This window comes from Gossypium arboreum, chromosome 3, assembly GCF_025698485.1.
Source record: "Gossypium arboreum isolate Shixiya-1 chromosome 3, ASM2569848v2, whole genome shotgun sequence".
NCBI classification, from domain to species: Eukaryota; Viridiplantae; Streptophyta; class Magnoliopsida; order Malvales; family Malvaceae; genus Gossypium; species Gossypium arboreum.
In genome coordinates this window covers 77118632-77190720 of record NC_069072.1, presented here as the reverse complement: position 1 = coordinate 77190720, position 72089 = coordinate 77118632, and the positions used below count along the sequence as shown (strand labels likewise).

The following is a 72089-nucleotide window of genomic DNA, read 5'->3' as shown; positions in this document are numbered from 1 at the left end:
GTCTAGAAACATACCCGTGTGTCTGCTTGTGTGGACCATTTAAAGGCTATTTTCCAAGCAAAATAGTCACCCTCAATCATTCATACATTTAATCATATTTGATAGCATGAAACATGACATATTAGACATTCAAATATTCAACACCATGGTACTCTTACATCTTCATAATGTCATCCTATTGCACATTCATTTTGTTACACCATTTAGAAGCATTCCACACCAATTTCATGCGTTATTAAGCTTGTTACCATAATTTCAAATTAAGCATTCATGACTATAGTCATTTTAAGCTATTAAGTCATCCTTTATCTTTTAGCATCTAATCCATACTTTATCATACATTCACCAAGCAATAACATATCACATTATCAAGGCACTAACACATGCATGCATGGGTAATTAGATTACAACCCAATGATCAATTACAAGCCATATCACATGGCCATTACAAAATGAATCATCAACATCATAGGCCTTTACAATTTGGCCAAACAGCATGACACATATCACAAAATAATCAAGTCCCCTATACAAGCCATACTCAAAATAACAATTTCACTTTACCCAATATTGCTTTGATAGTGTGATCAAATACTCCGGCAGCTTTCGATCCCCGAGCTAGCTTGGCAGAACTACAAAGGATAAAAAGGAAAGGGATAAGCATTAAAGCTTAGTAAGTCCACATGCAAATAATATGCAATGGTAGTAAGCAATCAACATGCAAAGACGTAGTAACATATACATAAAGATTATTCATCACTTAAACCGTTTGACATACTTATCATATGTACACATATACTTTCTCATCACAAATCATTCTTTACCAAGGCATTATTCATAGTTTTAGCGTACATACCTGTACTCATCATAGTATCACATATAACCATACCTCTTTAACATGCCCTCATCGAGACTTTCATCATATCCATTGCATTACCCGTTGAACACTTGAAATACTATTGGATACACAGAAACTTGCACATAAGTATCACATAACATACGTAGCCTAAGCTACCTCATAACATGTAATGCTCGTAATTGAGCTACTCACGGGCTTGCTCATATAAGCTATCGATCAAGGTGTAACTACACGAGCTGCTCGCAAAAGCTGTCAGGTATCCGACCACTCAAGGATTACCTAGCCACCGGTAGGACACACAAGACCATTGCCCGAAACTCAATCACATGTATCGTATCCATTATGAACTCGAACCACTCAACGAGCTCGGATGCCACATATATCACGAACCTAGACCACTCAATGAGTTCAGACTACTTAATTCCTAATGACATGTCACTTGTATCCTAGACTATTCCTAAGGTTCAAACAGGATTTTCCTCACTTGCACAAGGCATACTTTGTCATACTTGCTCGTGATGTCGTATGTAACGGCCAATTATCATTTATGCTTTCATAACAACCAATAAGTATATAACTCATAATAACAAGAAAACATTTATCACAATATATCAAAACATTAAAAATATGCTACAACACCATATTATTTGCATATGCACTTAACTCGGTACAAAAATGATGATAATCAAGCCTAATCGTCGTATACTTTATTCTTCCCTCGATCAAGACCCAGTTCACATTTTTCTTAATCTATAATGCCAAATTTAAGTTGTTTATTAATCACGTTATTCAAATCAATCCATAATTCATGCCTTGGTAAAATTACCTTTTTACCCCTAACTTTTCACTTATTTATGATTTAGTCCCTAGGCTCGTAAAATGAAATGCATGCATTTTCTTTGTTACCCAAGCCTAGCTGAATTTTTCTTATACTCATAACATCCCATATTTTCATCAAAAATCATATTTTTATCACTTATTTTACATCTTTTACAAAATGGTCCCTTTAAGGTGTTTTCATGCAAAATCACCTAGTAAAAGATGTTGAACACATATCAAACTATCATATTCTTCCATTAAAAATCAAAACACAAACTTCTCATGCATGGGTCAAAATTCCAACATGAACCCGAGCTTAAAATATGGTTATAAAAGGGTACATCATGTTGTGAGGATTTCAAAAATGTAAAGAACATTAAAAATGGGGCTAGAACGGACTTACTTCCAAGCTCGAAAAGTTTGAAAACCCTAGCTATGGTTCTCCACAAATTTGGACAGCTAAGGAGGAAGATAGACAACATTTTCACTTGATTTTCACTTGATTTTCCCTTTTTATTTCATTTAATTACCAAATGAACAAAATGCACTTAGGGTTTTTCTTTCAAATTTTTCCTATGCATGTCCATTTTTGTCCAAAATTATAGAAATTGGTCAAATTGCTAATTAGGACCCTCTAATTCATAATCTAAAGCAATTCATGCTTAGATCTTCTAGAATGCAAGTTTTGCATTTTATTCAACTTGGTCCTTAAAATTTAATTAGACATTTTATGCATAGAATTTCTTCATGAAACTTTCACATAAGCATGCATTAATATTATAAACCTCATAGAAATCATAAAATAATTATTTCTATCTCAGATTTGTGGCCTCAAAACCACTATTTCGACTAGTCCCTAATTTGGGATGTCACAGCCAAGGCGCATTGGATTTCATGTACGAGCTTGAATGAGCCAATTTCGAGAGAAAATGGATCACAAGACCAAGTTCTTGAACATTAATATGGTTACAAGCCCATCCTGAAGTTTGGAAAGTAATTTAATTGAAATCAGGCCAAATTATCAAAGTGGCCCAAATTGTAAAATATTTAAACTATAGGTCCAATTTTATTTTAATAGGTGGATCATCATGTAAGGATTCAGCCCAAAGAGCTCATTTAATTCCTTTTGAATTCCCATTAAAAGTCCACACTTAGAACTATTTTTTTTTGATGAGTGTCATGTTATTTATTCTATTAGGGTTAGGAAAACTTATTTTAGGGGCCTATAAGTAGCATGAACGTTCACCCTTATACACATACAATTGAGTTATGTTTTTTTTTTAGTTAATAATAATTCTTTTTGAGTTTTCCTTCAAGAATTGCTCTTGAGTTTCTTTTAGAAGCTGTTTTAACAATCTTTTAGGTGGTGGGAATCATCTTCTAGCTTTTTCTTGCCAAGATCTCTTTCTTGGAGGGGGAATTAGAGCCATTGAAAGGATTTGTGGATTCTTAATGTTTCCAAGGCTTCTTAGGATGTCATCTTCTCTTTTCTATCCTTAATTTATTGTTTCTTGCTTATTTAAGTTTGTTCTTGTTGTTTTGGCTTACTGATTTTATTGATTTTCGTTCTAGGTTAAAGTTGCTTCAAGAAAGACGTTCTCCTACCTTGTTCTATCAAGAAACACGTCAAAATTAGGAGTTTTAATCTTTTCTTGTTGTTTCAAGCATTCTTGCACAAAATAGTTTGTTTTTGTCTTTAAAATCACTTCTAACAAATCTGTTTGTGTTTTATTTTTCCAAATCTGGTTAGGGCATTTTCTTGAGGTCCAAGGACGATTTCTTTTCTTCCAAGAAACCCTAACTAGTTCTTTTTTAGACTCTTTACCAGTCAGTTCATCTTTCTTTCGTTTTAATTTCGTTTGACTCTTCTTTGCGACAACTAATCTATTTTTGTTTTTTCTTGTTTCAGTTTATGTTCGTCTAGAGATCTAGGGTAAATCCATGACTTTGACAAACTTTATGATCCACTTCCGCATTCATCTACATCATTCTTTATCACCCCATCTCTATCACGCCAATCAATCGCCAACACCTCACCTATCATCTCTCCCACATTTATGGCCATTTGTCTATCCATTTGTTTGAATGGTATGTTGTAAATTTTAACCCAAAAAGGTGTGATATTGAACACGTAATTCTCTAACCCTTGGTCCTTAACAAAAGGTAATAAAGAAAATAGGCACTAATTAAAGAGCCAAGGAGAAAGATTAAGGATTGTCGTTCTGTCATCAATGGCACCAAACTTAACCAGAATAACACCTTCACTTAATGCCACAAAGCTAACCTCTTCTTTTGTGAACCATAGAGATTTTAAGATCCGGTACACAGTTTCTTTGTTTTTTTTTTCTTTAGATATTGTCTTCCCCACAACCTAAACTTCATAGCTCTTAGGCTTTGTAGAATATTGATTAGAGCTAATCACTCTTTTTTACTCTTCTTCTAAAAAAATTAATCTTTTCAGTAGCACATTTATGTCCTCCGCCATATCCAAGGACAATAATGAAAGTGCGCAAGAGAACAAACATGACCCCCAAATCAGGCCAAGCACGAGAGACTTTCCTCGAGAGCCACCAATACAACTTGCAAGATCACAACAGAGAAGAGAAGCAATAAGGCACCTATAAACCACTAGGAACAAAAAATACAATTAAGGCAAACACCAACGAACCTAAAATGATAAGAGGAATAAGACACAACACAGAGGGTTAAGAAGCCATGCAAGCACCCCAAGAAAATTATTATTAGCAAAAAAAAACACCAAAACCCACCACCCAAAAGGACCCCCAAAAACTCAAGAACAAAGCTAAAAATGATAGAAAACAGAAAAAAAACCCGCAGCAAACAGTTTTAAGAGGAAGTAAAAATATAAGCAAAAATCTACAGGAAACCCTATGAGAAAACCTATGTAAAAGAAGAAAATAGTGATATGATTTAAAGAAAATAAGGAAAAGCGAGACGTAATAAATGCCCAAGAAGAGTAGAGCCTCAGGAAAATTAATACATGCAAAAATCAAGTAGAAAAGTCAAAAAAAAACTTACCTGGCATCACAAGACCCACAAAAACGACAACCATGCTCAAAGGTTTAAAAATCATGCAAGAAACTTAAAGTCAAAAGAACCATGCAAGAAAACATAAAGTAATCAGAAAAGCAAATTATGGTGAAAATGACAAAATCACCGATTGAGAAGACCCGCAATCCCATCAAACTCTCCCAGAATCAAACTTAGGCACAGTATCTCCCAGCACATAAACCGCCACCGTACAAATCTTGGAATCCATGCACAAACACAAACGAAAACCCCACCACAAAGTAGGGACTCACAACACAAACACCACCATCCAATTATTCTTAACAAGAAGAACAAAGACGGACACCTCAAATAAACAAAACAATAATTGAATTCTCCGAAATCTTGGATTGTTTTTTTCTGCTACCAGGCAACATTCAAAAGCACGATCCCGCTACAAAAGTACAAATTACACTTGAACTCTTGAAGAAAGGATCTAAATAACCACTTGAAAGGGTGGTATCGTCAATACAATATTTAGAGGCTTAATATTTGAAATATGCTTTTAAAACTTTTATGGGGTCGAAGCCCCTACCAGTCCCCTTAGCTTCATCACGGTTATAAATCGAAAAACTAAACAAAATTTAATAAAAGGTTTAATGTACTTTTTGAAATTTAAAATTTAGTCCCTATACTTTAATTTAGCCCATTTAATTTCATTGGTTTATTGTTTTAAATAATAAAACATAAAAAATATATTAATATTATTTTCGTAATTAAATTTAAATTTAAAATAATTTTTTATTTTTAAATAACGAAATGGTCCATTTTAGCAAGAAGTTGAAGTTGAATTTTTTTTTTAAATTGGGCCTCTGCCTCGCCTTACCTCTCCCTTGAATACCTTTATTGGTAATAGAGTCCTCCAAAATTTGAGCTATTTATTCCATTTATATTAAATCATATTTGAACAAACATTTTAATTAATTTAAATTATTTATATATAAAATATTTTAATTAAATTTCAATTATAAAGTATACTGAAATATTAGTGTAAAATAATTTTTAAAATAATGATACAACTCTCTAAATCAAATCAAATTTAAATATATTATGTTTTTTTTCAAAATATACTCTATACAAATTTCAACACTTAATTTATTACCTTTGTGTTTTGTCAAAATGGAGTCCATTTTATATAATTTTTAATACAGTGTATTTTGGAAAAAGTTATATCAAATTTAATTTAAACCTATTCTATCATTATTTAAAAAGTATTTTGTATTAAAATTTTATATACTTCATAATTAAATTTACATAAAACTATTTGTGATATTAATTAATTTGATTTAAAAGATAAAAAAAAACTTATTCAAATTTGATTTAGTATCAACCGAATGAATATTTTAAGTTTGAGAGACCTTATTACCTATTCATAGAGTAAATAATTTTTTTTAATTTTGGAAATTATTATACTTTTCATATTTAAAAAATTATTTTAAATAAATTTTAAAAATTATTTTATTTTATTAATTTAAAGAGTTTAAAATTTTTCACATATTTTAAAAATTTTATATCATTTATTGAAAATACGAAAAAAATTAAATTTTAAAACAATTTTTTAACTTTCATAAGAGTAAAAATCAAATTAACGAAAAAACTGTAAATTATGAGGACTAAAAATTATTTTATCTTTTATATAATAATCACGTCAATAATTTTAACGAAAAAATTGAGAGAGTATAATAATTTTGAATAGAAAAATTAAAATATAAAAAAATTAAACCAAAATAAAATCCATACATCATTATTAATTGTATTGAAGTAAATGGCCTGTCTGTTTGTTGGAAAGGGTAAATGGCTTGCTTTTACCTATTATGGAGTGGATTATCATTCAATGTGTAATAGTGGGCAACCATAAACTTCAAAACCCAGACAACTAATGTGCACATTAATTATACATAATAGATACGCGTGGTCATCAATTGTAACGAACATATTCTCCTCTCAAACATCATCACATTTGCTGCGATTCTTTTTGTACGTTCTGTCATAAAAGTACAATTCGACAAAGCACACCTACCAAGTTCTAAAAGGGTAATTTCGTACTTTAAAAACTTTAGATTTGAAATATGCAATCTTACCATTTGGATTACTTCAATTCAGCGTGTTTAATTACTTCAAACTCTAATCTCATCATTACAACAATTAATTTTACGGAAACCAATCTCATTGGCCTAAAACCAAAAAAAGCTAGTCCCTTTCCTTTGATTTATAAAAAATGAAAAATTAGTCCAATCTTGGGTAAATCAATGAATTTGATTAGTTGATTTTTGTTAATTTATTACATACAAGCCAACAATTTAATAACAAATCACTTTAATAGTGTTACTTGGAATAACTTCTTAGTAGCACTTGACCAAAACTCTTAAAAACTAAAGCATAGGGACTTATATATCAAATCTCACAAAGTAAAGGGCTAAATTCAGAATTAGACCATTAAAATATATAAGAAAAATATTTCAAAACCCAAAATTAAATAGCTTCAGTTTTCGAGTTTAGACTTATGTCTTCCCTATCCGGCAATCCCTATCCCTTTCCTGTCCTTCCATTCTAAGTAATACATTCTATACAAGTCGTCGGCCGCCGCAAACTAGCTGAAACGAAGATGGAGCTTGGCTTGGAAACTATGGCGGCGGCAATCGGCGTATCGGTGCCGGTACTTTGGTTCCTTTTATGTTTCGTGGCGACCATTCCGGTGAGTTTTCTGTGGCGATTTGTTCCGGGTACACTACCTAAACACGTTTACTCAGCTTTTTCAGGTCTCGTGCTTTCTTATTTGTCGTTTGGGATCTCTTCCAATCTGCTTTTCTTGGTGCCCATGCTCTTGGGTTATGCTGCAATGCTTCTTTATCGGCCCAAGTGCGGGATTATCACATTTTTCTTGAGTTTCGGTTATTTGATTGGCTGGTAAGTCATATTTTCATTGATTTTTCTTTCAAATTTCCCTGGAACAGTTCCTCCCCTAGATTTGATATATTCGTCCGGTTTTGTTTCAAAGTTCTGGTTTGGTAGGTAGTTTTTTTGTTGATGCGTTTTATTGAGCTGAATTGTGAGAAAATTTCAAATTTCTGTGACACTGAACGCTTAAATTATGATGCATGATAGTTTCATACGATAGGAAGATTGTTCAGTTTTATCTTATTAATTAATGATCACAATATATTTGCAATTTGGAAATCTTGCAGCCAGAACCTTATATTTTGGCCTTGCTTTATGTCATTGAGGATTACATGTTTGTCCTTTTGATTACTTTAATAAAATGTGTATATTTCCTTCCTTTACCATCTAAGATTATTGATGTTTTGACCCTTGATGAAAATTTGTTAGAAGAGTATCTTAACAACACCTTAATGATTATATATGTACACGCATATTATATATCTATATGTTTTTCTTTTCTGAATTTTCTTTGAAGGTTTGGTTTCTTAGTATTTCCTCATCTTTTCTATTTTCTAGTGGGAGAGGTGGAGAATAACTTGATATTTGATTATCTATTGTAGTTTTTTTGTGTGTGTGTCTGAGCTTCATTCATGATAATTCAGTTTTTTTGTGTGGAGAATAACTATTCATATATGTTTCTAGCCATGTATATTACATGAGTGGGGATGCATGGAAGGAAGGAGGCATTGATGCCACTGGTAAGTGACGCAGGAGCTTTTATTTTTATCATAATATTTTATTATTTTAGTTCTACCTTATAATATTTATTTTAAGTATTAGATATATTATAGACGGCTAGGGTTATTAGTTATCTTTAGGATTTAATAGTAATAAAACTTTGTTTGCAAGAAAGCCTAATAACTTTACATGCAAGAAAGAAAGTTTATATAAGTTGTAGCGATAATTATTATTCTTATTATTTGTTTTCTATAACCCTAAGGTTTCTAGAGTTCCATCTTCTTTCCCATTATTTTGTTTATCCCTAATTCTTTCTATTATTGTTGTTTTCTCCCCTAAACCACACCAATTTTGGTATCAGAGCCTAATTAGATCCTAGGGATTATAATTAGTGTTTGCTATTAAGCCATGGTTGGATGCATTAGTGGTCGAGGAAGACAAAATTAGTGTCAAGAAACAGAATTGGCTGCACTACACATGCGATTGAGGAGTTTTCGCGTGCAGTTTATGCTTGGCTGCAACAGGAACAAAAGGGAACCTTGATGGAGATTTTGAAAGGTGCCCACAATCAGTTTGATATACTGGTCGTCTCATTGATAAATCTGATTTTGGTGTAGAAGAAAACCCCTTTCATGATGCTGGACTCGCAATTATACGGTACGAGGTGGATTGAAGGAGCGGTCGATGCATGCCCCTTAAACGAAGGCAAAATCAATGTTGAAGTTGCTGAGTCTCTTTGCTAGATGCATGTAGAAGAGAAAGAATACGATATGTTAGAATCGATTTATGATGAATTTCTTGAAGAAAGTGAAGAACTTGAGGCGTATCTAGTTGAGGGAAAATTTTGGGTTGTTCGTACAATGACAACCACAACCTCAAAAGAAGGGGAGGATTGGAAGCGAATTGGAATTCTCCTTGATATTTCAAAGGACACAACGTCCAATGATGATTTTGGAGTAAAAAGAACTTATTCGGTTTCTACAATTGAAACAGATTCTGTTGAGAGAGAATTCAATGCTGAACTTAAGAAAAAGCCAGAAAGTTTGAAGGCAAGTCATAGTGTAAAGGTGATGCTGCCTTTTAGAGGAAAATAATTTTTGGTCTATGTGAAAGCTAAGTTTGTGAAAGATGCTGAAAATATGCTTCCAATGTTTAGTTTATGATATATTTTCCTTGCAAACGCAAACTTGACTTCACTCGCTTCAAAGATGGAAAAAGAAAAGGGGCAAAGCACATTTATAACCGACATGGTATATAGTTATAGTTTCTTGATGATCAAGATGACTCACAACATGTACAACCTTACATCTTCAGCGGTTTTAGGAGTTCATTTCTCGAGTAGGAACTAGTTGTACTGAATGAAATCCAATTCGTGTAATTAGTTAAACAATTTCCCTATCTGATGGCCGGAAAGTATCACCAAGAAAATCCTCCCCCTTATTTTATTCTAATTTGAATTTTAACTCACTTAGGATGATAGATAAATAGGAATTAATTTGAACTCCTACATAATGAGAAAAAGTAAAAGGTCTCGAGAAGAAAATGATCCTATTTGACCATCGTACATTGCTAGTATCTGGAAATGAAATAATCGCAAGTATCAAGTAACTGTCCAAGCCGCCAAAGTCGCTTAAGTGGTGGTAAATCCTATTAGTAAAATGGTTTCTTAGAAAGTCCATCTATTCCCAATATCCAATAAAAATAAAAATTATTAAAGCATCAGATTTCTATATTCTCACAGGGACCCTCAGGAATTCTTTCCAAGGCATGTTGAATTATCTTTATAGATTCTGTCATTTCACTGATTTGGACTAAATAATGAGCTAATGAATCTCTTTTTTGCCACTAGGTTTCCCAAAGGGAAGGGAAGATGGCCTTAGCTAGTCAGAAGTGAGCTCCTTTGTCAACTCAAATTCCTTCCCTTCCCTGTCTTCATGATAATAGTAATGCCTGCTAAAATTTTCCTTGGGTACGAATGTCTTGTTCAAAGATCGTTTCTCTAGACACCATGGAAAAGATCAGCCCCTGCTGCAATGTGAAAGATTGGCGGGGAATGGCTGGGCTTAGGAGTCAAGTCAACATAGTGTGGAAAGTGGGGTTGACCTTCTAGTGCCTTGTAGGGAAAGAGAGGTTCTCTAGGCTTGAGGATTTCATAGGAATAAAACTTTGTTTGCAAGAAAGCCTAGTAACTTCACTTTCAAGAAAGAAAGTCTACATAAATAAGTTGTAGGCTTTACAGCCATAATTATTATTCTTATTATTTTCTTTGAATTAATAGAAAAACTCTACCCAAGTTTTCTAGAGTTCCATTTTCTTTCCAATTTTTTTGTTCAGTCCTAATTCTTTCTACTGTTGCTGTTTTCTCCCCTAAACCACACAGTAAGTATGTTTGGAATTTGTCCTTCACTTTGAGAAGTTGTTCTTTAATTTTTCATTACTAAGGTTGAAATTGAAACAAACTGTAGATCTGCTATGCTTGAGTAAAATGGATAAATTTGGAAAATCTTCACATTGCTGCTCTCAGTTGTGATGCACTTCAACCCTTGGTTTATTGATATTTGTGGGCTGTAATACCAAATCTGTTCCAACATTGTCCCTCAATTAATTTTTTCAGATTTTCTGCAGTTTTCTCATATGTTCTCTGGAGAATGCTTCTGTAGTACTTTATAGATGCTGTTTAATTATGGAGCTCTGTCTTCTAATATTTAGGAGCATTGATGGTGTTGACACTGAAAGTCATTTCATCTGCAATAAATTACAATGATGGGTTGTTGAAAGAGGAAGACTTACGCGAGGCTCAGAAGAAATATAGGTTGGTGAAGTTGCCTTCATTGATTGAATATTTCGGGTACTGCCTCTGCTGTGGCAGTCACTTTGCTGGTCCAGTTTTTGAGATAAAGGACTACCTTGAGTGGACTGAAGGGGAGGGGGTAGGTCTATTATTTTGTTTGTGCACTTGCATGCCATTTCTACTCTGAAGTTACCAGTATGCAGCTTCGATAATCTTGTCACTTTTTTTCCCTTTCAAGATTTGGGCTCCTTCAGATAAAGGACTATCACCATCACCTTATGGGGCAACTTTCCGAGCACTTGTACAAGCTGGTATTTCCATGGCAGTGTATCTTTATCTTGTTCCATATCATCCCTTGTCACGGTTCGGTGAACCTGTATACCAAGAATGGGGATTCTGGAGGAAGCTAAGTTTCCAGTATATGTCTGGCTTTACAGCACGATGGAAATATTATTTTATCTGGTCAATTTCAGAGGCATCCATTATTATATCTGGCCTGGGTTTCAGTGGATGGACAGAATCTTCACCACCAAAACCAAAATGGGATCGCGCAAAAAATGTTGACATCCCAGGGGTTGAGTTAGCAAAGAGTGCAGTTGTGTTACCACTTGTCTGGAACATACAAGTCAGCACCTGGCTTCGTCACTGTGAGTCTTTCTAGCCACGTTGAAGCAAATACAAGCTGAAGTCATAAGATGAGTGAAATTTTTTTACTTGTGTTGGTGCAGATGTTTATGAGAGACTTATTACAAAGGGGAAGAAACCTGGTTTTTTCCAGTTGCTGGCTACACAGACTGTCAGTGCTGTTTGGCATGTGAGTCATTTTACTTTGCTGAAAACATTTACTCTCTTCTTTGTTAATATGAAAATATGATGGACAGATTTCACCCAAAATTTCCATGGTACATCTCTCATTAGTTCCTGCCGTCTTTTTTTATTTGTGTGTGTGTAAGCAGGGATTATATCCTGGGTACATGCTTTTCTTTGTTCAGTCAGCTTTGATGATTGCTGGTTCAAGAGGTACTGATATCAGTATCCTTACTGTTATTGGAATCTATTTGTTATTATTTGTTAAACTCTCCCATTTCCTTTCTGAGCAGTTATTTATCGATGGGAGCAAGCTTCAAATATAGGTCTTGTGAAGAAAACACTTGTCTTCATCAACTTTGCTTACACACTGTTGATTCTCAACTACTCCGCTGTCGGATTTCTGGTTACTCTCTCTCCCTCTCTCAGCTATAGGCTTGGGTTTGGTTTATGGGGAAACTAAAAACTAAAAACCCTAAAAAATGGAAAAGAAAATTAATTTAAAATGCTTTTATAGAAAATGAAGCTTGCAAATGAAAGAAAATGAAATGGGATTTACTTTGGGGGCATTTTTGAATGTGAAGAGGATTGAACTTTTAGTTGGTAGAACCCAGGATTTCCTGTGGGAAGAACGTTTCTAATATGCTTTTTCTTATTGTATGGTACAGGTATTAAGCTTGCATGAGGCACTTGCGTTGTATGGTAGTGTGTATTATGTTGGAACCATTCTTCCAATAACATTGATTCTCCTTGGTTATATAATACCTGCAAAGCCTGCCAGATCTAAAGCTCGTAAACAACAGTGAGACTAAACCCACGTTTCTTTCCGCAGTGAGATTTGTAACCTTTGGAATTTGTCTAGCTTGTTTCAACCTTGTTTTATCTTCAGATTTTGGCTTACAATTTGTATGAATCAATTTCAATCGTTTTTGGTTTATCATCTTTTTCAGTTGTTAAGCAATTCTACTTTTTGTGTCATTTTTAATGTCGAAAAAATTAATATTAGGTCGGCTTTAACTACATACTAATATCCCTACATTGATCCAGTGCACTATAAATCTTGCATTCTTCTTTTTGGCACAACAAATTGTTTAAGGCCAAGCGAGAACATCTAGCAACTGGATGCTTGTTGTGCCAGTTGGACTGCTGTAGACATTGGATGAATGTCGTGTTCGTAGAGTCGGTATCCAGTTTACGGTGTACTGTTATCTGACCTTTAAGCAACTTGAGCCATCTTCTGGATGTATCCTCGTAAATTTAACACACAATATTAGGCCATGATGATCTGAGAACTTGTTTGATTAGTTGTAATGAATCCTAGGAGCATCCTCTTAACTTATGTTCTGAGAACATTACTGTGGCGCCAATCTAGAATATTAGACGACACCTGTCCAGACGCGGCACCTATATGCACGCGCCACTTTGATCCCAGTTTTGGCTTATAAATGCCATGAAGTGTATTTATTAATTCTTTCCGCCACTTGAATTCGTTTAGGTATTATCCAATTAAAATGGACTCCATTTTTATGCTTCATAGGACAACAACAAGGAGTTTGGAATAGCATATCTTCGAATTGACTCATCCTTCGATCATCTAATCATCTTCGTATCCATTATCCTATGTCCAAGACTAGGAGTTGTTCGACAATAACACGCCCTAAACCAAATTGCCTTAGTATCATTGATCACCCTTTTTTTTACCTGAACAACATGATTTCGTGCAGCACAATGATTACTTTTGATCATGATCAGCCTTTCTTATGTCTTTTTCCCAACTATCTTAGTTCCCGTCAATCCTTGCTCCAAGGGCCTCTTTCTTGGTGTGGACTTGGCTTAAGGGAGGACACCCACTCCCGTCACATTTGGCACTCATGCTTACAAGAGGTCTTAAGCATCATTTTTATTGATGATCTTTGACCGCTAACCATCATTGTCCAAGTTGCAAGGTATCTTTGCTCAAGGCTTGGTGGAACCCAACACTAAGTTCGTGTTGCTCAACATGTCTCATGTGTCGGAACCTAATTACTTGATCATTGATCACTCGCCAACTAAGGGTCGCTTCTAGCTCATTGCTTTGTTCATAAGGGCCACTTTAAGGGGCAAGCACATTCACTCTACTCAAGGCTAGTCTTAAGCATGATGGACATCCGACATCATGCACTCAACACGTCTTATAATACCTTAAAACCTGACCCAGAAGTCCAGTTGGATCTGAAGAGTCACCACGGTTGCTAGAGTGACTCGCTCAATCAATCATTCAATCATTACAAATTAAAACACAAACTTATAAAAACATATAACACAAATAATAAAACATTAAACAAAAGTTGATCAAATAATCAAATAAGTTTAGAAATAAAATTCAAGCACTTAAGTCAATCAATTAACAAATCCTAAGTACATGCCAACTTTACTAAGGGCCTTTACAAATAAGAATTGCAAAGACTCTTTGGCAATGTTGCTGCTTGACCACAAACTGATGAATTACCAATCAACGGAATTAAAAATTTGAGCATTGAGATTTTCACAGCTCAATGGTGATCTAATTATAGCTACCAATGTGTAAGTTAACAATAAAAGCATTCTAACCAGGTACAAATATATATATTTATCTAACAATTCGAAGTGTGGTAGTCACATTCAATAGAATTTTCTAAGACATAATACAATCATAAATTAGGAACAAAATAGCATTTAAAATAACAATGAAACATTATCAAGGCATTCAATTAGCAACGATATTGTTTTGTGTTAAACTAAACTTTATTTGATAATATGTTTTGATATTACAAATTAAAGTATTTTTGAATAAAAGCTAAAGTTGAACAAAATTGGGCAAAATTGAAAAAATCAAGTTAAAATGGTTTCAATTGAGTACATTTTCAATCATATTAAAACTGTTTTTAAACAAGTCAATATTGCTCCAGGCCAAAAAGTATCGATACTTTTTGACCAAGTATCGATAATTTTCAAATTATCGATACTCATTCTAATATTGATACCAAATTAACAATATGTTTTCATTGATATACAAAAAGTATTAATACCTTTTCAAAAAGTATCGATACTTTTTACCAGGTATCGATAATCTGTTTTCAGTATCGTTGTAAACTAACTTTAATGGTCACTAAATTAGACATTAAATGCTATAGTATCGATACTCTTAGAAGAAAATATCAATACTTTTTGTTGTAGGTGAATTTAATGATCTGGTATTTTCATCCCCAACGGTTGGAAATGAATTAGAGGGTATAAATACCTTCTTCTAAAGGACTTACAACAAGAATAGAGATCATCAAGCTTAAAAATCAATCAAAACAACCTTAGTGCTTAATTATTTCATATTCTTCTTGTAAACACTTGTGAACTTTCATTGTATTCATTCAGCTCAAGTGTTATTCTTTGTATTTGTGCTTAATTGGCAAACACAATAATCTTGTAAGGATTACTTCTTAGTTTGTTATTTGTTATTCTGTAACAGCCTATTTTTAGTCAAATCGAAACAGTGGTTTCGGGACCAAAAATTTGAGGTCAAAATATTTAATTTATTATTATTTTAATGTTTACGGCATGATAGTATGATTGTGTGAAAATTTTGTTAAAAAATTTTATCGTTTGAATGCTCAATTTGATAAAAAGGACTAAATCGCGTAAAGTGTAAAAGTGGAGTTCTATTAGCTAAAGGTGTCTAATAGCTATAGAAATTTAAATTGGAGGTCCTTATGTGGTAAATAGCCCAATAATATGATAGTGTATGATAATGGCTTGGTAATTTTGAAATTTGTGATAATTTTAAAGGTTAATTTTGGTATTTAGTAAATAAAGGTTAATTAAATAAAACAAAACATCTTTTTTATGTTCATCTTCTTCTTCAAAGAAAAAAACACACTTAGGCTGATTTTTACATGGAGAAATAAAGCTAGGGTTCGGTCATCTTCTTTTCTTTCAAATAGGTATGATTTTTGTCTTGTTTTTAGTGATTTATATGTTTTTTATATCATTGCAGCTTAATCTAGCTACTCCAGGGACTAATTTGTAAAACTGTTAAAGGTTTAGGGTTTTTCCATTGATGAATGTATGTGTATTTTGATGTTTGATGATAGAAAATGTATGTTGTTGTTAGATAAACAACATTTGTAAAGTGATTTTTGGTAAAATTGTCAATTAGGGATTAAATTGAGAAATGTGAAAATTTTGTGGTAGAAATATGAAATAAATGAAAAATATGGTCTGCTTTGGTAATAAGAGAAATTCGGCTAGCATGGGTAGGGACCTATTGCATGAATTTGTATTTTTATGAGCTAGGGACTAAACTGTAAAAATGTTGAAATATTGGCGGAAAAAATGTAAAGTTGTCATAATATGCATTTTGGGCTAAACTGAATAGAATGATAATTAAATAAGCTAAATTTGATTACATATAGATCAAGAAAAACGAAGTTCAGATTTAGATCAGGAGAAAAATAAAGTTTTGGACTAGTCGATCTATTTCGTCGTTTTTGCAGTCAAGGTAAGTATGTTAATAAGCATTGATAGAAATATATTTTAAATGCTTTATTATTGAATTAATTGTGAATACGACTTTACGGATACGTTCGATGAAGATTCAGAAATGTGAAATCCCGGTTGAACCTTCAGAATAGATTAGGATACGAATGACATGTCATTAGGGGTTATGTGATTTGGGTGCTGGTCCGTACGTGCTACCGGTGGCTGAGTTATCCGGCATGTGTTGCGGATTCTCGTCAGCTTGTGTGTGCAACACCATGTAGCTACATCATGACCGTCAGCTTGTGTGAGTAGACCTATTGATAGCTCGAGAGTAAGCATTTTATGAGATATAAGATTGAGATAGCTTCGACTATGTATTGCCATTTAGGGTGCAAGATTCCCAAGTATCCGATATTATTTCAAGTATATCGAAGATATGAAACGGTGAAAAATAAATACGTACTAATACAGGTATGTACAAAAACTATATGAGCATTAAACTTATGAAAGTTGTGAGCTCACGGTTACTTATGTGATTAAATATATGTTAACCTTATGATTTAATGATTTTTTAGTATATTATGTTCATACTACTTGATTTGTGAATGAATGGTGAGCTTTACTAATTAACTATACGAGCTTACTAAGCTTTATAGCTTAGTGGTGTTATCGAAGCTTGCTCGGATTTGGAAGTCGTCGAAGATCTCATCACACTATCAAGCTATCACTTTGGTACTTTTAAACTTATGTATTTGGTTATATGGCATGTATAGGATTTTTGGTCATTTTGGTATATGTTAGTAATGGATTTAGCCATTTGAGTTGGCTTGTAAATAATGAATGGTTTGTTATGTGTATAGCCATATGATTTGGCTTATTTTGGCATGTTTGGTGATGTATATATATGTGTGAAAAGGGCCTTTTGATGTGTTGTGTAATATTGCCATTTATATGCTTGTTGTGAATTGGTATTTGGAGTTTCAAATGGTTGAATTTGAGATTGGTATGTTTTTGGTTTTAGGTAAAGTGATGCAAAATTGAAAGTGACCATATTGATGATTTGAGAATGTGAATTTTGGTATGAAATTGAATGGCTTATTGTGATACTAGTGTATCTTAGGTCATAGGACTAATTTGAGGAAGACGAATATTCTTTTCTCTAGAGGCATGCATGGCAGTTTAAGGAGGCGTATCAGTAGTTTTTTTAGTTTTAAGGAAGTGAACAACTTGGGGTCTTATTTATGTGTACCCCTTTTCACAATAGGGTTACCAACAACCAACTATGCTTCGTGGTTGATAAGGTGCGAAGCAAGCTATCTAGTTGGGATGCAAGGCAACTTTCCTTGGCAGGTAGGGTGACTTTAGCTCAATCGGTTCTTCTTTCTATCCAAGCTATTCTATGTAGACAATGATGGTTCCTAAAAGCTTATGTGATGAGATTGAACGCATTGTTCGAAAGTTCGTTTGGGGATCCACTAATGGTAATGCTAAGGTGGCATTGGTTAGTTGGGATTCAGTGTGTCAACCGAAATCTCATGGGGCCTTGGTTTGAGACATTTGGAAGACCATAACACTTCTTTCATGATAAAGGTTGGTTTTAACATTGTCTCTAATGTCAATGCTTTATGGGTTCGGGTCCTTTGGTCAAAATACAAGATTCCCAATAGTTTACCTAAAAATTTATCAAGAGGGCGTTGTTATTTCTTATGAAGATCCATTACTAAGTTATGGCCCCTTATCCGTGAAAACCTTTTATGGTCTATTGAAGATGGTAATAGTATCCAATGCTGGCGAGACCATTGGATTTCAAATTGTGGCCCCTTATTCTCTCATATTCCATGCTCTTCTAACCTTAATGTGGATTGTACTCTTAGTAATATGATTGCAGGTGATAGTTCATGGAATTTAGACATTTTTCAATTATGGGTTTCAGAAGAGATCATTAATAAAATTGTTGGAATTCCACCGTCGCATCCTTCTTTGGGCCCAAATAAAATAGTATGGGGTGCTACTTCGACTAACTTATTTTCTCTCAAAAGTGCTTATGAGAAGATTCGAGATGGTACTCTGAATCCTAAAGAACATATTTGGGAGATGCCTTGGAGATTTAATGGACCTCAACGAATCTATTTCTTCTTATGGCTTGCCTTCAAGCGCCATTTACTTACGAATTCTGAAATGACAATGAGAGGCATTGGGAATAGCAGCGCTTGTGGGTTTTGTGGACTCAGGATGTGTTACATGTACTCAGAGATTGCTCTGCTGCTAGAATCATTTGGGACAAACTTATTCCAGAAGAAAGACTATCCAAGTTTTATATTAGTTCCCTTCACAATTGGATGATGACTAATCTTCAAAACCACTTCTTTATTTCTTTAGATGGGGTGGATTGGCCATGCCTTTTTGGGATTATCGCTTGGCATATTTGGAAAAATTGTAACTTTTTTTATTTTTCAAGACTTTTCTTGGAGTTACGAAGAGGTCCTTAAAGTTTCATACAGCTGGGCAAAGCAATATTCATTAGCCTCAAAAGCAACTTTTCACAAGGCACATTGTTATTTTCATAATTAATATACAGATAGCAATTGGGTAAGCTTGAGAACAGATGGGTTGGTTAGACTTGATGAAGGCTTTGCAGCAGCTGGAAGTTTTGTGAGTGACCATAATGGTGGGTGGATCATGGGATTCTGTAGGTATTTGGGCAATTGTACAATGGTAGAGGCTGAGCTTTGGGGGATCTTAGATGGTTTAAATCTTATTTTGGACAGACGGTTCGAAAGGCTCTTAATCCAAACTGACATTATTGAAGTTGTTAACGCTATTCAAGAAAGTTCTTCAAGAAATTCTAATTTTGCAATTTTCAGAAGATTTCATCTTATCCTTAAAATGGTAAAACAGTGGAGGATTCAACATATACCTCGTGAAGAGAATCTAGTTGTTGATACTCTGGCCAAGTCAGTTCGTTCTAGAAGGCTAGGCTTAAGATTGGTTAAGGATCTTCCTATGAGGATTTAACTTATTAATTTTGTAACCTTTTTTATTCAAAAAAAAAGTATACAATCACTCAATTTAACTTTTAAATTATATTTTAATTTACTTTTAAAATATATAAAATAGGCATAATTATTTATTTAGTTTTTAACTTTACAAAAAAATAGCTCTAAGAATTTAAAAGCATAATTAAAATAGTTAAATAGTGATTGTACATTTGTAGAGGAATAAAAAACGTGATTTAAAATATGTAATTAAATCTTAATAAAAATAATTTAATATATTTTATTTAATACATACAATTAATCTAGTATATTATATATTACAATGTCTTAAGTTCTTGTTAATATGGAGGCTTAATTTATTGACATGTGGCAACTTTATTTTTAAAATTTATTTTATAAAAACAATTGATAGATTAACTATATAAAAAATGAAAATTAAAAATAAAACGAATTAATATAATACACAAATAAAAATAAACATAATACAATATATCTAATTCAGTTATGATGCAAACAAAAATTAAGTTTATTTCAATTAAAATAATCAAACATTTGAAATATTTAATCCATAACATATACTATCACTAAAATTTTTAGACTCCACAATTAGGTTTATAGAATTGACAAATGTCCTATAGAAATACAGTAAAATATTAATAAAAAAAGAAACATAATATCTTTTTAAAATTGTTTGTAAAATAAGTACAATATCACATAATTGGTGTGGCATCTGTATATTATTTGCATATATTATCATGTTTACTAAACCAAATTTATGGGGTACAATAATAGTTAATGTATACACATTATATTTAACTCGTGGTTATATTTTATATATTATCATTAATAGCATTAAACTATTTATTTAATTTTTTTATCTTTTGATTCCTACCATTTTAAATTTTTATTTTATATCCTTTTTAACTAAATTATTCTTTCAAAATAAATATTCAAAACTAAATTTAAAATTAGATAAAATATATTTTCATTCACTAATTAAAAACAAAAGAAAATGTAAAAAATCGAGTTCAAAGTTGACTCATATGAAAACTATAATATAAATAATTTCATTTCATTTAAATTTGTTAAGACTTCTTTACCACTCAGACGCATGTCAATACCAAACACAACATTGACCTCCATGTTAACTCAATCTAAAGTAATATGATCTCAACGGGCTGCTCGCTGTCAACACCTTTGGAACTACCCATTTCTCTTGGGAGTCATCCACTCGCTTTTAAAATGAACACTCTCTTAGTGTGAACACACTCCTGATATGATTAGGAGTTCGTTTAGGCACAATAACTCGTACTGATAAGGTCTCATGATATGTGCCTATAAATATCCTTTACGCATTTGATGGGATTGAATATTTTTCTGACCACGCCGTACTAGAGAATAAGAGGACCTATCCTATAAACACCTTGAGGAACGATGAATAAAGGATCGAACTTCTAGCACCCTAAAGTTATTTTGAGCAATTGCCTTCATAATAAATCTATCCTTTTGTCCTTGTTCTGGCTTTCAATCTCTTTAGGTGAACCGACCTCCTCTACGCCACCGTGATCTCCTCCTTATCTTCCATCCTTGTTGTTGCCTATATCAACAAAATTAATATTATGAAATAAACTTTTATAAAATTGTATCTTTAATCGATTATGAATTAAATATATAAAATATCTGATCCAAAGTTCACCCATGTAAAAATTAAACTTTTATTTATATTATATGATAACTCATTAATCCAAGGATTAATTTTATTGTTAAAATAAATATATTTTTATAATTAATTAATTTTAAATATAAAAAGTATATTTATCCTTTAAAAACACTCTAAAATTTTAAATTAAAATGTTTTTTTCCATCGGTTTCAAATAAATAATTTTAAAATATACAAGATAAATAAAAATATAAATTCAAATTTTGTATGAATTCCTTTGGATACAAAGTAAGGTTTAAAATATATATGATAAACCAAAAGTGATAAATTTAAAATTACGATGAATTTAAAACTCCATGTGATGGCATGATGGTTAAGATTGTTTATTGTTTCAAGTATGGTTTGGATTTGAGTCGCACTAATTGATTTGTTATTTGAGCTTGCATCCAGGGTGTTTTTATGTATTCCACTTATATATGTTTACAGATTTGGTTGTGTAGCATTTGATATGGTGAAATTTTATGGACAACTATCACTTGCATATAGGGTGTTTTTATCTATTTCACTTTTATATATGTTTGTAGATTTGGTTGTGTAGCATTTGATGCATTTAACTTATAGCTTGGTTTGTGTTCATATCTCGGTCATCAAAGTTTAGTGATGACTCTAATAAAAGAAAAATAGTGATAAAGTGTTTTTACTGAATAGTTGTGGCCTATGTGATTCAGACCCTTCATTTTTCTTTGAAGTACTCGTGGCCTATGCCATTATGAATGCACTATGTTTATGAGTTGAATTAACTGACTATAAAGCAACAAATTTTATTTGCTCCATTTTGGTTTTAGTGTTGATAACACACTATACTCGTGTATGGTATTGATGCCAGGATATTCACTTTTGCTAAGGAACTCCTCCTGCCGAACGCAGCATGAAGATTCCAGCATGGAAAAGGGGGCTAAAATCTCTGCAAATACTGAAACAAAGAGTTCCTGCTGCTGTTCATTCTATTCTGGTATATATTCACTACCTTGTTTAGCCATTCGGTTTTTCTGATTTGACAATATGCTCTTTTGGATTCAAAACTTGGTTTTTGTATCATTCAGTGTGCTATTTGTTCATATTATTTATTTCATCAGTGATGACAAACTTCTTTTCCTTTTCCCCCTTCAAAATCCTCTCCGAACATTCTTTAATTAGTTCCACCTACATCCACATTGTAGACACAAACCCCTTCTAGTGTGGCACTTACACACGGGTTTGCTACTGAAACAGTTGAGCTTCCTGCACGAGAAGGAGAAAGGGTAACCATTGCTTGTGCTGCTCCTTCAAATGTTTATAGAGAGGTAGGTCCCTTCAAGTTTAGTCCTAAGGCACCTAACTTTTACCCTGGGGAAGCGATGTGCCTGACAAACCACAAAGATGGCAGGGAATCGCAATTACTTAGAGCCCCTGCAAAAGATGGAAACACTTCCATACTTAAGCCTCCCTTTGGTGTTTTGCTTAGAAACTTGTTTTGAGTAGCCCTTTTTGTTGGGTTCAGATAGAAGCAGCTGCTTTGCATGATAATAGGATCATTATTTTGTGGTTTTGATTTTTCCTCTGCCATTGATAGTCAACGTTTCACTCATTCATAAAAATATCATATTATGTTTGGTTTTTTTGATCATTTTGTAATCATGGAACACCATTGATGTATAATAAGTCACATTGGAATGGTATCCCAAATCATAGAGCAACAGCGCTTACTCTTAGATTCTTTGGTACATTGTTCATCAGCAGATTGAACATTCACATATTACCCTACAAAGGTGTAATCAAATCCATTCAAATGAATGTCAATGATGCTAAAATCATTGTAATTCAGTGGAAGTTCATAACAAAGATTAATTTCTTGTCGGCTATGTGTTTGCTCTTCTTAGATTTTTTTGACCCGTAATAATCATTGATCCAATGGGTGTTTGTATCATTTAGTGCAATGTATTATTATTATTATTATTATTATTATTATTAGAAGAAAACATAACATAGGAATCACATAGTCCTAAACCAAAACCCTTCTTGGAGGTTGTTCAAACAATTGTAAAGCGTCCTCAATGCTACGAGCCATTTTCGCAAGATAATTCGCAACAGGATGTAAAATATTATGTTTGGGTAATCCACAAGATAATTCACAAGTTAAAGTATGAACATTATATTTGAACTCAAGCTATTTATTACTTCTAATCTTTGACTTTTTAGCTTAGAAGGTAATTAAATTATTTGTTTCGCTAATGATATTTTAGCACATTAAATATGTATTGCAATTTAAAAATAATAAAGTAAGTTATATATTATTTTTTAATATTATATATAATGATTTTATTAATTTATATTTTAAAAATAATTATATTAAGAATGTTATTAAATTATATATTATTTTATTAAATTATATTTAATAATAATTATGTTAAAATATTATTAAATTATATCATTATTTTTATTAAATTATATTTAGTACTAATCTTATTAAATTTTAATAACAATAACAATAATTATCTAACTAAAAACATTTCTACTAAGAGTAATTTGGTCATTTAAGTTTTTTTTCTTATGCTATTACAACATTCATTCCATTCAACCAAACACAAGACTATTACAACTCTATTCCATTACATTAAACCAAACAATTGAATTACTGATTACAACTCTATTTCATTATAACTATGTTACATTACATCTCTATTCCATTACAGTCTTATTCCATTCACCCTAATCAAACGTACCGTAAATGTCAGTGGTTTTGTCTTTGAATTTTGGGTTCTATTCCTCTCCTACTCATATTTGTATTTTTGGGTTCTACTCAAGCTTTGTTTTATTTTTAATTATTTTTTTAACACATTAGCTCCTCTAGTTAGATGGTTAATTAATAGTGGTTTCATCTTTGAGTTCTAGGTTAAATTCTCTTCTAAGCACATTTGTATTTTTTATTTTATGTTATTTCAAGTTTTTTTAAATTTTTAATTAATAAATATATTGTTTTCAATTTTTATTTCTAATTCATATTTTTAATAATAACTCTTTTATTTTATAAAAGCAAATAATTATTGCAAATATCATTATTTCTAATAGATATAACTTTTATATGTGTAACATTTATTTTCAATCCACATAATGAGTTTAGCATGTTAGAATCATAAATTAAGATATGATATAAAACTTAATAAATCATAAATCAGGATTTGTCATGTTAAATCATCAAGAACAAAGCAAAAATAAAACTAGATGTGGAAGCGTACCTAAATCCATAAATTCCTTGAAGCTTTTTCGGATCTTAGGGATTTGATCTTTCAAATTAGCACACAAAAAATTCAAAGAATATTTACAAAAAATTCAAAGAATATTTTCTCTCTCTTTCCTAAGGATGAGATATTAGAACAGTTATATTGTATGTAATTTTGGGACCGTAACCCTAATATATATAACTTTGGCACATTAGCCCTAATTTATAATTAGCCCATCATTAATATCTGACCCATACTATATTTAATAATTTAAAGCCCAATAAACCTTAACCAAATTAGATCACTTTTAATTTGGGCTAAATCATGATAGTAAATAATAACATGTAATTACCCTTATTATATATGTGATGTTCATATTTTCTAATATAGTAAATTTTAATATTATATATTTTTGTATGTGTATTTGGAATATTTCACATATAAAAATACTTGAAATATTTTACATATAAAAATAATAATGATATTTAAAATCATTATTTCATTTTATAATATTAGAAATCACCATACCCACAACATAGTTGGAGAAAATAAATATTTGACATATAAATATTATATAATTAAAAATAATGATATTTTCAATAATTATTTGATTTTATAAATAAAAGAGTTATTAATTAAAAATATGAATTAAAAAAAAATTGAAAACAATATATTTATTAATTAAAATAAAAAAACTTGAAACAACATGAAATAAAAAAAAGATGAAATCACTATTATAACTGTTTAACCAAATGAGCTAATGTGTTAAAAACATTAATTAAAAATAAAAAAAAAGTTTGAAACAACATGAAATAAAAAATACAAATATAAGTAAGAGAGAAATTGAATCCGAGGCTTAAAGACAACACCACTATTATTTAATCATCTGGCCAGAGAAGCTAATGTGTCAAAAAAGTCAGAATACACATTGTAGGACGCGAAAAACCAGCTAGAAACCTTAATTTATTTTTTTAAAAAGTGGAATATTCGTAAATTTTGGCCCCTATCCAAGAGGGCTAGGTAGCCCAGCCGACCCGATAAGCTCAGCTTGGCTTGGGTCTGTCTTGGATAGAGATTTTTGTACCTTGGACCCACCTAAATTCAAATTAATTAATTAAAATGTTGTTCAAATTTAAATTTAATTATTAAAATATATAAATGTGAATTAAAAATATAAATTTTAATATTTTATTATTTTAGAATAATAAAATGAGTTTTAAGGGTAGGTCAAGTCGGTGTGAAAACAGATTTAAGCTTGAAATATTTTTAAAATCAGGTACTTCTACTTATGATATATAAAGTATAAGTAATGTAACAAAATATCATACCAGTGCTGTATGTATCATTCCATAAAATGTAAATCATCTAGATGATTAAAGAAAATATAACTAAGAAATTAGTATATAAAAGAGAATAGATGAGAGTAGGCTATTAAATTGTAGGAAAAGGAATGGTATATGTATGCTTAAAAAGAAGAGTAAAAATGTTGCTGCAAGAGGAGGGCCACATCAATGAATCGTTCTAAAATTGGAATTTTTAGTTTCTGTTATCCGTGTGCTGCTCTCTTTCACAAAGTATATATATTATATTAAATATAAAATTTAAGTAAATCGCAATCCCACCTCTAATTCTATTCACAAAGCCAGCAGAAAACCCTAATTCTGATTTTCCTTTGATTTGTAGTTTGTTTGGTCCACGTACCAGTACGACATTAAGATTGGGTTAGTGAGGGCAAAAATCTAAACAGGAATTCAGAAAAGGAATGGAAGGGGTACCACACCCAATACCCAGAACGGTAGAAGAGGTCTTCAATGACTTCAGGGGCAGACGCTCTGGCTTGATTAAGGCTCTCACCACTGGTTCCTTCGCCTCTCTTTCTTTCTTTCTTTCGTTGTTGCTGTTATGGCTATTATGTATGTATATATATATATATTCAAAATTACAAACTAATTCAAGTAATGTCTTTGGGTTATTTTTGGCAGATGTTGATAAGTTCTACCAACAGTGTGATCCCGGTGGGCTATTTTTTGCTCTTCTCTGTATCTTCTAATTTTGCGGCATTTATTTTGTGTCTATGTTCGTTTTACTCTTCTCGAGTTTTCGTTCTTTGGTTAGCTACTTCTTATCTGTCTCTGCTAGATTTTCTTAATGTCTGACAAAGCACATATTTTATCCTGTTGTAGAAGCAGACTCTTTGACGAAAGCTAATATGAACGTCTCATTGTCAAATGTATTTAGCGAAAGCAGTTAATTTTGTCTCTTGCATGATGGCTGAGTGGTCAGTTAAATTGTCTAATTTCTAGTTCTTGATTTTGCGATATTTAGTTTGATCTTCAGTTCTGTGAGCCTCTGGTTTCCTTCTCGACCTTATCAATCTGTAAATAGGTCATGCTTGTTATGTCAACATGTTTTATGTGGAGTACACTGTAAAGAATTCCTAATTCAATTCACTTCAATCATGGGAGGCCATGTCGTTTTATCCCCCCCCCCCTCCTCTTTTTCTTTTATTGTTTTAGTCCTCATAGATTATTTATCATATCAGCCCCTTTTATTATTGTTGATGGCATCAAGTCTTGATGCATTTCCTACACTCTACTTGTTTCGCCTGCAAGGAGTTATATTGATGCTTTACTTTTCTTGCAAATGAGCTGTCTTTTGTTTTTGGTTTTGATAGAGTGACTGTTTTGCTAGTTAACCACTCTGGCAAGTGTCCATTCTCAGCGTTGAAAAAAAATTGAAGCCTGGATATGGAAGCTGTAAAATAACATGTTCGTCGAAATTGCCTAAACCTGTTTTTTTCGTTAATCTTTTCCTTTTCACAATATTCGAGATCATGATTTATTTACTACTAATTGACCTGCCCCCATGTTACTGCCTCAACTGGCTGAAGTTTTGCAATTATTTTTTTTGTTTCCTCAGAAATGTACTTTTCTTTTTATTTCATTTATGAGTTTTGGTCTGTTTGTTGTTAATATTAATATTAATATTTAAATTCTGGTGATATTATGATTACTTTTTCTGTTGTTTTGCATATTCTCTACATGTTTGTTAATGTGTATCCCTGGTCTAAACCTTCAAAGTCTAGGTTCATTAATAAGTGGCAGGAACTCCTTGTTAATCTAACTTGAGTTTGATATCATACAATTGGAACTAAAAGGGAGACTGAAATGAACATGTAGTAATATGGTTTTCTTTGTTTTATGTCATCACTGTTCATGCAGAAGGCTACTTGTCGTGTCTTCATTTATAGTTTCCTTCGTGATTTCAGAATTGCCTGAGGTCTGTCATAGTCATAATATTCTTTAACGAATTTATCTTACTGAACATAGAGTGGAAATGGAATGTTTTCTTTTTCTTCATTTGAACTCAAAAATTACTCTTAACTTTAAAATGCTGCTTAGTCAACTTGAAACTAATAATAGACACAATTTCCTGGATTTATTCTTAAATTTTAATTTGTAGGAATAGTTTGATTTCTTATGGTACTGGACAATCACTACTGAAATGTGGTGCTTGTTGCTGTTGTGATTTCATTTTTTCTTTTTCAAAAATTTCTACCTGCTTATATTTATTTATATACTGGAAATCTTGTTTATCACTGAATGTTTTCACCCTGATGCAATTTAACAACTTAAAATGTTATTAACATTCTGTATGTTGTGATTCATTTTAGCGGTGTTATACTTCTGCTTTTACATTTCTTTTCTGATTGTATTGAATTTAATTGCAGAGAAGGAGAACTTATGCCTTTATGGACTTCCAAATGAGACATGGGAAGTTAACTTGCCTGTTGAGGAGGTGCCTCCTGAGCTTCCAGAGCCTGCACTGGGCATAAACTTTGCTAGGGATGGGATGCAGGAGAAGGACTGGCTATCGTTAGTAGCAGTTCATAGTGATTCGTGGTTGCTTGCTGTTGCTTTCTATTTTGGTGCACGATTTTCATTTGGCAAGAATGAGAGGTATGTTTGCTTTTTCTTTGTCAGCTATTGGAGCATTGAGTTTCTGTTTGGAAAGCTCAATTGCTGCAGTATCATGATTCACTTTTAAAATTACTGCTAACTGCATTATTCTCTTTCATGTACTCTCTAGGAATCTAGTACCCAAGTTCTGTTCAAATCAGTTTGTTTCAGATTTACTTCACAAGTTACCAATCTGACTGGTCAACTTTTAAAAGCACAAAGTTTATGAAGGATTAAGTAATAGTTGATATATAAAGTTGTGAGAAGTTTGTTTAATCTTCGTTCTATCTTTAATTTTGCATACTTGTTTGTTTTAAATTTGGAAAATAGGTGTATTGGGAGATATTCTGGCACTTCTTACTAACATGCAATAGTTATCTAGCCTTATCCTCAAACACCTGAGCAGGTCATTGTCCTGTTTACTTTTTATAAATATCATGTTTGAGAGTGCAGTTTGGATCTTGAGTGGCAGTACCCGAGTGGACTCTGGAAGCCAAAAATGCTAGATGAGGAGTTCTATTCCATTTCACCACTTGACTAGTATTACATAATGCTCAATAAAGGCTTGCATTCTCTTGAAATGAAATAGAGATTGGAGTGCGCTCCAAAATATATACAAACCCATAGAGTGATTTACCCATTAATTTCCAGTTAAAGAGAACTAGTGTGACACAGGAGCTACTAGTAATATTTTATTTCATTATTTTAGTTATATTTATTAAATATTAACTATCTATACAGATGTCTAGGATTATAAGTTATCTTCAAGGTTTAAATTTAGGGATAGGATTATAAGTTTTAAGGTTTAAATCTAGGGGTAGTTTTAAAGCTTCATTGTAACCCTAGTGTAAATAAGTTGTAAAACATCATGGCTACAACATTATTTTCATTTTCTTTGAATTAATAGACATGAACTAAAGGTTTTATAACCCTACGTTTTCAAGAGTGCCAACATCTATCTCAATTGTTTTTCAGTGTTTGCTGTTGTTTTTCTCCATAAACTACGCCAATTTTTTGGCATCAGAGCCTAATTAGCTCCTAGGTTTATATTTTGGTTTGCCACGATGCTTGGATGTGGTAGAGGTCAATGAAGAGAAAATCAGAGTTAAGAAACATAATTGGCTGTGATACAATGTGTGAATAAAGATTTTTGTGTGCATTATATGTTAGTCTGTGATAGGAACTAGTGAGAGCCCAAATGGAGAGATTCTTGAAGGTGCCCAAAACTTGTTTAACTTACTGGAAGATAGTCTTGTTGGTGAATTTGATTTTGGTGAGGACGAAAACCTCTTTCACGATGCTGGTCTTGCAAATTGTGCAATACAAGGTTGATTGGAGGAGTGGTTGGTGCATGCCCTTGATATAAATGGGGGCAGAATTAAGACTGAGGTTGATTTTCATGGTAAGATGCATGTAGAAGATTACCTGGATTGGGAAGCTAGTTTGGAGAATTATTTTGAGTTGAAACCTATAGTGGAGGCTAAGAAACTACTGTTTGTGAAACTAAAATTGAAAGGCACTGCGTTCCAATGATGGAAGAGAGTTGAAGAGCAACATGCATGTGTCACGATCTGCGCATGAAACATGCCCATGTAAGCCCAAAATCAGCACATGGGAACCACACTGAAGCGAAATTGCGCAAGCAATTCCTACCAGCTGATTATGCAATAGAGTTTTTTGAGGAGCTCCACTCATTAAGGCAGAAGGGATTGTCTGTGTACATTTCTGAACCTAACAATTTCCCTGTTTGAGTTTGGTTGAATGAGAGTAACGAACAGATGACATCTCGTTTTCTACCAAGGTTAAACCAATATATTAGGAATGAGGTCGGAATGGTTATTATATTCAAGTTTGAAGGCACTTCAAAATGCTTTAAAGGTTGAAAAGTATGTATGGTGATACGGTGCAAGAAAGCCAATTATAGAAGGATTGGAGTAGCACAAAGGGGGCTGGAGTTGTTTGAAGTGTTAAAACTGACCAAACTCTAAAAACTGTGAGACTTCCTTTTTAAATAATTGTGGTGGAGGGAATATGGGAAATATTGAGAGGAGTGAGAAGGGGAAGGCTTTGGTGAGATTTGTGGTTGAAAATAGAGCCGGACAGAATGTTTCCAAGCCTGGCAGTAATTCTCAGATTCGTTGTTTTACTTGTGGTAAGAAAGGCTATGGTTTTTTTTTTTCTTGTCCTAAACAAAGTGTGAACTTAACCGAGATGGAAGAGCACGAGTGATATGTTAGAACCTATTTATGATGAGTATCATGAAGAAAGCGAAGAAATTGATGTGTATTTAGTTGAGGGAGTCTTCAGTTCCTTGTAGAGTGACAGACACAACCTCAGAAGACAAAGAGATTGGTGGCGAGTGGGAAATCCTTTGTATATTTCAAGGGAAACAATGTCAAGTGATGATTTTGGAGTAAAAGGATTTGATGTAGTTTTTCAGAACCTACACTCAATATGGAGGCTAAGTTTTTGAAAGTTGCTGTTGAAATTTAAGTTCTAATGCTTTCAGGAAAATCAGGTTGTGCTAGAATATCCTTGGAATAGGGACAGAACTTTTGTGAAGTAATGGGTTATTAGATTCACCTGGAGTCAAAGTGCTTTGCTTAAACACAATTCTTGCTTTGCACTATTGGCATGCTACTTGGACACTTGGTTTGAAACCCATATCTAATTGGTGCGAGTCAAGTGCTAGTGAATGAAATTCATGAAAGAGGCATGAATGAGGAATTTTTGTTAATAATTTCACATGATCGTCTTCCTTGGCCTCCGGACTTGTGTCTTATTTTGATGAGTATGACCACCAATGTTGATCCGTGTTCACTAAACCTTGAAGAATTGCTCCAACTATTCTCATATCGTGGTTGGCTTTGTCAATTTTAGAGTTATTTTTGGAGGATGTGCTGCAAAAAACTCAGGGTTGACATTTTCAAGGCAATCCACATATTGGATTAAAAGAAAGATAATTTGGTTGTACTTTTAAGGATTGGCATTGGTTCTGAATAAGAATTGCATTGAATCTCTAGGATATTCTCTTGAAACATATTTGCCGCTGTGAAGCTGATGGAAATATTTATGTATTCCATATAGCTGGGATGATACGTCTAAGCTCCTTGTCAAGATTAAAATGGTCAGTTTTTTAGGAATCTTAGCAGGTTTCTGATTTTTCCTCTACATGGCTCTACACTAACCATTAATCAACAAGAAATATTTTACTGTCCTCCACTTAACTAATGTTTTAGTGACAAATATTGCAGAATGTAGCACCATCATAGATGGTTTTGTGTAATGTGTAGGGAAATCAATTGAAATGTTTCCAAGTATGGACCAATTTAGAATTCGATCCATAATTCAGTGACATCTGATACAATTAACTGTTGATTTTAAGACGCTAAATATATTCATTTTTCCTCTTTTATTGCAAACAGGTTCTTATAATTGAAGCAAAGAGTTTTAGAGTAAACCTGTAGCCAGAATCACCTTGCCATTTAGAGTTCCATATGGTTTTCATGGAACTTTTAGGCCAACGGAACTGCAAAATGAGATCTTGAGTATAATCCCCTCCTTGAATTCTAAAATAGTAAAAAGCATATCTCCTTCATATTCACAAATTCATGATATATATATTAATATTTTCCACATTGATTTCTTAAGTGTTAAGTGTGGGATAAAGTTTGGTTGATTTTTTCATAGATTCTTATTTGTATCAATAAATAAAATGTATTGTTGACTAGTTATTAATTAAAAGTACCTTTCCCCTAGCCTCGGTATCAGTGACGCATGCGTATATTACCTGCCTCCATGAACTCATGCATGCTTCCAGGCCCTAAGGCGCTTATTTATGTTTATGTGTTTGTGAGGTGGTAGGCGGTGGGTTCTTCCTGACAGAGTTTTCCTATATCGTACTTGAATGATGTGTATGCAACTTGCCCAATAGGCCCTGGCATTACATTGTCTGGTGACTTAGTTGATTTGATATTGCTAATATTGTTGTAAATAGATTTGGTTTTTTATCTTCTTTTTGCAGGAAAAGGCTTTTTCGGATGATAAACGAACTTCCGACCATTTTTGAAGTCGTGACAGGCAATGTCAAACAACCAACGGACCAATATGCTAATCACAACAGCAGTGGCAAAAGCAAATCAAGTGCTAAAGTGGTACAAAGTTCCAAAATTGAAACTTGATGTTTTTCTCAGTGGTGTTTTCATCCCCTTTATATGTGCTTCTCTTAATTGATGTCACCTTCATGGCTTCATATGCTTGCTGTTGGCAGTCACGTCAATCTGAATCGGAGAGTAAGGTGGTAAAGATGTCTGCATCTAAGGATGAGGATGAAAGTGGGGAAGATGAGGAAGATGATGAACAGGGTGCGACTTGTGGGGCATGTGGGGATAGCTATGGCACAGATGAATTCTGGATTTGCTGTGATATCTGCGAGAGATGGTTCCATGGGAAATGTGTGAAGATTACACCTGCAAAGGCAGAGCATATCAAGCAGTATAAATGCCCAAGTTGCAGTAGCAAGAGGGCCAGGGTTTAAAAGTAGGGTGAGAAGTTGAAGTTGTAGCTTAAACGAAGCAGACAAGGTTGATAGCATTTTCATTATAGACAGAGTTGCCCCTTTAGTTGATTAACTGCGGATGGGGTTTTAAGTTATGCTTCTCTTTTGTCATCCGCTCGAAACTGAAGCTGGCAACATATGCTGCACTTTAGGTTTTTTTTTTTTTTTTTTTGTCTTTTCGGACTTATTACCTTGGTTGTAATTTCTTCTTTCTGCTTCGCCTTTCTTAATTTTTAAAATTACTTTGCATCTTGGTTTTTTTAGCATATATTCCATAAGAATTAACGAACATATGTTAACTCCAAAGATTTTTGTTGAAGTATCCAAACCCAAGGCCGGTAATCAAAACCTCATTGATTTTATCTTTTAATGAATTATTTACTGTACGCTTTCCTATTTCTTTTGAAGTTCAGTGGGGATGATGAATGAAAAAACTGCAACCTGGAATTTTGATTGCTGGCTTCAACAAAATTATAGATAAAACAAAATGAAATTCTAATCAAATCGATTTCGGTTAATATCAAAATTTCGATGTTGCCTTAAAATAATCGAACCGATCAAATGCACCTCCGCACCATGCAAACGTTTCCTAAAAACCCCTAGGAAAAACATCCATGTAAAGTGTAAACGTCGGATGGGGCAATCCTTCCTTCAACCCCTTTCATTGCCATTATTATATTAACCTTCCGAAATATTTTGATACAAGTTTAATCTTTCCTATAATAATAAAAAATATTTAATTTGGTTTCATGAATTAAATGGGACCATGAAAATTGAAAATACCAAAATTCCTATATTTATAGAAAAAATATAAGTAATTATATCATTTATTTTTTATATAAATATTCTATAAAATAATTCATTTCTTAAAATAAAAGATAAATATAAAAATATACATGAACTTTGATCAAATGTGTAATGTTATACATGAATTATGATTTAGTACAATTTTATATTTGAAATTTTGATTTGATTCAATTTTGACATGTCATTAATGGATGAATCTCATGCCATGCATATATTCACACCGGGCGAACATGTGAATCTTTAATCACGTTCAATGCCATGGCGAACCTTTGAAAGCTCACCTTCGTTGAGTGCACATGGGGTTTCAAACTCATTTTTTATCCGATTGTCTTAAAAGGTCATATCCTTAGGCTTAGACGTCATATCACCATCTTTGGAAAAATACAAGATATAGTTGTTGTTGTGAAATTTTAATAGCACGGATCTATATAGTAGCTAGTTCATTTGTTTAAATATGAACTGAAGTGAGTTATTTTGTTTAAGATGTGAACGATAATGGAACAAAATGACTTGAGTTATAAATGGTCAAAAGATCGAATATGAGTTAAATGGTTATGTTGTAAATAGAGCATGATTTGAATGTAATCTGAACATGAATTTAATTATATGCTTATGAATTGAGATATTAGTGAAGTACATGTGATTCGTATTGCAAGTGTTTGATGTGTAAACAAACTAACTTATTGGTTGTTTTGTTTAAATGTATATGAAATCGTAAGGATGTCAAGGGATGATAGGTTGAATACCAACGTGTTTTATTTGTTTAAGTTAATTTAATGTCAAGGCAAGTTAAGTAAATTTCATACAGAATTACTAAGCATTAGTAATGCTTATTCTGTTTTGTTTTTCTATCTCTGTTTAGGTCTTATTGTGGAACATGTCGATCGGATCAACTCAGGGCTCACACTATCCAACCCGGATTGTCACATCCCAAAAACTGGTTAGTAGAAATTGGGTTAATGAACTGAGAGTGGTCACGCCCGAAATTTTTTAAGATGACCTTGGCACATTTGCCAATATATAAGTATCAAGTCTAATGATTTAGTAATGGTGGAGCTATCCTTGAATACTCGAGTTCGAATCCCTTCCCTCACATTATTTTCTATTTGGTGTAATTTTGTTTTAAACTCTAGTTAATGTCATGCCCCATTTTATAAATAAATGTTGTAGGAATGTTAAAAAGCAAGTGAATTAGCCTAGTGGTTAAGTACTAAGGAGTTGTGTGGAGTTTTTCAAGTAGCCCAAGTTTGAATCCCTTTAGCATATTTTTTTAAAAAAAAAATTCAACCATTCACTTGGTCAATCCATCTAGAAGTTGTCCCAAATGGAAGGAAGAGGTGATTGGAGGCCAACCTTGAAATCACTCCTATTTATTCCCTTTATGATCCCCATTTTGCTCATATGTTCCCCCCACTTGCCAATTTCCTTCCTTGGCTAACTTGAACATCCACCCCACCAAAATAGCCACCATTCTCACATTTTTTTTCATTTTGTTACTCTCCTCCTCCTTTCTTGACTGATTCCTCCATTACTCCTCCCTTGCTCCACCTTTCTCTTCCATTTTCTTCTTCTTTGAGCCACTATTTCACCTCTTTTGCTCCACTACTCTTCCACCTTCTACCACCATTAATTAACCACACCATCACCGCACCACCACCTTACCATCACCGTACCACCACCGTGATAAATTTTCCTTATTTTTTTTCTCTCTACTTCTCAAATGAGTGATTTTTACTCCACATTTATGTATACTAATTCTTTTGAAAACCTTTCTAGAATTTTATTATTTCCAAACAGAAAATTTCATCCTATCATCTATCTTTCTCAATTTCATTGGACCGGATTGATTCAACTCATTTTCGGATAGATCAAGCGTAAGTAAGGTGTTATTAGTTGATTTTTTTCATGTTACTTCCATCCTTTTTCCTTCATTGATTGCATTTATATGTTATTGACATCTTTTTCTGGATCTATTTTCCTCTACAACATTTTATTGATGAAGGACCAAATATGGTTGTTTTGAAATGTCAGTAATTTCAAAAGTGATTCATATCTTCGATTTAAATATCACAAGAGTAAGTATTGTCATAGAAGCCAAAGCTTAACCGTTTATAAAATATTTATTAAGGGTGTTTTAATGACGGTTTTTCATTTTGTGTTTAGATCTAAGATTGATTTAATTAAATTTGAAAGTGGGCGTTAGAAGAAGTTTTTGCATCAGATTTGCTTAGATTAGGTGTGGGTTTAACTTATTATTAAATAAACGAATTTGATTCATTGTTAAATAAATTATTTACATTTATTAATAATGGAAACATTTTTGAGTTCTTCATAATGCAAAATAATATGAATATACTAAATATTCAAAAAGGGATATTAAACCCATAAAAGGGTGATTCTCAAGTAAGTACTCCGAATTGATTATTTTGTGATCGTATAAATTATGTTGATGTGATTCAATGTAGATTGTGAAAATATGTTTACATTCCAATACTCATGATTTGTGATATGTTGACTTTATATGATATGCTTGATATATAAATCATGCAACTGATATTGAAATTGTGATATATGATACGCATGTTAAGCATGCCCACTGTACTAATTATAAATTTGATTTGTATGTTAAGCATGCCCACTAAAAATATTGTTCATAAACCATATGACATGAATGGGGTTGGGATGATTATGAAAGGTGGAAGACTTTGGCAGTTTTACTGCAATATTGAGTGGCTTGGCCACAACGTTATTGAGTGGCTTGACCACAACGTGCAGCTTCTGATGGTTGTAAAACTAACTAAAAATTCAACTAAGGCAAGCGCACCTATCAAACAGCAGTATAGTTATGGTGAGACCGGAAATATCGTATCCACGAGGACTAAAAGTACTAGTAATTACTATCTTTTCATTATCTAGCCTAAAAATTAAGAGGATATTTTATTTAAAACTAATTATCTAATTAACTAGGATTGCGATAGAGATTAAAGTTGGAAAATATTTTTTAGAAAACCGATGGAGAAGACAATACCCAAGGAAGAATCCACCTAGACTTCACTTATTACTTTTGAATTATACGATTTATTCATTTGACTTAATCCGTAGAAATCCCTAATTTATGTTAATATCTCTTTCGAGATTAAAAACAACTGACTCTAGGTTGATTAATCGAAATCTCTTTCTAATTAAAACCCCTATTGTTTCATTAACTCGATCTATAGACTCCCATATTAGATTTGACTATAATCTGGCAGATTTATGTCGTCCTATCTCTAGGATTGCATGCAACTTCGCTTAATTATGAATAATCTACTCTTAAACAGGGATTTTTGCTCCACTGAATAAGCACATAAAAAACCTGAATTAATATATTGGAATATTAAAGCAATGGTTACTATCACAATTAAGAATAAGAACAAGTATTTATCATATAACTCAAATAATAATAAGATCCGTCTTAGGTTTTATCTCCCTTAGGCATTTAGAGAGTTTAGTTCATAATAATAATGGAAAACATCTCAAAGTTTGGAAAATAACAAAACATAAAGAAACCCAAAGACTTCAAGGAAATTGGATGGAAATCTTCAGTCTTGATGTAGATCCTACCTCTGAGGTGATTCTGATGGCTGTCCTTGAGTATTTTCTGCCTTCAACTCTGCGTTTTCCCTTTAATCCTCTTCTAGGGTCTTTAAATAGACTTTGAAATGCCCAAATTAGCCTAAAATTGGCCTTTTTTCGAGTAGAATTAGACCTAGGCTCGACAGGGACACGGTCGTGTGCCACGCCCGTGTGAAGGTGCTCAGGCCATGTGTAATTCTGACTTGGTTTTGTGTCAACACGGCCATGATACATGGGCGTGTGGATTACCTGTGTGGAAATGCCTAGGCCTTGTGTCATGCTAAATTAGGCCCATTTTGTCCATTTTTGGCCCGTTTCTTACTCTTTTCGCCTTCTAATGCTTGCCTAAGTATAAAATATGAATTTAAAAGATTAGGAGCATCGAATTCAATGAAACCAAGGAAAAATCATCCATAAATATGCCAAGCATGGGGTAAAAATATGTATATATTACGGTTTATCAAATATCCCCACACTTAAGCATTTGCTTGTCCTCAAGCAAAGTCCTCAACTCACAATTAAAATAAATTCTTCTCAACTTATAATTCTCATCAATAATGTTCGAAACAATTCACAAGTAATCATACATTAAGAGCTTAACTAAAAGAACATTAAAGTTTCAAACAATTCAAATTGAACATTTCAATCATGAAATCATAGGTATCCCCCTTTATCTAAGTAATTACCTTTAATTCCAAATCGACAAGGGTTGACATCCTCACTAAAGATTCACTCAAATCACTCTAAGTGTTTAAGGTTCAACAATTAAGCACTCAATAGTCAAACATGAAAAGTTATTACCATAGGCTTGCATGAAAATCAAATCTCCACCACTATAATGAGATGATGCACAAATCAAAAGGTCTTTAAGTGGGTTGTAATGGGGCTTGGGTTAAAGGTGTCGATAAAGGCTGAAAAAGAGGGTTAGAATCGAGATTAATTTAATAGGTTACCAAACTTAGAAAAAAATAAAGCTAATCACTGAATTACCTACAAGTACCAGAATTAACACTAACCAAAACTAATGAAGTGAACTTTTCTCTCAATATAATGACTTATCCAAACTCTTTAGAACAATATGTAATTGAATGAATATAAATATACGTTTTTTTTAAATAAGAACAAAAACAAGTACTTAATGGAAAGTACATAATAAGAAATAATTCAGCAACTGGAATGAATGAACATAGTTAGGTAACTAGTCAAATCAAATATCGATAAAAAGGAGTCAATGAGAAGGGAGAAATTCTTAACGAATCAAAAAGGGTTAAGTCGCGGGTTAATAATAAGGGGAAAATCAAGAAACAATAGTTAAGGCTCGAAGGGGTTTACTAGGGGTCAATTATGTGGGTAGGCTTTTTATGGGGTAAATGGGTTAAAACCTAAGTGCCTTTATCATTTTAGTATATCAAATCAAAGGTGTGGTCTCGACATGTATAGTTGATGCAAGTTCTAGAATAACAAATCAATGTTGACACACTCATAACCAATAAAATTAGTGAGCAAGAAAGATATATGCTCTAAAAGGCTCAAAATCTCACGAAAATTATGGGTATTTGATGCCAATCCTGTAAATTCAAAACTTCAATATAATACCTCAATTCAGGGAAACAACCTGGCAAGTTTAATTCTCAAAAGTCAACTTATCATGCTTGAACCCCTAATGTCTTAAAGTTTAAACAATCAATGCATGGTTACCTATGATTTAATTAAAATCATATCAATCAAAATCATAAATCAATCCGAATTAACTCTAATAATGATAAGAGAAAATTATTTAAGAACGAGATAAAAATTCAAGGATTTTCTGATAATCACATAAATAACCTCCCCACAATTAAGATGTACATTGTCTTCAATGTACAAAGATAGATAATAGTAATATAATCATAATATCAGAAAAGAGTGAGAGAAGCGAAACTGCCCTAAATTTTTGGATATAATCCTTGAAAGAGCGGAAATGGGTTTAGAGACATTGAAAGTGATGTGTATGTGACATGTAGACAGAGGTGAAGGTGATGGTAGAGGTTTGGGTTCCACAATCACAGTGCCCAGCGAAGAAGTTATCATGGTGGCTATGGTCATGGTCGAGCAAGACATGGCAGTCGTGGAAGATTGTTTGTTTATTCCTGAGTAGCACCCATTGACTGAACCTTGTAAAACTGCGATGCCATCAGTAATGTTTAGGGGATTTAAATCGATAGGGATATTATGGTTGATAATAATGAAATAACTAGATAAAAGGAAATTCAAATTATACTAAGAAAGGTCTTTTAAGAAAATGATAAATAAAGACAAAAAGAAATGTAAAAAGAAAAAAAAAAGAAAAAGAAAAAGAAATCAAAAAATAAATGGACTCAAAAGTCCTCATCGACAACTGGATCCTGAGGTGGTGGTGCTGGAGGCGATATATGAAAATGTTGGCAAATTTGTTTTAGAGTTGCCTCGATGCTGTCGAACCGCTGAGTGCAATATTGCTCAAAGCGATGAAGGTGGTCAGAGACATCAGACAGTGAAGCTGCCGCATGAACTGGTCGATGACTCGGTGGCGGCTGAGAAGGTGGGTCCTCCTAAAATGCAGGGATATCATCAGGAATATCCTCGGCGTCATCCTCATCGGTAGCTCGTGCAAGTCGGTACTGAAGAGGTTCAAACCCACGACGACGCTCAATCATTCGCATATGGAGCATACTTTGGATGCCCTTTTGGGACATCTGGCTAATGAGAGTAAGCGATGAAGACTGCGCCACTGTATTCAGGAGCCCAAAATATCACACTAGACGTGTCATATATGGGCCTATGCTGATGACTTCCTTTCGGTGTCGTTCTGTCTGATGGTGAAAGGCAAGGGCGACGAAGTATGCGAGATAAAAAATATGCCCCTGCCTCATACTCCACAGGAAGTATGCGTCGTGAGTGTTGACGACGCTAGTGCTCTCTCGCCTCCCCGTTAATGTGTGTGCCAAAAAGGCATGGAGATAGCGCAGAGCTGGAGCTAAAGCTAATGCCTTTGAACGGCTAGGATCATAAATGCCTGTAGCAGGCATGAGGCCTATCCAACATGATGAAGGTGAACGATGGATGTGGCAGTAGAGGTGGGGAAAATTGTCGGCCTCCATGAATTCGTCTGTATAGAGTCCCAAGGTAGCTCCAAATTCTGGAACACTTAGCTGCAGTACTAGACTTCCAAGGCAGAATTGGACTGTTCCTGGGTCGTCATGCTCTGCCATTACTATCTGTAACTGAAAGGTCAAGCCAAGCTCTAAGGTGAACTCCAAATACGTTAGCTCGATAATATCAAAGAAGCGGTCCCACGGAGTGGTGGCAAAGAGGGCCTAAACTGAATCAATTAGGTGGACCTGCTCTAGTGCGGCCCAATCAACAAAACACCCCACACCAAGGGGTCGGGCACGTAGGATCTAAAATAATTCCTCTTGGGGCCCTAGTGGAAATTAGAGGAATGGAAGTCGTATCTCGATGGTAGGACCCAAGGAAGATGTCGCTCCTTTTCACTTTTTCGAGGTAGGAACCGCAAATTTCTTGCCTTTTGGGTTCTTCATGATGTTTGCAAACAAAAATACATGGCTTGAGTCAACATAGAAACCAAGCGAGTAAGAACAAACATCTAAATGCAACATAATCAGGCAAACGAGAGAAGTAGAATCGTAATGACTAGTGGAGAACTAACTAATAGAGTACTAAATATGTATAAGCATGATACGAATTAACTCAATCAAAGCAAATGACCCGAAAAAGAAAAAAACTATGCAGCATATAGCAAATGTTCAAAACGTTCTTAAGCAGCAAATCAATAAAAATTGAAACTAAGCACGAATCAGAAATGACAGTAAAGTATTAGTAGAGAAAAATGATATAGAATAGTGATAAAGAAATATAGGTAATAATAGCCAACAAATTAAATAAAATAAATGAGTAAAATAGTATAAAAAGGTTAGAAGTGCAAGGGAAGAAATTGAGATTGGTGGGGTTGGCGGAGTCGTGCGGCGGCGCATAGTGGTCGGAGGGGAAAGGAAAAAAGAAGGGGGAAAGGAGAGAAGGGAGAAAGAAAAATGGAGAAAGAGGATGGGGGTAAAGAAAATAGGGAAGTAGTGTTAAGAAGAAGGGAAAAGAGAAAAAGAAAAGAAAAGTGAAGAAAAGGAAGGAGAAAGAGGGTGGCTGGTTGGAGAAGATGATGAATAGTGAAGGGAAATGAGAAGAAATTAGGGCTAGGGAGAAATAAAAGGAGGCCACGATCGTGTAGGCCCCATTTTAAGCCACACGGCCATGGCCCATACCCATGTGGTATGCTCTCAGCCCGTGGTTTTCGTGAACTAGCAGTTAGTGTCTCACACGGTCCCTTAGGCACGCCCATGTTCTTAGGCCGTGTGGTGCGTACGGTCGTGTCGCACTGCTGTGTGCACATTTGTTTGCTTTTCCCACGCCCGTGTTCAGTATACCACGCCCGTGTTCATGAGTTGTGCTTATCAACTGATGATTTAAGTCAGTGTTGCACACGGCCCGTGGACACGCCTATGTGTCTAGGTCGTGTGACCCACACGGCCACATCGCACGGCCATGTGGTGCTCCCTTCGTTTCGCCCACTCCCGTGGTAAGTCCAACACACCCATGTCAATTAATCAGGATTGCGTACGGCCTTCAAGCACGGCCGTGGCATCAGCCCATGTTTTATTTTGACTTCGTTGAACGTTTCGATCTTTGGGAAAGTTCTCACATGGCCTTGGGCAAGCCCGTGTTAAAGGTCGTATGGCTCCCACGGCCGCCTCGTACGGCCGTGGCGTTTTATCACAACCCGTGTCTCTGCTGATTTATTTGAAAAATTAAAGTGCAGTTTCAACACGGTCTGGGACACGCCCGTGTCCTTAGCCGTGTGCTGCACACGGCCGTGGCTATTTATCGCAGCCCATGTGTCATCCTGTCTTGGGAAAAATGTTTGTCCTGTTTTAGCACGACCATGGCCATGCCCGTGTTTCTTGCCTGTGGGGATCCCATGGCATAAAGCACGCTCGTGTGTTAGGCCATGTGTGCCAAGAATACCTGCAGTTAGACTGTAAAACAAAAGGAAAAATAAACTAAGTTATTGAGTGGGGTTAGTGCTCGGGTTGCCTCCGGAGAAGCGCTTATTTAAAGTCTAAGCTCGACTTTGCCTTGTGGGAATGTTAGGCGGGTTCGCGGAGACGTAGCTCCTCTCTATTGTCTTTAAAATCCTCACCGTTATAAAGTTTAAGACGATGTCCATTTACCTTAAATGTGCCTTGGGTTGGGTGACTTACCTCTACTGTGCCATATGAAAAGACATTTTGGACTACGAAAGGACCTGATAGTCGTGATTTAAGCTTTCCAGTGAAGAATTTGAGCCTTGAGTTGTATAACAAGACAAGATCTCCAACTTCAAATTGCTTGTGCTGCTTTAGACGAGTATCATGGCGGCGCTTCATTGTTTCCTTGTATAATCGTAAGTTCTCATAGGCATTAGCTCGCCATTCCTCTAACTCGTTCAGCTGCATCAATCTCTTTTCACCAGCGAGTTTGAGATCAAAGTTCAGAAATTTTAGAGCCCAGAATGCTTTGTCTTCTAGTTCAAACGGTAAATGACAACTCTTCCCATAAACAAGTCTGTAAGGAGACGTTCATATGGGGGTCTTAAAAGCAGTTCTATAGGTCCATAAGGCATTATTTAGTTTCTTTGCCCAATTCTTCCTATTTGACTCTACATTCTTTTTTAAGATGTGTTTAAGTTCTCGGTTGGCGACTTCGACTTCTCCACTAGTTTGAGGATGGTAAGGGGTAGCTGTTCTATGGTAAACTCCATATTTCTTAAGGGTTTTATTGAATTGAGCATTACAGAAATGAGTGCCCCTATCACTGATAATTGCTCTAGGTGCTCCAAATCGAGAGAAAAGTTTCTTAAGGAACTTCACCACTACTCTAGCATCATTAGTAGGTAAGGCTTGGGCTTCCACCAATTTAGACATGTAATCAATGGCTACTAATATGTATTTATTCCCAAATGAGATAGGGAATGGACCCATGAAATCAATACCACATATATCAAATATTTCACATGAAAGCGTGTACGTTTGAGGCATTTCGTCATGTTTAGAGATATTACCTGTTCGTTGGCATTTATCACAAGAAGTAACATACCTGTTGGGATCTTTGAATAGTGTGGGCTAATAAAAACCTGATTCGAGCATTTTATGTGCGATCCTAGTCCCACTGTAATGTCTTCCAGTCGGTCCTGAGTGGCAATGTTCCAATATCTTTATTACTTCTGACTTCGTGACGCATCTTCTAATAACTTGATCTACTCATATACGAAATAGAAAAGGATCTTCCCAAAAATAGTTTTTCACATCAGTGAAGAATCGTTTCTTTTGCTAATGTGTCAACCCTTTTGGTGTAATGTTAGCAGCTACATAATTTGTGATGTTTGCAAACCAAGGTACCTCTGAGTCAGATATGGCGAAGAGTTGTTCTTCAGGGAATGTGTCATTTATCTCATGCTCATCAAATCTCTTGAGATGTGGGTTTTCTAATCTGGATAGATGATTTACTGCAAAATTTTCTACTCCCTTCTTATCTTGAATTTCTAGATCAAATTCCTGCAACAACAAAATCCATCTTATTAGTCAAGGTTTGCATCTGTTTTAGTAAGTAGGTATCGAAGTGCTGAATGGTCAGTGTAAACGAAAACTTTAGATAATATTAAATGTGGTCTAAATTTATCGAATGCAAAAACCACAACCAACAATTCTTTCTCAGTCATCGTGTAATTTTCTTGTGCGGCTGTAAAAGTTTTGCTAGCATAATAGATCGGTTGAAAGTGCTTGTCTCTTCCCTATCCAAGAACCACACCTACTGCAAAATCACTCGCATCACACATTAGTTCAAAGGGTAAATTCCAATCAGGTGCAACTACAATCGGGGCATTAATTAATTTATCCTTAAAAGTGTTAAATGCTTCTAAGCATTCCTGATTGAAATTGAAAGGTACATCTTTTTCTAGTAAATTCGTTAAAGGCTTAGCTATTTTAGGAAAATCTTTAATGAGTCTTCTATAAAATCCTACATGTCATAAAAAGCTTCTAATAGCCTTAACTGAACTAGGGGGAGGTAGTTTCTCAATAGTTTTGATTTTCGCTTTATCAACCTCAATCCCTTTACTAGAAATTTTGTGTCCTAATACAATCCCTTCACGAACCATGAAATGACATTTTTCCCAATTTAGCACAAGATTCGTTTCCTCACATCTCATTAGAACTCGTTTTAAATTTTTAAGGCAAAGATGGAAAGAGTTACCGTGTAACACCCCTAACCCGTATCCATCACCGAAATAGGTTAAGAGGCATTACTATACTCATAACATAGTTCAAAACAACCGAACATCAAATATCATCTCATTACAGTAATAGTCATTCATTCACATTCAATATTCACATAAAATTTAGTGTACAATGCTTAAACATACATTCGGGACCAAATTGATAACATATAAAAGTTTTAAAACTTATAAAAATTTTCAACTTTTAAAAGGTCACACGCCCGTGTGAACAAGCCGTGTGCCTCACACAGTCTAGACATGTCTGTGTGTCTAAGCCGTGGCAAAATAGGGTATAGCAAATGACTTTCCCACACGGCCAGACCACACGCCCTTGTGTCCAGTCCGTGTGCGAGCCTGACTTATAATTGTAGGGTACCCCAGGGGACACACGACCGTACAACATGGCCGTGTGTCGCACATGGCTGAGACACACGCCCGTGTCTCTGTCCATGTGGACAAAAACAAGCCATTTAAATAGCCAATTTGCCACCCCAATTTTGGTCATCCTACAAGCAAAGGAAACTAAAATATTTATAACACTATTTCAGCCAAATACAACACTAAAATGTAACATTTTTCATATCATAAAATAGACACCAAAATTCATACCCATAAACCTTACATTTCATACCAAACATAAAGTAATATCATACCAAAGCATTTCCTTCCATATATCATTCAATCTCAAGTTAATCCTACCAAAACTTACCAACTAAAACATACCACAATTTCATATTAACATCACATACCATCAATCATTATCCACCATGAGTTCAAGCACAACTTAGCCAAATCACATGGCTAAGTATAAACATCACAAAACACCATTCCACAACTACTAGCCTATACATGCCATACTTCAAAAATATGCATTTTCAAAAGTACCAAATTAAGGTTTGATAGTGTGGTGATGATCCTTGACGGTCCACGAGCTTGTAGTAGCTTCGATATCTATAAAACAATGCAAACACACACAAAGTAAGCTTTCAAAAGCTTAGTAAGCTCGTACTATATTCATCAATAGTATATAAAACATAAAAATATTTACAAATTCTCAATCATCTATCAAATCTATACCAACCCAATCCATATGTTCATAACAATTCAATGAAATTCACCTAGATAATATCATCTACCACAAAGGTATCATACATACCTGGTTCTTCCCATACTTACTCACTTTCATTCTCACCTCTTGTTTGAGTATTTGAAGACTTTGCATAAATTATTCATACTTTAACATCCACACACTTAGTGCTGTAAAGGTTAGCCGAAGCTAAAATGATTTCTCACACTTAGTGCCATCTCAACTAGCCGAAACTAAGTCAGTATCGCACACTTAGTGCCTTTAGTAGCCGAAGCTAGTTTAAATCGCACACTTAGTGCCAATGCTTTCAATTCTTCATCATATCATCCAATTCAATTATATACAACCCATGTATAATAAAGGCATCTAAACTTACTTAACATCATATTTTAAGTACGAACTTAGCTCGTACTCGAAATTTGTCGACTCAGACTGTTTATTCTACAATATTTGATTTCCCTCGGTCTAAATCTGAATTCCACTTTTCTTGATCTAAATGTATTCAAAATTAACCCTTTTATTCACCAAATAATTCAAAACAATCCATATGTACACAATTAGGGCATTTTGCAAACTAGCCCTCACATTTTCACATTTCAACACTTTAGTCCCTATTTCACAAAATCACAAAACACACATAATTTACATCTACACAAGCTTAGCCAAATTCTCCTGGTACTCATACTAGTCCAAAAATTTCATTTATTTCACATTTTAGTCCCTCAAAATAATGTTTTCACAATTTAGCCCAAATTACTCAATTTCATCAAAAATCCAAAAATAAAACATTTAAACCCAACATCAAGCTTCCATAATTTATCAACTAACATCAAAAAGCTCACATTTTCATCAATGGCACATTTCAAAATCATCACCAAAACCGTAAATTGAAGCATGGGTTCGATAGTATACGAAGCAATGATTACAAAAACATAGAAATTTTCAAAAACCGAGCAAAACACATACCTAATTCACCAATTCAAAATGCTGAACCCTAAGTGAGATTTCTCTTTTCTTTTTCCTTTGTATTTTTGGTGGAATAACATGAACAAATGGCTAATTTCATGCTTTTGTTTTATTTTAATTACTTAATAAACATTTTCCCATTTTTCCCTTTTTTAAACAATTATAAAACCTTTTAATGAATGGTTGTTTTAGTCCATTAACATTCCCAATGGACAAATAACAACATAAGGACCCTTACTTTAGAAAGCCAACTCAAATAGGCACTTTAACATCTAGCACATAGCTTTTAAATTTTACGCGATTTAGTCCTTTTTGCAAATTAAGCACACAAACAGTTAAATTTTCACACGAGACTTTCACACATGTCAATTCACTTATAATAGACATGGAAAATAATATTAAAATATTTTTTTGACTCGGATATGTGGTCCTAAAACTACTATTCTAACTAAGGCTAAAACCGGACTGTTACATACTGAATATCGAGAAGTTGTCCTTAAATACCTCCATAATGTATTCCACGAGTTCATAAAAAATTGCCAACATGCAACGCTGAAAAGTAGCAGGAGCATTATATAGACCAAAAGGCATTTTTCGATAAGAAAACATACCATATGGACATGTAAATGTCATTTTCTCTTGGTCCTCAGGAGCTATTGGGATTTGGAAGTAACCAGAGAGTCCATCTAGGAAGCAATAATTCATATGCCCAGATGATCTTTCCAACATCTGATCAATGACTGGTAGAGGAAAGTGATCTTTTCTTGTGGCATCATTCAATTTCCTATAGTCAATGCAAACTCTCCATCCCGTGACTGTTCGCATTGGAATTAATTCATTCTTGTCATTGGCTATAACAGTCATGCCTTCTTTCTTAGGAGCAACCTGCACAGGACTTACCCAAGAGCTACCGGAAATAGGATAAATAATTCCAGCATCTAGAAGTTTAATTACCTCTGCTTTCACTATTTCTTTCATATTAGGATTCAGTCGTCTTTGAGCTTGCACACAAGGTTTATATTCATCTTCCATTAAAATTTTATGTGTGCAAAAAGAAGGACTGATCCCTTTTATGTCAGAAATTTTCCAAGCTATGGCTCTTTTGTGCTCCTTCAACACTTGAAGTAACTCGTCCTTTTCGGTTGGCTGTAAATCTGAAGCAATAATCATTGGTAATGTGGAATTATTTCCAAGAAAAGCATATTCTAAGTGATTTGGTAGTTGCTTTAATTCCAATTTAGGAGGTTCTTCAACAAAGGGTTTTAACTTTAATTCGTTGTTTACCTCCATATCTTCATAGCTCTTATGTCTTAATGAGGGCTCATTAGAATTTAGTTCAGCTTTTATCTTACCTACTGCAGAATCATCGTCATTTACCTCTTTTTCTTGGGCAAGACATAGTTCCAACGTATCCTTATGTATGATCTCCTGTAAAGAATCTTGAGTAGAATGATCAATATCGTCAATAAAATAACATGAATCATCCTGTTCCCTAGAAAATCTCATGGCATCATATATTTTAAAAATAATCTCTTCGTCACTTACCTTAAGCACAAGTTTACCATCACCCACATCAATAACAGCCCGAGCAGTGGCTAAAAATGGACGACCTAAAATTAAAGGCACCTCAACATCCTCATCCATGTCAAGCAAAACAAAATCAATAGGGAATATAAATTTATCTACTTTTACAAGTACATCCTCTATAATACCCCTAGGATATTTAACAGATCTATCAGCCAGTTGAATACTCATCCTAGTGGGTTTCAGTTCCCTCAGACCAAGTTCCTTGAACATCTTGTAAGGCATCAGATTAATACTAGCCCCTAGATCAGCCAGTGCCTTTTCAACATTTAAACTACTAATTAAGCAGGGAATAGTAAAACTTCCCGGATCCTTCATTTTGGTTGGCAGTTTATTTTGGAGTATGGTCGAGAATTCCTAGTTTAATTCTACTGTGGACAATTCTTGAAACTTCCTTTTGTTTGTCAAAAGTTTCTTCAAAAATTTTGCGTATGTAGGCATCTGCGAGATAGCTTCAACAAAGGGTAAGCTAATATGCAACTGTTTAAAGAGTTCAAGAAATTTATCGAATTGTGCATCCATGCGGTCTTTCTTCAAATTTGCTGGATACGGGATTGGTGGTCTATATTCCTTCGGTACTGAATTTTCATTGTTGTCGGGTTTTACCTCCCCTCCTTCGTTTCTGTCAACTTTTTGTGGTGGCTTCTTTTTAGATTCAGCTAACACTTTCCCACTCCTTAGTCTAACTACTTTCACATGCTCTTTTGGATTGGGTTTGGTGTTACTAGGTAGACTCCCTGGTGGTCTTTCTGAAATCATCATAGCCAGTTGTCCAATTTAATTCTCGAGTCCTTGAATTGATGCTTGCTGATTTTTAAGTGCAGTTTCAGTGTTCTAAAAATGGGTTTTCGCTACTAAAGTAAACTTTGTCATCATCTCCTCAATGTTCGGCTTTTTCTCTTGCTGGTGAGGTTGTTGTTGGAAGCCGATGGTGGTCGTTGATTTCCTTGGCCGCCCCATGAGAAATTTGGGTGGTTCCTCCAACCGGCATTGTAAGTGTTACTATAAGGATTATTTTGAGGTTGAGGATTATTACCCATATAGTTCAATTGCTCGTTCTCCATGTTGGGGACATAGGGTGGATATTTTGAATTGTTTAATCCACCTCCACTTGCATCGCACTGCATTACTGGATGTACCTGCGTAGAGCCAAAGCAAACCATCAATTTTTCTATTCAAAAGTTCTACCTAATTGGAAAGCATAGCAACCGAATCAAAGTTAAAAACGCCGACTACTTTTGTCAGTTTTGTCCTCATGACTTGCCACTGATAATTATTCAGTGACATCTCTTTTATGAACTCATAAGCCTCTTCAAGTGTTTTTTTATTGATAGTTCCACCAGTAGCTGCGTCAATCATTTGTCTAGTCGAGGCATTTAACCTGTTGTGGAAATTTTGAACTTGCCGCCAGAGGGGTAACCCATGTTGAGGGCACCTTCTCAATAGATCATTGTATCTCTCCCATGCATCATAAAGTGTTTCTAAATCCATCTGCACAAAAGAAGAGATATCATTTCGTAAATTAACCGTTTTAGTCGGCGAAAAATATTTAAGCAAAAATTTTTTGGTCATTTGTTCCCAAATGGTAATTGACCCTCGAGGTAACGAGTTCAACCACTGTTTAGCTTTATTCCTTAATGAAAAGGGAAACAACCGAAGGTGAATGGCATCGTCAGAAACACCATTGATCTTAAAGGTGTCGCAAAATTCCAGAAAATTTGCTAAATGAGTATTTGGATCCTCGTAATGCAAACCATCAAACTGAACAGACTGTTGTATCATTTAGATCGTGTTAGGTTTTAGTTCAAAATTATTTTCAGCGACAGCAGGTCTAACTATACTCAATTCAGTTCCTGTTAAAGTAGGTTTAGCATAATCATACATAGTACGAGAAGTAGGATTTTGATCTACTGGATTTGCAGCAACCACAGGAGGTAGCAGATTATTCTGATTATCAGCCATCTCTTCGATCGTAGTATGAATATCATCCTCTCGTCCTTCCTCTATGTATTGTAGGCTTTGCCTTATTTCTCTTCGGTTTTTGTGAGCTGTTTCTTCTAGTCATAAGCTATAAAAACCTGCCGGATGTAAAGAAAAGAAAAATTAGTAATTAAAAATAAAAACAAAATTAAATTAAATTGCAAAAATTAAAAATGGCTAATGTAATAAAAATTAAGCATTCCTAATATCTTAGTTCCCGACAACGGTGCCAAAAACTTGATGGTCGTAAAACTAACTAAAAATTCAACTAAGGCAAGCGCACCTATCAAACAGCAGTATAATTATGGTGAGACCGGAAATATCGTATCCATGAGGACTAAAAGTACTAGTAATTACTATCTTTTTATTATCTAGCCTAAAAATTAAGAGAATGTTTTATTTAAAATTAATTATCTAATTAACTAGGATTGCGACAGAGATTAAAGTTGGAAACTACTTTTTAGAAAATCGATGGAGAAGACAATACCCAAGGAAGAATCCACCTAGACTTCACTTATTACCTTTGAATTAGACGATTTATTCACTTGAATTAATCCGTAGAAATCCTTGATTTATGTTAATATCTCTTTCGAGACTCAAAACAACTGACTCTAGGTTGATTAATTGAAATCTCTTTCTAATTAAAACTCCTATTGCCGCATTAACTCGATCTATGGACTCCTTTATTAGATTTTACTCTAATTCGGCAGATTTATGCCATCCTATCTTTAGGATTGCATGCAACTCTGCTTAATTATGAATGATCTACTCTTAAACAGGGACTTTTGCTCCACTGAATAAGTACATCAAAAACCTGAATTAATATCCTGGAATATTAAAGCAAGGGTTAATCTCACAATTAAGCATAAGAAAAAGTATTTATCATATAACTAAACAATAATAAGATCCGTCTTAGGTTTTATCTCCCTTAGGCATTTAGCGAGTTTAGTTCATAATAATAATGGAAAATATCTCAAAGTTTGGAAAACAATAAGACATAAAGAAACTCAAAAACTTCTAGGAAATTGGATGGAAATCTTCAGTCTTGATGTAGATCCTGCCTCTGAGGTGATTCTGATGGCTGTCCTTGAGTATTTTCTACCTTGAACTCTGCGTGTTCCCTTTAATCCTCTTCTTGGGTCTTTAAATAGACTTTGGAATGCCCAAATTAGCCCAAAATTGGCCTTTTCTGAGTAGAATTAGACTTAGGCTCGATAGGGACACGACCGTGTGCCATGCCTGTGTGAAGGTGCTAAGGCCATGTATAATTCTGACTTGGTTTTATGTCGACACGGCCATGACACACGGGTGAGTGGTCTACCGGTGTGTCACACACGAGCGTGTGGATCACCCGTGAGGAAGTGCCTAGGCCGTGTTCCATGTTGAATTAGGCCCATTTTGTCCGTTTTTGGCCTGTTTCTTGCTCTTTTTGCCTTCCAATGCTTGCCTAAGTATAAAACATGAATTTAAAGGATTAGGAGCATCGAATTCAATAAAACCAAGGAAAAATCATCCATAAATATGCCAAGCATGGGGTAAAAATATGTATATATTACGGTTTATCAGCTTGTCTGCGATATTGAGTGGTTTGGCCAGAACGTGGAGTGTTATTGGATGGATGAGTTCTGGGGAACACTTTATTGGTGTGTAGCGGAGATGGGTAGGAATGTTTTTGAAAAACTTGCACTGATTTCTGAAAAAGCTCTACGTTGACATCCTCATGCATACTACTATCTGAAAAACTGTGTTGATATATAAATTCTGCTACTTTTATGAATTGTGTGTTTAAATTATTGGTTGTACCTAGTTTTAAATTTTTTATTGATATTTTATCGAATTTACATGAAATATTAATTTTTAACAAAATATGGTTTTTGCAAAAATTTTCGTTGTGATTTTTATAAAAATATGTCAATATTACATTTTTTTCGCTGCAATTCTGAGAAAAGAGTTTTTAATAACACTAGACTTAATTTTTAAAATTACTAATATTTACAAATGAGATTTCTAGAGACATTTGATTTTTCTAAAATTAACATGGTTTCCAAATAATGACAACTAACCAAGTTCCCTAGTTTTGAAGGAAAGGAAAAATGAATTTGAAATATGATTGGAATTATGAAAATTTTGAATAGCGATCAAACTTTTACAAATTGAATACCAAAATCATCAATTTATAAAATTTTCATGTTTTTAGGAAATTAAGTTAAATATTCAATTTCACTAGTTTTGAACGATTTATGCAAATGGTTTAAAAAGTATGTTTGAAAACTAGGAAAGTTTTTTTGGGCCATTCCTGTGGTCAATATAGCTTTCCAAATTCAGCCATAACGACTAGGCCAGGTTTGAAGTTTACCACTGATATGGTATATTTGTTAGAGTATGCCCAAAGATCAATCATGAGATGATTGTAATCACATACTCGTTTTGCCTTGTTTATCAATATAAGACATTGCCATTATTATTTCAGTTTCTTTTTTTGTGTATATAAATACACTGAATTGTAATAATATCCTAAGAAAATATGATTATTCTTAAAAAGGTCATTAGTAAAGTATTATTGTGGGCTTGGAAAACAATAATGCATTGAGACTAATGTGTAGCTGATTGATGACAAAGAATTGTCATTGACATAGGGATGTCAAAATCAATACATGAGCATGTGCTAGAGAACAACATATTGGACTGACCCGCTATGAGTATGTTTCTTGTGTTATTATGTAATAGTCACAATACTACTCATAGTGATAACTATGTCTATGATCCTCAGACTTGAGATCATCATTTTCCTAACATTGTGTGTCATATATTTTGATATAGTCAAAATGTCTACTGTAACAGGTTGTACTATAAAGACTGATGTTGGATATACCACAATCCATGTAGTGAGATATGGTTGATCAAGATAGGATTTATCCATCCTACATAATGGGAGTAATTTCTTAGGCCTTTTGATGGAGTAAGACAAGAAATGCATAACCATGCTCGAATAAGTTGATATGAGATATCACACATATTTGTTTATTGTAGTCTACTCATGAAATCAAGAAATATGAGATTGGACTATACAAGTGTGACTATTCCATAACTTGTGTCCAAACTAGATATTAAGGATAAAATGATATAATACATGAAAAGATTATCACAGAAAGGTTATGTCAAATCACGACTTCTTCTAACTTGGGTGACAATGATGCCTTGCCGGATGCCACTTACTGCTTGTAATATTAGAAACCAATGTTACAAGAGCCTATAGAGTCATACCCTATAGTTGAAACGAACAGAATCCAAACACTTGGTATTGTGTTTAGTTGTCACATGAATTAAATTAATTTTTGAATTAATTTAATTTGATAGTTAAATATTAAACACATTATATGTACAAACTTGTTGTGCACAAATAGAGAACATAGATATAATTAATTTATGAATTTGGTTCATAGAAAATATTAATTGTATATATTTTACTGAATTTATTAATATAAACAATTATATTAATTAATTTCTCACTTTGACTCAAAACATTTACTTAAACATAGAGCTCGCAGTTCATGAGGAGCTCGCAAAACACTGTTCATAACTAGCTCGCAATATAGAGCTCACATATTACTGTTCATAAAAGCACATATTTAGACACAATCACAAGACAAAGTTTTCAAAAAGGCTTACTCTTGAAACTTAGGATAAAACCCTAAGTACCTGATTAACTCTATATTTTGCACATACAAGTGGCAACCCCTGAACACTCACCAGTTTGTTTAAAGCTTTAAACAACCCTTGTCTTTGATTGTAGATGGTTCTGTTAGGTTCGTAATTTCACAAGTTATTAACAGTAAAAGCCAGGCTCATTGCTAACCCCAGCTTTTCAGGCTTACTGGCGATCCCTAGCCTGTTAGGCCCCGAACTCCAGAAATGTACATGTTATTCATTTAAGTGTGCGTGATGCATGGTACACTTATGGGACATGTTAAGACTCTTTGAGTCAATGTGAGGAGTTTTAAGGAGATCCACTTATCCAATAGAAAAAAAAAATGTGAATAGGATTGTGTTTTTAAAAAAAAATTATGTTTTACTAGTTTAAGCTAACTAACAATAGGTAACCGCGAACTAGGTTTCGCGTAAATATGGTGAACCTAGTTCGTAGAACAGTAACTTTCTTAAAACTCTTGTTTAGTTTATGTTTTTGTGCATGTTATATGCATTTCACGTATATTCAATGAGTTTTCGAAAGCCCACACACTCCTTTCTAACACTGTAGATAGTTAGATCGCACTGTGTGTAGCGACGAGGTGAGTGATTCAGGCAAAGCATAAACACTGAAAAGGTGGTACAAGCGAACTCTAGACAGAAAGGCAATACAGGTTTCTGCTTGGGCTTAGAGATATCTTTCTATATGTTGACTTCGCCGATTGTACTAGGTTTAGTGTTGTTTATGTTTATTTTTAATACCTCTTGCAAACCGATAAAACTATATATACAAACCTAAATTTCAAGTATAAAATTATACTCCAAGTCTGGTTTATGTTTTCTTAATTTAAAAATTCATACTTAAGTATTTAATTTCTAACAAAGTGTTCTTCATAAGCAAAAACATGAAATAATAAAAACTGACAAACTTATATAGAGTTCGCCAAAGTTGCTACAAAGTGACAAGGTTTTCAAATTGAACAAAGTACAAACCCTAAGTGACTGGAAAACTATTGCCTATGAACCTTTAATAAGTTTTTATATACGGACTAGGAGAAACCCTGCGAAACATGTTCGCAGTATCTAAATATGTAGGGGTTTTTCGCAAAACTTACCCTGTTTTAAGGAGTCTTACTCTGCGAAGACTTAAGAGTGTGTGAGTTATGCTAAGAGCGGACCTTAATGTTGAGATGTGTATCATACAGTTAATGAGATAATTGTTTATTTAAACTTATAATACCACCTGAATAGAGGTTAGCTTAAGTGTTTTGGTGAAAGCACTTATTCCATTGTATATTAGTAACTTAAGCATGTTTTATGTTTTAACTTGTGGTGTGTTGGAGGTTAGGTAGGTTTTAAATAGAGAGCCACTTAGGTGGCTAATGTGGCTTTCCATAGATGGGGTTCAACGACCGAATCGAGTATAAGGTGTTACATTGTTCCTGTATTTGTAATGGAAGAATCAAAATTTGAATTTCCCTCATTTTTCTTCTCATGTTTCTTTCCCCTTTATCCTCAACTTTACTGAGCTTTCATAGCTAATGCACCTTCAAAAGACCCTTCAAATCTCATGAGTCTTCTTTGCTCTTGCTGTAACACCCCGAACCCATCTTTATTGCTGAAATAGGGTAATGAAATGCTACAGTAAATAACAGAACATGAACATGCTATTGATGTTCATGAAACATTCATTAAACTAGTAAAACATAATTTTTTAAAACAAAACCTATTCACATGTTTTTTTTCTATTGGATAAGTGGATCTCCTTAAAACTCCTCACTTTGACTCAAAGAGACTTAACATGTCCCATAAGTGTAGCATAAAGCTAAGCACTCTCCAAACACAACAACATATCCCATTGAATGGGGCTTAGCTTGACATTCCCTTATTCCTCCTAACCTGTCCCAAGGCCTCTCGACAAAAACACAAAACACAAAGGTGAGTACTTACAATCCTATGTCATGCCATTATATCCAATGGTTACAGAAGATTATGGTGTCAAAACATTTACTTAAACATAGAGCTCGCAGTTCATGAGGAGCTTGCAAAACACTGTTCATAACTAGCTCGCAATGTAGAGCTCACATATTACTGTTCAAGACTGAAATCAAGACTAAATTTAGTTTATAGAAGCTCTATAGGTGACTCAGGCATGAATTAGGACCAAATTGTAAGGTTTTGAAAAGTTGGACTTCACGTTGCAACGAGCCCTTCTCCACATCATGACGATGCTGGACAGTGAGTCACATGACGATGTCAAAACACTTAATGTCAAGACGTTAGAAACTATCATTCGACATTGCGATAAGAGAAAATTCACATCGAGACGAGAACACTATTTTTGGTAAATTTTGGCCATTTGGTACCTAATTTGGGCAAAGCCACACCAAAGACTCAAATGGTATATTTTTGGCCATTTAGACCTGTACAAAACCAACTCAAACACATACTAACGCATCTATTTAACCAACCACAAAACTATTCAAGCTATTTCACATGAAAGAGACATTGTACTAAACAAAATAAACTAAGTAATCACAACTTGCAACCCTAATAAAAACATATCAATTCCAATCCAAAACATACATATTTTGACCTAAAAAGTAACTGACAATATGCCACAGTGGCATGATTATATCAATAAGGAGATAATAATATTATAAGTTATTCAACTCAATTGGTACCATTTATACCATTCATCCAATTCAAGTATGCCATTTAACATATGATACTATCAAATGTTTATACCAAATCATTTATTCCTTTAATCACAATGCACATATAAAAACTCATCCATTTTTATGTCCACCAACTAGACATTAAACCATTCACAAGCACTAACACTTATAAAGACTTGTAAACATACCATATAATGTTTAAGAACAAGTATTATATGTATATCTAAACCATTATCATCCAAAATAAAGTTATGCATATCAAGCCTATTTACATGCCACAAAATTGAGTTTTGAATGATAATAAAGTCTACCGAGACTGAATTTGGATTGTGTGATCTCTTGAATGATCCGATCATCGAGTTCCGTAAAATGCTAACTATAAAAAATAGAAAATGAAACAGAGTAAGCATTAAACATGCTTAGTAAGTTCATGGGTTTTAAGACATTAAAACTCACCTCCCAACATAGCTATATATATAAATTAACTAATATACAATGTCCTGTCATGAAATTTCACAAATATAACAAGTCCTTGTTTAAGAGTAGATCTGGCATAATTGAGCGGAGTTGCATGCAATCCTAGAAATAGGACGACATAAATCTACCAAATTGGAGTCAAATCTAATAGAGGAATCCATAGATCGAGTTAATGCGACGATAGAGGTTTTAATTAGAAAGAGATTTTTAATTAATCAACGTAGAATCAGTTATTTTTACTCTCAAAAGAGATATTGATATAATTTAGGGATTTCTATGGATCAAGTCAAATGAATAAATCGTTTAATTCAGATTTAGAATAATAAGTGAACTCTAGGTGGATTCTTTCTTGGGTATTTTCTCTCTCATAAGTTTTCTTTTATTATTTTCCCATTTCGCTCTCTGTCGCTTAGTAATTAGTTCAGTTTAATTTTAGATTAAAAACAACCCTTCAATTTATAGGCTAGATAATGAAAAGATAGTAATTACCAGTACATTTAGTCCTCGTGGATACAACATTCCCAACTCACCGTAGCTATACTACCATTCGATAGGTGCGCTTTCCTTTGTCGTATTTTAGTTAGTCCGTGACGTCATCAAGGCAGAACTCGTATTTGCTAAATTTAGAAAACAGTTGTTTATCTCGCAAAGTTTGTAACACAATTCTCAAATGCTCGGCATGGTTAGACTCGTCTCAGGAATATCAGAATATCATCAATAAAAACTACAACAAATTTTTCTAAATATGGTCTGAAGGTTCTATTCATCAAATCCATAAACATTGCAGGTGCATTAGTTAAAGCAAACAACATCACAAGAAATTCATAGTGTCTGCACCTATATAATATCCCGATTTTGGGCCTAGTCAGAACAGCGGTTTTGGGACCACAAATTCGATGTAAGAAAAATTATTTTTATCATATTTTTTATGGTCTACAATTTTACGAAATGATTTCGTGAAAATTTCATTCGAAAATTTTAACGTTTGGCCATTCAATTTAGTCAAAAGGACTAAATTGTAAAAAGTACAAAAGTTGAGTTTAGAGGGGTCCAATTGTTATGAAATTTTAAATTGGTGGTCCTTAAATGGTAATTAGATGGATAATATTTTGGACAAAAATGGACATGAAATAGGTGAAATAAAATATTTTTAAGTTAGGGGCATTTTGGTCATTTAGTAATTAAAAGAATTAAAAAGCCAAAATCAAAGCAAAATTGTGTCCATCTTCAAGCTATGGCTGAATTTCACAAGTGGAAACCATGGCTAGGGTTTTTCAAGCTTCCAAGCTCGATTGTAAGTCTGTTCTAGCCCCGTTTTTAATGTTATTTACATTTTTGAGATCCTCGTAGCTCGCTTTAGCTATTTCCACCATTATTTTGAGCTAGGGTTTGTGTTTAAAAATTTACCCATGGATGACATGCATGTTTTTTGATGTTTAATGGTAGAATATGAATGCTCGGTGTGTAATAAATGACTTTTACTAAGTGATTTTTGGTGAAATTGTCAAAAAGGACTAGTTTGTAAAAAGTTGTAAAATGTGTTTAAGTGTGTGAATAAATGGAAATTATGGACTGCTATAGCTACAAAAATGGTTTTTGGCTAGGCTTAAAATACAAGGAAATTGAATAAAAATCATTTTACGAGCCTAGAGACAAAAGTGAAAATATGACAAAGTTTAGGGGAAAAAATAAAATTTTGTCAAAATGTGAATTTAGGCTAATTTGAGTAACAGGATGAATAAATGAGTCAAATGTGTTATTATAGATCAATAAAGACGTGGAATCGACCTTGATCGGGGAAAGAAAATGATATTAGACTAAATTGCAAAATTACTATATTTTGCACCGAGGTAAGTTTGTATGTAAATAATATATCGATTCGTTTTATGTTATTATATTTCGTTATTATATGAGATGTGGCTGCTTATAGAATGATCATTTGATGCAAATTACGAATCGAAATAGACTAAGAATGAATTTGTTAAATGTTGAAAAGTGAGGAATTTCCTAATTGAACCTTCGGGATAGAAATAATACGAATGATACGTTGTGAGAACACATGTGTAGTACCATGTGCAGGCTACTATGTGTTTAAGATGGTTTTAGGTCACGTGTGTAGTACTAAGTACAGGCTACTACGTGTACTAGATAGTTAGGTCACATATGTAGTACTAAGTGCTTGCTACTATGCGTACCCGACAACTTCGATCACATGTGTAGTACTAAGTGCAGGCTACTACGTGTGTCGGATTGTTGGTCGCATGTGTAGTACTAAGTGCAAGCTACTATGCATACCAGATAGCTTCGGTTACAAGGGTGGCAATATGTGTAGGCAACCGTATATCTGTTATTATTCTGATGAGTTCAACAGAATATCGACTAAGTGAAAATACATGTGAACATGACCATGTGATGAATAAGTGCAGATATATGTTTGTGGAAATTTATGAGCAACATGCTCGATAGTTGAGCGAACTTTCCGTAAGATGGAATGGAGTAAGTGAAATTATGTAAGAGTGAAATTTATAATAAAATAGTTTTGGACAGCAGCAATTGTGTAAGTTTTAAAAATCACCAAAAATCAAGGAAATTGAATTAGAGGTTGAATAAGAAATTAAATTAAATCTTATTGAGTCTATTTTCATATAAAGGAAACGGTGTAAGAAAAAGAATTTCATATTATGAGATATTTGAAAAAGAATTTCATATTATGAGATATTTGAATTTTTGTGAGACAAGGTTAGAATGGTTTTGGAATCACCTGTTTTGACTTGGAAAAATCATTAAAAATTGTAAAAATATAATTATAGATTATAATTTATATGCTTAAAATTATTAATGAGTCTATTTTCGAAAGAAATAAACAAGAACATTATCCAAATCTTGTACGAGGAGATAATTATTTTTTAGTGCAGAGGGGTCGAAACTATCAGACAACGAAACAGGGGTGAATTTAAAGAATAATCTGTACTTATTGGTTAGATAAAAAATTCTGAAAATTTTATGGTAAGAATGTATGTGAACCTAGTTTCTGGGAAAATCAGCGGATATTAATTTGGAGTTTCAGTAGCTCTAGAGATAAATAATTTACTGACTGTGACTCAAGAAAGCATCTTGACCTGAACATGTGTATATATACTATTATGATTGTTTTATCTTAAGAAATATGTTAATAAATCGTTTATTATTTACATACTTACTTACTAAGATTTATGCTTACTCTCTTTTCTTTCCTTTTTCTTATAGTATCACCAAGCTAGTTCGGGATTCGGAGATTATCGGAGATCCATCCATACTATCAATACTTTTTGGTATTTTGAAAACAATATTTTAGATTATGGCATGTATAGAGGACTTGGTTATTTTGTTTTATGTCATAATTAATTTGGCCTAAAATGTTGGCCTTCAATATTTGGTAGGTCATTTTGTATATGACAATTGATATTAATTAATATTGTTCAAGCTATAAGGTATGATGATGCATGATTAAGTAAGAAAATTGAATTGTTTTAACTTGGATAAAAAAAATCTATGTCATGGTTTCGTACGATTGCATGTATTATGTTCCGGTAATGTCTCGTACCCTGTTTTGCGTAGAACACCTGTAAGGGGCATTACAACCTGGTTCTGAATGTAGTTTTCAGCACATCCGAATCTTTCACTCGTAGCTGATAATAGCTAGAACAAAGATCAATCTTTGAGAACATTGTGGCACCTTTCAATTGATCAAAGAAATCGTCAATGTGAGGCAGTGGATATTTGTTCTTGATTGTAACTTTGTTGAGCTGGCGGTAGTCAATGCATAATCTCATCATTCTGTCCTTTTTATTAACACACAGAACCGACACCCCAAGGTGAAAAACTAGGGTGAGCAAAACCCCTATCAGTCAACTATTGCAACTGTGCTTTCAACTCTTTTAACACTGTAGGAGCCATTCTTTAAGGTGCTATTGATATCAGTGTTGTTCCTAGTACAAGTTCTATAGCAAATTCAACCTCTCTGATAGGCTGTAATCCAGGTAATTCCTCTAGAAACACATTGGAATACTCACAAACCACTGGCATGGATTCAAGCTTTGATTTAGACACTTTAGTATCCAATACATAAGCAAGGTAAGCATTACAACCTTTTCTCACATATTTCTGTGCTGACATAGATGATATCACAATAGGCAACCCGCTCGAATTATTTGATTCAATACGTAGCGTATTATCATTCTGACATTTTAATACGATAAGCTTTCGTCTATAGTTTACAACAGCATCATGCAGAGTTAGCCAATCCATGCCCAAAATCACATCAAATTCATCAAACGGTAATAGCATCAAATCAACCGAAAAACTGTAACCCCGAGTTATGAAAGGACAATTCTTGCAAACTTTGTCAACTAGAACATATTGACCTAAGGGATTCGATACTTTAACCACGAATTTAGTGGACTCAACAAGTAAACTCTTACTAGACACTAAATTCATGCAAACATATGAATGGGTCAATCCGCGATCAATCAAAGCAGTTATATTAGTATTATAGAGAGAAAAAATACTGGTAATAACATCTGGTGCCGAAGCATCTTCACATGCGCTTATAGCATAAGCCCTAGCTAGGCTCATGCCTCAGATCTCATAGTAGAGTCTTTCGTTACACCACGACTACCATTCACATTTCTAGGATTACAAGGTGGTCTACCTCTCACAACAATATTGCTCGGCCTCGTGGTCTAAGCTTTCTCTTTCTCAAATTTCTCTGGGAAATCACTAAGATAGTGATCAAAAGAACCACATCTGAAACACGCTCCACTCTTCATTTGACACTCACCATAATGTGGCCTGTTATAGTGCTTGCACTCGGGTCTGGCGTTTCTAACACTACCCACACTCGTTACAGATATAGCCTGGGTTTAGGACTAAAGCATCTAGTATCTCCATTAGAATGTCCCACAGAAGTAGTAGAACGATAATAATGTTCTTTAGATTTCTTCGATGCAGACTGATACAACTTTCCCGTCAATCTTTCTCTAGAATCTCTAGCTTCAAATTCAACATGTCTTTTCTCTTTACTCAACTTTTCAGCTTTATGTGCCCGATCAACCAGTACAACAAATTCTTTCAACTCAAGGATCCTGACTAATAGCATTATATCTTTGTTTAATCCATCTTCAAACCGTTTACACATTACAGTCTCAGTCGGAATGAATTCTCTAGCATATTTACTTAATCGAACAAATTCTTGTTCATATTCAGACACTGACATATGGCCCTTCTTGAGCTCCGAAAATATTTTACGTTTCTGATCCAAAAACCTCTGACTAATATATTTTTTACGAAACTCAAATTGAAGGAATTCCCAAGTGATCCTGTCTCAACACTACAAAAGTAGATGTATTCACCACTGGTAAGTTGAATCTTTTAGTAGAGATACTACACACTTCACACATTTAGTCGGTGAACAGGATAACTCGTCAAAAACCCTGATGGTATTCTCTAGCCAGAATTCAGCTTTCTCAGGATCATCTTTGGAAATAGCTGGGAATTCTTCAGCCCCATACTTAAGAATCTTATCAACAGGAGGCTTACTAACTTGGATTGGTTCTGTACATTGAGGAATAACGGGAATCCATTGGGGAATAGAAGGGGGTGGAGGTTGCTGAGTAGCTGGGTTCATCCGTACGAACTCGGTGAACCATTCATTCATCATCTGAAAGAAGGCTTCCTTAGCCTCTCCTCCTCGGCCCTCAGTTACGGGCCTCATACTGCTCGAAGCTACTTCATGAACGGAGGCTTGAACATTACTCTCTACTTCATTGAAATCAGCTCGGTTGGATGCCATTGCTATATAAAAACATGTTTTAAAACAGTTAGGAGATATCACACTATCACAGGTTATATAATGGCATGTATAGCTAGACTTGTATACACTACATTAGTCCAAGAATCGACTAAACTGTAACTCTGATACCAATAAATGTAACACCCTAAACCCGTATTCATCGCCGAAACAGGGTTATGAAAAATTACTGAATTTACAGATTAGACAGACAGAAATCTCAAATATTTCATATCATTTAGAATTCATGTCAAAAACCAATCAAATTTATACATATTGTCCCTAATACGAGCCTTTGAGGCCCAAAATACACCTTAGAAATAAATCGGGACTAAATTTGAAGTTTAGAGAATTTTTCAGAAACTTATAAAATTTTCAAAACTACAGGGGTCATACGACCGTGTGGCCAGGCCGTTTGACTCACACGGCCAAGAGACACACCCGAGTCTTAGGCCGTGTGGGCATTCAAAATAGGGATACACGACCGTGTCCCAGCCCGTGTCCGTGGCCGTGTAACTCTCTGACTTGTGCCAAATGGCCTAGCCACATGCCCACGTGCTAGGTCGTGTGAGCATACTAACTTGCTCTTTTAAAAGATACAGAGGACACATGGCTGTGTCACCTGGCTGTGTGTCACACACGGCTGAGACACACACCTGCGTCTTTGCCCGTGTGGACGAAAATAGGTCATTTTCCAAGCCATATTTCTCACCCAAATTGGTACCAACCTAAACACAACAATTTTCATATAACCAAGTCATAAATAGGCATCCAAAACCAACAAAAATCAAGCTTAAAACATGAAATATCATCACATACAACCAATATGCTCGTAGGCACCTTAAATGATAACTTAAAAACATGTCAACTATGTATCTAAACTTACCTAAATGACCAAATACATATATGCATAATTGTACCAAAGCTTAACTTGTAGGTCACTTATCAAGCTCAACCATTTGGTACACAAAATACCAATTCATAAAATAAATCATTTACATGTTAACCATACTAAACCAGACATCAAACATGATAAGGCCATTTATATATACATGCAAAATATACCAAAACACAAGCCAATCCAAATGGCTAAAAACATAACAAAACATGTAGGCTATCATTAGCCAAAATAAACTATACATGCCATTATAACCAAAATTAGTTAACCATAAGTACGAAAAGAGCCGATAGATAATGTGATATAGCTCTGACAAGCTTCCAACCTGAACGAGCTTCCGAATCACTATAAGACATGGAAAATAACACATAGTAAGCTTTTAAGCTTAGTAAATTCGTATAACAAAGAAATTAACTTACCATTTAGTCACATTTAAGGTGAGCAAACAAAGCATATCCAAACTCATTTTGGCAAAAGCCTAGACACATATCCTCATCAACCATATTAGTCATATAATTCATATAAATATCTAGAAACATGTATGGGCTCAACAACAATCAAACTTATATGTACATTTAATTTCTCAAATCATATATCTATATATCATGTACAATCATTTTCATATATGTCATGTAAATACCTGTGGTAGTTTGTATCGAACTCATGTAATCTCGTAACAGAACAATGCCCGTTGAACTATTTAGAATATCGTCAGGTACACGAGTAGTACACGCGAGGTGTACTAAACTATAATCCGTCAATTCCTATACATGTATGCTCATATGAGCTGTAAACGATAATCTCCAAGCTGAATAACAGTAAGCTCCTCCGAGCTGTATAACGGTAAGCTCATACGATCTGAGATCGGTAACCCTAAATGTCATTTGTATCTTACGAATTCTTATGGTTCAAACGGGACTCGGTAATCGTCGTACTTTGTCAGATACGCGATCGGTACTCATATATGATGATAATACAGTTAAGATATAGTTAATTCAATCAAAGGATAATTACACAATTTAATTACACGAACTTACCTCGACGAGTTTACGTAGATACGAAAGCAACTAATTTGATAATTTTCCTTTGCCTTGATCTAACTCCGTACGAGGTCTAACCAGATCTATACAAATGAATTTAACTAAATTCAATACAAATCACATTCAATTTAGTCCAACATACATTTTTTGCAAAATTACCATTTTTCCCTTATACTTTTAGTTCTTTGCAATTTAGTCCCTAGGCTCAAAAAATGAAATTCATTCAATTTTATCCCTACCCAAGCCTAGAAAAACTATTAACATATTTATATTAGCCCATATATTTCACAAATTCACACTTTTACTACACAGTTTATCATATTTTTCAAATTAATCTTTAATTGATAATTTAATCAAAAATTTCTTTACAAAAGTTGTTTATCTAACAACAACCATTATTTTTCTACCATTAAAATTCAAAACCCTAACATATTCATCAATGGAAAAACTTAAATACTTTAACAATTTTAAAAATTAATCCCCGGGCTAGCTAGATTAAGCTACAACGATCCCGGAAACATAGAAATTATTAAAAACGGGACAAAAATCACTCACTAATTAAGCTTCAAAGTAGCCAAACCCTAGATGAAAAAAAGTGGCTTTCTTATTTCAAAATTTGGTTAAAAAATATGGATAAAGATGATAGCAAATTTGGTTTTATTTTAATTTAACATATAATTTACTAATTACTATTTTACCATTAAAAAACATTCATATTTGCACCAAATGCCAAGCCAACATCCTCTACTCTCATTAATGGACGAAATACCAAATGAGGACATCTACTTTGAAGTTCCATAGCTAGTTAATACCTTTAGCTATTAGAACTCAACTTTTGCACTTTACACTATTTAGTCCTTTTTATCAAATTGAACATGTAAACAGTATAATTTCTTAAGGAAATTTTTATACAGTATTTCTATCATATTGTAGGAAATAAAATTATAATAAAATAAATATTTTGACCTCAGATTTGTGGTCCCAAAACCACTGTTCCGATTTCACTAAAAACTGGCTATTACAATCAACTTGGAGAGCTATTGAAAAGTTGCAATTGATACACACTGATGTAACTGGATCTCATAACACTACATCTGTCAATGGAAGTAGGTATTTTTTTATCTTTATTGATGGCTACTCTAGAATGTGTTGGATCTATTTTCTCAGATTCAAGCCAGAAGTTGTTGGTGTATTTTGGGACTTTAAGAAATAGGTTAAAAAACAAAGTGAACACAAAATTCAAGCTTTGAGATCTGATAGTGGCGAGGAGTACACCTACAATCAATTTATCTTTTCTGTGAAGAAGAGGAGATTGAACATCAACTCACTGCTTCATACACTCCACAAAAAAATGAATTTAGAGAGAGAAAGAATATTACCATAATGGAGATGGCTAGATGTTTAATGTTTGAGAAGAATTTGCCTAGGGAACATTAGGCAAAAGCGGCACACATTGCAGTTTTCCTTCTCAACAGGATTCCTACAAAAGTGGTTGCAAGAAAAACTCAATACAAAGCCTAGTATGGTTTTAAACCTTCTTTGAAAAATCTCAAAGTATTCAAATGCTTGTGCTTTGTTTATGTTCCTCAGATTAAAAGGGAAATTTTGACTGAAAAGATAGAAGCATAGATCTTTGTTAGCTATATTACAATTTCAAAGGCTAACAAAATTTTCCAACAAAACACTAAGAAAATTTTCATAAGAAGAATGTTCATTTCATAGACGAATGCAAGAGTGTATATACTCCAATGTGTCAAAAAAAGAAGCTGAGAAAATAATGAACCTGAAAAAGTTGATGAAACCTTCTATAGAAGTCTAGCTGGTTGCCTAATGTATCTAACGGCTACAAGACATGATATATTACATTTTGTAAGTTTATTATTTAGACTTATGAGTTGTGCAACTAAAACACATCTTATAGCTGCTAAAAGATTCCTTAGATATGTGAGAAGGACACTGGTTTATGGAATCAGATTTTGTGCAAATCAACATTATGTTTTGCAAGGCAATTTAGATAGTGATTGGGGAGGTTCACTTGATGTTCACTGATGATTTGAAAAGCACTTCAGGTTACTATTTCAAGTATGGTTTGGGTGTGTTCTAAAGGTACCGCAACAAGTATAATACAATGGCACAATCTACAACAGAAGTTGAATTTATTGTAGCTAATGTTGCTGTCAGTCAAGCTTTGTAGTTAAGAAAAGTTTTAATGGATTTGAATTTGAAGCAAAAAGGATGCACAGAACTGTTCATTGATAATCAAGCTTTAATTTCTATTTCTAACAATCCTATTTTTCATGGAAAAAACGAAGCACTTCAATATCAAATTATTTGTATTACTTGACACAGTGGTAGCATCAAACTGAAGTGTGATAAACTAAAATGTTCAGAGACCTCATATGAATTAGATTGACTGTTGTAAAAAAAAAAAAACCTTAAAAGGGCTTGCTAACAATGTGGCAGCATCAAGTATGATTTATGAGATAATTCATTTTTTACTTATTATTTTCTTTTTAAGGTAATTTCATTTTTTAAAATAGCCACTTTAGTCCCTCTTATTACATCATTTCCAATTGCATCCTTGTTAACGGTACCATCACTACCACCAGCACCTTGTCCTTTGTTATAGAATTTTGATAAAAGTTAAACTAAGTATAGGGATAACTCCTCAATTTAGAAATCATTGTATAGGGGAAACAATGACATGGTATATCATTTCATACTTGATGCTAGTAAAGTCGAATGGCTAAGTTCTCCAAGGTTTCAGAATATGCTCATAAATGATAAAATAAACAAATAAAAATTGAATTTCATTATGAGTTTGAACAAGGAAAGAGGACGAGGAGAACACAACTTACCCAAGAGGGACAAAGAAAGTTGTGCAAGGAACCAACATGAAACCAGAGGGGAGCAAAACAACACCCAACAGAAGCAGATTCATGAGCTACCTCTTGACCATGCCTAACACTCTTACTTCTACTTTTTTTTAGGCGATTACTCTCATCTTCTTTTTTTCTTATTCCAAACTCGACAAAATTTTCCTCTATTTTTAAAATGGGAGTTACTCACAATTCATGATTATTTTGTTATTCCTTACAACATCGTATATACCTTACATATTTGTGTATTGTGTTAGGCATTTTTGTATCCTTTAGTGATATTGTTATGTCATAAGTTTGTGAAAAGCTATAACAAAATACATAATTACATATTTAGGTATATCATTAGGGATTTTGGAATCTGATAGAGATTTTGTTATTCCATATAAGCTTGTGAAAGCTATAACAAAATACCATCATCTCTCTAATGTACCAAATGCCCTATACCAAATAGCAAAATTCCTCGTGTATAATTAAATCTTTAATCAAATATCAAATGATTTCTAATGATACAAAAATTACTAATCAAATTCCAAATTTCCTCATCATTTCATCAGGTGCCTGAATTTGCCAAAAAATATAGACAAAAATAAAAACACAACTTTTACTTTATTTGGGGCAATACTCTCCTCTTCCTCCTCTTCTTCTTTTTTTTTTATTATCTAATTCTAAATTTCCTCCTCCATTTTCAAATGGGAGTTGCTTGCAATTCTTGCATGTTTTGTTATTTGTTAAAACACTGCATATACCATAGATATTTGTGTACTATATTAGGGGTTTTTGTATCATTTATTGATTTTGTTTTCCATATAAGTTTGTAAAAGGTATAACAAATTACCATAATCTATACATATTTTGGTATAGCATTAGGTATTTTAGCATTTGATTAAAATACCATAATCTCTATTGTGTACCAAATGTCTTATACCAAATAGTAAAATTCCTCACGTATAATCAAATCTTTGAGAAAATACCAAATAATTTCTAATGATACAAAAATTACTAACCAATTCTGAATTTCCCAATCAATTCACCATCTTCTTCTTCCCTTATGTGCATGAATTTGTCAAAAAAATTACTTTATTTGGGGAAAATACTCCCCTCCTTCTCTTCTTCTTTTTTTTTTTCTAATTCTAAACTACACAAAAATTTCCTCCATTTTCAAATGGGAGTTGTTTGCAATTCATGCAGATTTTGTTATCCATTACAACACTGTGTATACCTTAGACATTTGTGTATTGCATTACGAGTTTTGTGTCTTTTTGCGATTTTGTTATTCCATATAAGTTTATGAAAGCTATAAAAAAATATGATGGCTGCTAAACTAACTATAAATACGGCAAAGGCAAGCACACCTATCGAACAATAGTAAAACTATGGTGAGTAGGGAATATCGTATCCACGAGGACTAAAAGTACTAGTAATTACTGGCTTCTTATTATTTAGGCGACAAACTAGAGTGATTGTGTTTTAATCTAAAATTTACTAAACTAATTTAACTAAGAACGCAACATAGAATGAAGCAAAGAAATAATCAAAGATAACCAATGAGATAGACAATACCCAGGAAAGAATCCATGTAACACCCCAAACCCGGCCTAGACGTTATGGCCGAATCTGGCAATGTTACAAGAGAGTGTTTTTGAAAACGGATTAACCTTCAAATCATTCAATTATTAACTTTTACCCAGTTTAGGAAATTGTGTTCTGATTGATTTGATTTAAAACATTTCTTTCACGCGGAAGCTTTTGAAACCCAAATAATTTTTGAAAAACCGTTTCATTTACGAAAAATCTTAGTTTATTTTAAGAAAACCATATTGCGTTGCAGTGTATAAATCTATAATCAGTAGTTCAAAATCCCAAATTAAAACCAAACAATCCCAAAGTCCATCATACATAAAATACCAACAAGAATTAAGTGACGTAACTGCAAAAATTGTAAATAAGCAGTTTGATAGTGGTGGTCACCGTTGAGCCCTCCGTTGGACCGATCCGTCAAGTCTGGGGATTACCTACACAGATTAAATACAAAATGGTGAGTTTTCTTAAACTCAGTGTGTAATCCCCATAGAAAATATACATAGAAGCAGAAGTCAGTCCAAATAACAGAAAATCTGGGCCTGAGCACTTTACAGAATCAGTGTGAACCTTAGTCCACTTAGATACAAAATCAGATACAAACTGGGCCTTAGCCCATCTCAAACATAACATGCATACAGAGCAGAATAACAGAATCATGCCCACCAGCCCTGTACACCAACTCTATCCAACCCAACACACCATGTGGGGATAAAATCGACCTACCCATCCCAACACACTATGTTGACCAAAATGCGTCACATAATCAGATAATTGCAGCTGTGCTGCTAGATATCAGACTTAAGAGCCTTTCAGAACACTTCCTCCATCATAACACCAACCCCACCTTGATGCAATGCATCATATAAATATGGCCTGTTATAATGCAGCTTAACAGATCATACAATCGGTCAGATACACATGCTAAGAGTAACATGCTTTGATACATATATCACATAATCAGATCACAGAATCAGGGGTCTAAGTAATGCTTACCGACCGTACAGTAGGTCACAGTCGACTTGGGCGATCCGTGCAACCTTACAAATTGTTCCAGAAAAATAGGCTCGCACGTCTATATGGCCTGCCCGTATGGGCCAACACGCCCGTGTGCCCCACACGGCCTAATTTAGCGTTGGCCGTGTGGATCACATAGCCTGGTCCAGAATCCCACACGCCCATGTGGTTCACCCGTATGGGTCCACACGCTCGTGTGGCCTACATGGCATCATTGGTCGAGCCATTGTGTCTCACACGGCCTCACCTAACCATCATATGATTGTGTCACCTACATACAGCTTGGCTCATCGATCACACGGTCGTGTTGTGGCTTACAGCCTTGCACACGACCTACCACATGGCCGTGTGGAGTCAACAGAATCATTTTTCGGCTTTCGTCGATTCTTATTTTTTGTGCTTTCGGATACACACTTGGTTCATTTTTGATGCGTAATCACTCTCGAGCAAACCCAAACCTATAATTGAACACGTTTTACTTAGTTAATTCTCTTAAACGATTGAATTGAACCAAAACTCCAAAACGAATTAGACACTTTCCAAGCATACAACCCTTACCTTGCGAACCACGAACACTTCCCACTACGATTTGACACTAGAACAACCACTTACACTAGATTTCTGACTGTCAAAACAGTTAACAAAAATCCCAATTATTATTTTAAAAACCAAAACTTCAAGGCACCAAAACCACTTATTGAATCCACGACAACAACGTAGAAGAACCGAAGGCAAATTGAAAATAAAATCGAACAGAACTAGGGAGAGGAACATAGGAATTTCAGTAGAGAGTCAAAAAGAAAGAACAGACAGGAGATTTTTGTGGAAAATGAAGAACCAGAAATTGTATTTTGGGAAAGAGATAATCAGAATATTTGTTGATAATCACCAAATCTCAACATCCCCTATTAACTTCACTAACCCACTCCAATCAAAATTTTAATTTTACTTAAACACCTACACGACATCAAGCAAAAATAATTCCCCTCGCTTACGCAAGGATTCAAACTCCAGACCTTCAACACACCAACACACATCTTAACCACCAGACCAGCAAGCCTATTCTGATGTGAAAATACAAATATTTAAAAATAAGCCTATTGGACTAGAGTAAGGCTTAATTCCAAAAAACCCAAATGCAAGGCTTGAACTTGGGACCTCTCAGTCACACCCAGAACACTTAACCACTGAAGCAGATACATATTTGTATAAATGAATTACAGATATATTTAAAAACTTAGGGCGTTACAACTCTACCCCCTAAAAGAAAATTTCAGACTCGAAATTTTACCTAATCAGAAAAGGTGAGGATACTGCTGATACATCGAATCCTCTGGCTCAAAAGTGGTCTCCTCAGTGTTATGATTCTGCCGCAGCCCTTCAGTAAGGGGATAGACTTCCTTCGTACAACCTTAATGTCTTGATCTAAAATCTGAATCGGCTCCTCCTCAAACGTTAGATCTGGCCTAACCTCAATCTCCTCCACAAAAACAATGTGCGTGGGATCAGAGCTATAGCGTCTCAACATTGAGACATGAAACACATAATGTATGCGTTCTAACTCTGGAGGTAGCTCCAACTGGTATGCAACTGGCCCTACTTATTTTGGAATTTGGTACGGCCTTGTAACACCCGTTACCCGTGTCTGACACCGGGACATGATATGAGGCATTACTGGACTTAAACATATACATATATGTAAAACTGGGCCATAAAATCGCAATCAATTCAAAAACA

The 72089-nt window shown here is 34.0% G+C and overlaps 3 protein-coding genes and 1 non-coding gene across 5 annotated transcripts; all 4 read left to right on the top strand.

Annotated features, from left to right (window-relative positions):
- The first annotated feature begins 6890 nt into the window (after positions 1–6890).
- On the top strand, positions 6891–12983 carry LOC108453439 (lysophospholipid acyltransferase 1-like). The gene is made up of 8 exons (XM_017751539.2): positions 6891–7654; positions 8330–8385; positions 11075–11295; positions 11395–11803; positions 11885–11970; positions 12113–12176; positions 12257–12369; positions 12632–12983. The coding sequence occupies exons 1-8, from the start codon at positions 7353–7355 to the stop codon at positions 12767–12769; spliced, it is 1389 nt and encodes a 462-aa protein (XP_017607028.1). The 5' UTR covers positions 6891–7352; the 3' UTR covers positions 12770–12983.
- Positions 12984–17862: 4879 nt separating this feature from the next.
- Positions 17863–19469, top strand: LOC108451147 (uncharacterized). The gene is made up of 3 exons (XM_017748878.1): positions 17863–17935; positions 18343–18765; positions 19033–19469. Exons 1-3 carry the CDS (start codon positions 17863–17865, stop codon positions 19467–19469), a joined length of 933 nt encoding a protein of 310 aa, XP_017604367.1.
- Positions 19470–25685: 6216 nt separating this feature from the next.
- Positions 25686–33257, top strand: LOC108453595 (PHD finger protein ALFIN-LIKE 7-like). Of its 2 annotated transcripts, none has more exons than XM_053025756.1 (6): positions 25686–25944; positions 26054–26229; positions 26353–26385; positions 28101–28329; positions 32354–32480; positions 32600–33257. In XM_053025756.1, the coding sequence occupies exons 2-6, from the start codon at positions 26133–26135 to the stop codon at positions 32864–32866; spliced, it is 753 nt and encodes a 250-aa protein (XP_052881716.1). In that variant the 5' UTR covers positions 25686–25944; positions 26054–26132; the 3' UTR covers positions 32867–33257. The 2 variants fall into 2 exon arrangements, with proteins under 2 accessions (XP_052881716.1, XP_017607282.1); XM_017751793.2 differs by having other exon boundaries at positions 25698–25944; positions 32354–32483.
- A 16448-nt stretch (positions 33258–49705) lies between these two features.
- On the top strand, positions 49706–49812 carry LOC128291085 (small nucleolar RNA R71). The gene has a single exon (XR_008280861.1). It is a non-coding gene; the product is annotated as a small nucleolar RNA R71 (small nucleolar RNA).
- The last annotated feature ends 22277 nt before the right edge of the window (positions 49813–72089 follow it).

What these genes read in the sequence shown, in the direction of transcription:
- LOC108453595 (XM_017751793.2), top strand. Translation starts at nt 26,133, where the DNA reads ATGGAAGGGGTACCACACCCAATACCCAGAACGGTAGAAGAGGTCTTC. An exon ending in TCATTTGGCAAGAATGAGAG is followed by an intron (nt 28,330 to 32,353) that starts GTATGTTTGCTT and finishes TTCTTTTTGCAG; the next exon opens with GAAAAGGCTTTTTCGGATGA. An exon ending in GCAAATCAAGTGCTAAAGTG is followed by an intron (nt 32,484 to 32,599) that starts GTACAAAGTTCC and finishes TGCTGTTGGCAG; the next exon opens with TCACGTCAATCTGAATCGGA.
- LOC108453439 (XM_017751539.2), top strand. Translation starts at nt 7,353, where the DNA reads ATGGAGCTTGGCTTGGAAACTATGGCGGCGGCAATCGGCGTATCGGTG. An exon ending in TTCGGTTATTTGATTGGCTG is followed by an intron (nt 7,655 to 8,329) that starts GTAAGTCATATT and finishes ATATGTTTCTAG; the next exon opens with CCATGTATATTACATGAGTG. An exon ending in AGTGGACTGAAGGGGAGGGG is followed by an intron (nt 11,296 to 11,394) that starts GTAGGTCTATTA and finishes TTCCCTTTCAAG; the next exon opens with ATTTGGGCTCCTTCAGATAA.
- LOC108451147 (XM_017748878.1), top strand. Translation starts at nt 17,863, where the DNA reads ATGATGGTTCCTAAAAGCTTATGTGATGAGATTGAACGCATTGTTCGA. An exon ending in CGTTTGGGGATCCACTAATG is followed by an intron (nt 17,936 to 18,342) that starts GTAATGCTAAGG and finishes ATATGATTGCAG; the next exon opens with GTGATAGTTCATGGAATTTA. An exon ending in CCAGAAGAAAGACTATCCAA is followed by an intron (nt 18,766 to 19,032) that starts GTTTTATATTAG and finishes ATTAATATACAG; the next exon opens with ATAGCAATTGGGTAAGCTTG.